The sequence below is a fragment of the Lolium perenne genome, chromosome 1 (assembly GCF_019359855.2).
Source record: "Lolium perenne isolate Kyuss_39 chromosome 1, Kyuss_2.0, whole genome shotgun sequence".
NCBI classification, from domain to species: domain Eukaryota; kingdom Viridiplantae; phylum Streptophyta; class Magnoliopsida; order Poales; family Poaceae; genus Lolium; species Lolium perenne.
Genome location: NC_067244.2, coordinates 17,185,962 through 17,258,050, shown reverse-complemented (window position 1 = coordinate 17,258,050; position 72,089 = coordinate 17,185,962). Strand labels below are relative to the sequence as shown.

Here is a 72,089-nt window from a genome sequence, read left to right as displayed (position 1 = left end):
CACTTTGCATATAGATATCAAACTCATATATATATATGATTGGGCAATAGAAGTTCAGTATTGAAATCATGTCACTCGGGGCCTAGCAACAAGCATTAAACATACCAAAGGTGTACCAACAGTCCAACACTCATACAAGAATATCCTCAAGACAAATGCCTCAAATCTCGATACATATGGATGATTACATGACCAATCTCATCCAATCCCCATCCACCTCACATGCCTATAGAGAACTACTCACACATGATGATGGAGAGTGAGCACATCATTGTTGGCGATGACGTTGGTGGCGATGATGGTGAAGAAGACCTCGAAAACCCCCTATCCGGAGTGGGGAGCACGACCAATAAGACCCCCGAAATGAAGATGTGGATGTAGCGACGCTCTATTTCGCGAAAAGATCTGTGATTCTGGATACCTAAGTTTTTCAGGTATAAATGGGGGTTCACCAAAGGGGAGGCCGAGACGACAGTCTAGGCCCGAAAGGGCATGGGTGGCGCACCACCTGTGCTCATTTGGGCTTCGTGGTCCCTCTCGTGTGATTCCAAAGCTCCATGCCCCTTGTTTTGGTGAAAAACCTCCGTGATATTTTGTTCTCGATTTTATTTCGTTCGAAAACAGACATAAATAAGACCCTTGCTAAAAACATCGTCAGATTTTGGCAGTTTTAGCCTAGTATTGTAAGATTCTGGAGCAAATCATCGAGCAGAGTAGTTGAAAAAGTAGATACATTTGAGATGTACCAATAAGTGGTTTGGTTTAGTTAAATAGACTCAAGGCCTCGCTCGAATGCTAAGAAATTACACAATGGTAAATTAAATTACCGGGGCAATCCATTGGGCACCGACCGATCAAACTACACCTAGGCAAAACTCGAGCCGGACCGGGCTTGGGCCAGACCCGAAAAATCCCGGACCCGAGCTTGGCCCGACTGGACTTTCATGCTTATAAATCGAGCCCAAACCCAGCTAGAATAGGTAAAAGCTCGGCCCAGCCCGACAATCCCAGGCCAAACCTTGTTTAAATCGTGAAAACACCAAGCTCAAGCCTGGCCTGGGCCGACGTTCGGGCTAAAAAACAGGCTGGAGGTCGGCTGGAAGTGCAAGCCCAGCCTGACCCAGGATTTTTTTCCAGCTGTAGATCAAAGCCCCGAAAAGAAACGGACCTGCCCTGGTCCGTGCGTTTTACGGGGTGGGTGAAAACAGACCGAAATCTGGCCGGACTGAAACTGGGCTCGGTCCGTGGAAAACGCTGGTATTGGGGGACCTATATTATGCGGGGCAATCCAAGCGCAAGCGGGTTCATCTGGTGTCTCTCTCACGCGCATCTCCTCCTAGCTCCAGCCCGAACCCTAGAGAGCAGCCACACCTGCCGCCTGCCGGGTTCTTCCTCCCCGACGTCCTCCTGCTCCTCCGCCTCGGCTCGTGGACCTCCGGCTGTTGCAAACGGCGACGCGGCGAGTTGAAGGTGAGCACGCGGCCCCATCTTCAATTCCAACCAGAATCCCCCCGGTAGATCGGATCGTGTTCGTCTTCCGCTGCTAGCCCTAGAATCATACTAGTTATTTTCTTGCCCTAGAATTGCCGATCGATCTAAAAAACAAGTTAATTGCCGGCCAATCTCAACTAGTACTATTTCTTTGCCAAGGGGATCGATCGACCGAGGGAAATCTTGGAGGAGAAACCATGCCTCGGGTGCTCTACTGTGCAAGGAACTGTCCTCCTCTAGAGCCTCCTTTTCCCTTGCCGCCCGCAAGTCACAAGGAGCCAAAATCTACGCCATCAATTCTGTCTACTACCGCAACCCAGCAACACTTTGTTGACCTTGATGATCCGAATTCCCCTACATCCCCGCTCCCTGATACCAGCAACCAAGAACAGTAAGTTCTTGGTCATCTACATATGGTCCACTTGAATCCGTCCCATTGTTCGCTTTCGTCGCAATCTAACTATATCCCTTTTGATGATCAAATCTAGGGATTACTACGAGTATGAGACTGACAGTGACTGCCCGCCTACCCCGGAGCAGCAAGACTACAGCGATATCGAGGATGAATCATCACATCTGCTGAATGTCCCAGAGTATGCCAACACCGCGCTAGAGCACTACAACAGCCAGGACGAGCACAAGGTGAAGGTTTTTTTTAATCGTCTCTGTTTCCAATCTATCTCTATATGATACGTGCACTAGTATGGTAGGATGATTTTTGTATTTCTGTCTCGAATCGAAATATGCACTTGTATTGTTGGGTGATTTTGTTTTATCTCTGTTTCCAATCTGTATGTGCAGTATTATTATATGCATTGAAGCGGATTTTTTTAATAGTAATGTTCTATTCTACTAAACGACGGCATAAAAACCGCAGCAGCCTTTGAGTAGTTAGTTTCCCTACATATACACGAGCAAAACCACGAGAGAATTTCTATTCTGACCTTTGCTCCATGTACTAATAAAATGTATTTGTTGTCTTCAATTCGTTCTTATTTCCTTACTCTTGAATAAAACCTAGATCAAGTATCGGCTCATAAAAGCCATTGTCAGCTGCAAAATCATATACGATGGTTTCTATCAGCATGTGAATTTCACTGCAAAAAGTGATCTGGAGAATTCAAAGGAGGAGTTCTTCTTTGCGGAGCTACGACTTGATCATGATATACAAGCTTGGGTGCCTGTATGCATAGTTGCTCTACAAGAAAACGAGAGAGTAGGTTAGTTCTCAACCAAATTTTGTACTAGTTCGATTCTTTTTTCTGTTGAAATCCGAACTTATTATAGTAACCCTTCACTTCTGTAGGTGGGTTTTCGGAGCTCGTAGGCAAAGGTGGTGTTGATCCCCGACATTGTTTTGGTTGTGGAGATATAGTGAAGCACCCACTGGATGGATCCTTATATGAGGGTGGTCATTATCTAGTTGAGAATTGCTTCTTTCATAAATATATTGAAGTACTTCCAGCAACTCAACTGTGTGTGCAAGACCAAGTCATATAGCGGCCAGGTACGGGGTTGGCTGGGCAAAGCAGCGGATCTGCTATCCAAGTGGCGTTACGGGGTGTTCTCAGTCTGACATGCCATGCCATGGATAAGAGGGTGGTGCTTTTTCTGTCGGTGGATGTTCCGGCATTGCTCAGAAGATCCGATGGAACTGTTGTGTTTTTCCTTCTTATTCAAGGTGTTCTCAGTTGTCCTTTCTCACTCTCTCCATAGTGTCCTCATGTGCGTGTGTTGATGGAATGGACATGCGATAACTTTGTACAAAGCTAGGAATGACTTTTAGGGATATTATTGTAAGGCTGATTGTAGGATTTTTCGATGAAACGAGTCTACTCTTCTGGAGATTGAACTTTCCATATCTGGTCCAATGTTGGTTCTGATAGTTTGAAATAATCTGAAATAAGCCTTGTGTGGATTCATGCCTCGATGAATGATGATTGGAGGACATTTTTAGAAGGATACACACCATATAAATTCTATGTTCATTGTAGACTGTCTGAGTTCACACAAAACAGTTCAAAGTTTATCAACAGACGACTAGTTCACTGGCTGAACTCGCTGCAAACGAGAAGTACCAGTTCCTACCTCCAAGCACGAAACACAAGTATCAAATTCCCAAATTCTAATTCCTGCCTGGGCTCGGTCTAGTCTTACCGAGTGCTCCCATCTAGCGCTCGTTGGATCTTGATCAAGCGGCTAGCAGCTTGACTACCCGCGGGACAGCGCGCACATGCGACCGCTTCAGGCAACACTTTTATCGCTATCCATTGTCTCGTTGACCTCGTCCCCATCTCCCTTCCCATCTCACCCCATGAAATCGAGCACGAGCACCATCATCGTGAGGATCTCAGGCCGAAAGAGGAGGAATTGGAGGCGGCGGTGCTGCGGATCCCCACCTCCCGCCCGGCCCTGGCGCGTGTAACATCCCAAGTTTTCAATAAAAGGAACAAGAGAGAAATTTCAAGAATCCAAAAAAATCAGAGCCAACAAAAACTTTTTCTCATCATATAGGACTATGCATATAGTTCACCTTATTATTTATTTTAGTGTGCTTTTGCCATGATGCTTGCTTATGTGTTCTCTCTTGCTCTAAAACCCTAACAATGATCACTTGATCATCCAAAGTCAACTAAAAAGAGAATAGCAATGAAATTATAAAAATCAATTTCACATACACATATGGCCTATGCCATTTTTACAAATCTTTAATCTAGACCAATTTGGTTTGCACCATTAGTTGTAAATGGATATTAAACACTTATTAACACTTTTGGAAACAACCAAACTCAATTCAAATCAAATTTGAACCAAATATGAACTCACATGTGATTATGGTCATGTGTGACTTTTTCAGCATGGCACCCACTTTGGGCCCCTGGTTTTTAACTTTTCCTTTCTACACTTGGCCAATTCTTTGACCTCTTCCAAGACCACATCAAGGACAACAACTTTGCCCAAAACACTCACCTCAAACTCTGCCTCAATTTCAAATTATAAGCAAGCCAAGAGGAGACATTGAAACAAAACTAAGATCATATGCCATTTTGAGATTTTGCAAACCAATTCCAAATTGACCCAAACTAACACCATTCTACTCCTTTTAATATATGATTACAACCCACCAAAAAGAATTGCAAAATTCAAAAATATTTTTCTTTCGGGCATTACATCAAACACCTTTAGGGCAGGGTACACAATGTTGCCCATGCTGGATTTTGGAGAAGACCAAGTCCAACCGAAGCCACCACAGCAACCCATGGACCCTCCTCTCACTTCACAACATCAGTGCTACCACTTGCATTCACCACTGCTCCACGATTTTGACCAAAGCTTGCCATGCCGAGGCATGGCATGCCACCCTCATGCCACCATCGCCTCTGGTCACCACAGGCCTGCACCACCATGCCATCTCTCTTCCTCTCACTCACCTGACGCTGCCAAGCCCTTGACTCGACGAAGCCATGCATCGGAGACGCCAGAAATCGCCGTGCACAGTGGCGCCCACACATGCCCAGGCACGCGCCAGAGCGCGCATGGCGTTCACCCTGGACGCGCCAGAGCGTGATGACGCCCGGGTCCTCGCACCACCTCGACCCTTCCTCTCAGCGCCAGTCGATGCACGACGGATCACTGAATCGCCTGGACACGCTCACTGGCCCGCGGGAACGCCATGCTCGACGACCACGACTCCGTTCACCCGCCGCGGCATTGACACTTCCCATCAAGCTCCCCATCGCCACAGAGCCTCTGCCGCACCACGATCAAGCGCGTCGTCATCACCAGTGCAGCAGCAACCCAACGCTCCCATGACTTGCCCCTTCGCGACCCTGGAACGGCGACGACGACGACGACCCCAGCTCCGCCTTTCGGCCACCCCCCGCTCCTATAAAAGGAGGGCTCCTCCCACCGAATTGAGCACACCCATCTCTTCCCCTCCTCACCACAGCTCTCCTCGCCACCTCAGTTCAGTCGATTAGCCACTCCACTGCTCGAATTGCAAGATCGTCGCCGCCGCCAGTACACGGAGCCCGCCGGAGAAGGAGACCACCTCAGGCGACGCCACTGCTACCGTTGGCTTCCTCATCGACGACAACGTACCTGCGCACATCTCCGACGACCGCCGGAGCTCCGACGAGCTCGCTGACCCCCTACCGCCGTCGCCAGTAAGTCCCCCTCTCGCCGGCGACGACGAAGCACCTCGGCCGTCGATCTCCTTTCTAATCGCACGGCCAACATCGCTCATACCGTTTCGCTGGAAAAATCCCAATGACAGGTGGCCCCCACCATGTCAGCTGGCCTGCTGCGAAGCTGGGCCGGCCCATTTCCTTCCCGCACTGCACAGCCCGTTAGTTTTCCCGCCAGCCCACGATTCAAATCCAAAATGAAAAATAGGAAAATAATACAATCTGATGTCAACTTTGAAATTAGATAGTGACAAATCTACTTGGTCAAATTTTACAAATTTTATATATTTGGAAACCTTAGGAAATTATCTACACAATGCCACTGGATTGAACCCTAGATCTATTATATAATTAAAGTGAGAAAATAAACAAGACAGGGACTTTTCTGCATTAGATTAATTATTAAAAATCAACCATACATGATTTTAAGTTAATTCCAACTCCTATAATTCACATTTGACTTGTAGTAATTGTTTCTGCAAAAATATGCCGTGCTTACTTTGTATGATCATGGCCTAGTTGAATTAAAGGACTTTATGGCTATTTCTAGTCAAAGATATTGTCCAAAACTATTAAGAAATCTTATGGGGGTGTTTCTCTCATTTAAATCTTGTCACCACCAATTCAAAATGAGGTAGAGACTCTGGTCATTTAGGTGTTATATGAATTGTTGTTGATATTAAATCTTTACCATGCTAGGATTGAATGGTATGAGGTGCTCACCTCATTTAATTTTTTTTCTTAAATAATAAGTGTGAAGAGGTTGACTTTGGTCAACCTAGGTCACATATTATTCATGAGAGAAATTAAATCTTAAAAATATAATGAGAGGAAATTATTTCTTTAAGTAATTAAAAGTAACACCTAATTTAGTATGAGAGGAAATTATTTTTCTTAAATAATAAGAAAAACACATCCACCAACTTAATAGTAATGTGTGATGCTAGTCTAAGTTGTGTGCATCATGAGTGTGCCTAGTTTAGTAAATAAGTTTGGTATGATGATTGTGTACCCCGTATTCGTATTTTAGACGCTAGTACCGAGGAGTATCAAGAGGAGGAGGAGGTCTACTTCCAATGAGAAGAAGACCACTTTGACCAATTCCCCAACCAAGGCAAGATAATACTCTTGCAAAGTGCAAAGCTCACCATGAGCAAGGCATTACCCCATTTACTTTATGCTTATGATCCTAATTCCCAGTTTTACTTTCCAAGCTTTACTTACTTTTGTTTATCAAAGTACTTTTTGATTTATGATTCACTTGGTTAGTATTGGATTAGTACATGAGTATCAAAGTTAGCCTAGAAGCAAAGCAAAGCACTTAGCACCCCTCATACCTAGATGCTAGTGCTAATTTAAAAATGACTACTCTAGATGGGAACATGTGTTTGTGATATGATGATGTTGAAAACCTTGGAATGATGAGTCATTTCCATTGAAAGGTTTTGAAGGTGAATGTGACATGAATTGTGACTTGGTGAAATGACTACAACTGATGATTGAGTTGGATGCGATACCATTCCAATTTTTGAGTACCCCCACAATACCTGATTATGGGTAAGGCTTAGCTGGAAATTTATGTGTCTTAGTATGGGTTCCCTCTGAACACACGTCATAGGGGTTATGCTTGAGGCTGCCTCCGTTGTTGAGAAATGATGTGAATTGAGGTGAATTGTACGGCCAAGCCCTGTGCAGTTCCCGGGTTAACAGTTGGTTTTCACTGGGAGGCCAAGCTCATGGGGAGAGGTGCCTATACTAGGGTGTGTAAGTGAAAGGTTAACGGTTGATGATCCGCGTACTGAGTTACGATTATTCGGGGTTTATCCCTGACGGATGTAATCAAATGTTGTGGCACAAGTGTGCAACCTCTGCAGAGTGTAAACCTATTCGAATAGCCGCGTCCGCGGATATGGACAATTGGAAAGGCCATACGGTTTCCGTCATCAGAATTTATATCTTTTTGACTGGTGAATTTTGAACTTGAACTTGAACGGTGACTTTGAATTTGAATCCCAACAGAGTTGTGGGAATGACACTAATGTTCCCACTTGAGTTAGTTAGCACATGAGGAGTTGTTTACTAAAATGTTTCTCAACTAAAATTGGCTTTATGCAAATAACCTTAGAGCTTAGAACACTCTCAATAGCAATGTTAGTACTTACATTAGTATTAGATTGCGAGTACTTAAAGTACTCACGGCTTTGTCCCTGGCTATTCAAATGGCCAGACTATGAAGCTGAGCAGCAGTACGAGGATGACGATCAGCAGGACGTCTACCACAACTAGGAGCTTCTAACGTCAAGCGTTGGCCTGTGGACTAGAGAGTCCTTGTATCTTAAGCTTCCGCTATGAACTTGTGTTTGTTCGTTGATCAATAGATCAACTATTCGTGTAATATGGATCATGTGATTCCACTTTGTAAGACATTATGGTTTGTAATGAATGATGACTGTGATACTTAACTATTATGCCTCGCAACAACAATTTCCTGGGATTGCGATGTATGACATAATAGGCATCCGGACTTAAAAATCCGGGTGTTGAGAAGTTGGTATCAGAGCCATTGTTTGACCTTAGGAGACCCTAGTTAGAAATGGATGTTCTGAAAGATTAGTTTCGAAAATGAATGGAGTATTTCTGAAAAACTTAGTCTTTGTCTTCTCCTTGAGTTCTTTGGAAAAATAAGAAGTCATGCTCTTCCTTAGAAATATAACTAAAATTTTGCCACACTTGTTCACTTCTCTAACTTAATCCTTCACTTTCAGATGGAGCCCGTGAACACGAAGTTTTACCAGCTCAGGAATGGGGGAAGCTTGGTCTTCGAGCACGACCTCAACGCCCTTTCCGATCACCTTGATCGCCCGCACCCGGAGTTCCACGGAGTTCAGGTCACGGACCAGCCAGGAGGCGAGTTGCAGTGGATCATCACCGCTGACTTGAGGGGCAAGATGGAGCCTCCCACTTCTGAGAGGATCCTCTTCTCCTTCAGGGAGAGCAACTGGCTGGATGGACTTGCCCGCGCACTTCAGGAGGGACTCGCACGCTTGTGCGGGATGAGCGGGGAGGCACTCAAGGACCCTCGCTTTTCTCACCTCGCGAGGCGTAACTCTGCTGGAGAGCCCATGGACATGTCGCCCCACCCGGAGCTGAAGCACCATGTGGAGCATCTCGACTTCATCCTGTACCACACTCAGCAGGATCTCGACAACGCCCGTGAGTACGCCAACCAGACTCACGCCCACATCATCGAGCAAGGCGAAGCCATCAAGCTGCTCGCCAGGGACCGCAGGACTCTTCGCCTGCAGAGGACGAAGAAGGATGCTACCATCACTCGCCTCCGCGAGAAGATAGCAGCACTTGAGGCCACCATCAAGAACCAGGAGGAGCAGATGAAGAAGATGGAGGAAGATGGAGATGACATTCAGGGAGGAAGTGCCTTCCTGAGTGACGACGACGACTTCGAGGAGGACGAGAACACCGAGGAGGAAGACTACGAGTTCCTCAACGCTGGAGAGGATGACCACATCGCCATAGATGATGAGTAGTTCACTTGTGCACTATAGTAGGTGTGAGTTGTATCCCGCCCCATGTATCGTAGCTTGGAAAAGAAGGGTTCTTAAAAGCCTTAGTGTGTTAGCTTGTAATGTGTGTTGTTTGTCATGAATGAATGTATGTTTGTGTCATCATGAAAAGACTTCAAGTTTTAACTTTTGAACTTAAAACACAAAACAAGCCATAGAGAATTTCCCTCTTATCTCATGATCTATCTCAATGCTCAGATGGCCCCACCAACTCGCAACGCGACTCAAGACGCAATGATGCAGATGTTGCAAGCTATGCTGGAAGGTAGAGAAGCAGAAAGAGCTGAAAGGCAAGCCAACATTGCAGCACTTCAACAGCTTGCCAACAACAATCAAGGCCATCATGATCACCCCGGATCAAAGCTCAAGAACTTCCAGAATACCAACCCGCCAGTTTTCAGCAAGACAGAGGAACCACTTGATGCAGATGATTGGCTCCAAACTATGGAGAACAATCTAGAAGTAGTTGGAGTGGAGGAAAATGAGAAAGTGCTGTTTGCCACGCACTACTTAGCAGGACCAGCAAGAGCTTGGTGGACAAGCACCCGTGCCATGAACGCAGGACAGTTTATGACTTGGACTGATTTCAAGCTCAAGTTCAGCAAGTACCATGTGCCCCCGGGTCTGATAAAGAAGATGAGAGATGAATTCTGTGAACTGAAGCAAGGCCGAATGTCCGTGGTGGAATACCGCGACAAGTTTCTAACACTGTCAAGGTACGCCCCGGATGAGACCGACACTACTGAGAAGAGGAAGGAAAAGTTTCTGAACGGACTGCATGATGAGATGCAGACTGTGTTGATCAACATCCCCTTCGCCGACCTCGAAGCCCTTGTTGACTCCGCCATCCAAATGGAGGGCAAACTACACCAAGCCAGCGAGAACCGCAAGCGCCGCATGATGAACCAGAGTGGGCCTAGCAATGCCCCAAAGTATCGCCCCAACTCAAGCGGAGGCTTCCGGAACAACAAGCCCAATGCACAGATGTCACGTCCGGGTTATCAGAACCGGAGTGGAGGAAACCAGAGGCCGGGAGGCCACTACAACAACAACAACAACAGCAACTACAACAACAACAGCAACTACAACCGCGCTCCGCCAAGAGCCCCCAACCACAACAACAGCAACAACAACACCAACACCGCATCAAGGACTGGGAGCAACGCCATCCTCGTTGCGACCAAGGACAAGGCCACCATCACTTGCTATGAGTGTGATGTAGTGGGGCATTACTCTAATGAGTGTCCCAAGAGACTCGCCAAGCTCACCGGCAACCCCGTGATGACCCACAAGTATAGGGGATCGCAGCAGTCTTCGCGGGTAGTATAACCCAATTTATTGATTCGACACAAGGGGAGACAAAGAACACTTGGAAGCCTTAACAGCGGAGTTGTCAATTCAGTTGCACCTGGAAACAGACTTGCTCGCAAGAGTTTATCAGTAGTAACAGTTTTATAGCAGTAGGAGTAGTGAAATAACAGCAGCAGAGTAACAGAGACAGCAGTAGTGATTATAGTAAACAACACGATTAAAATACTGTAGGCACGGGGACGGATGACAGGCGTTGCATGGATGAGAGAAACTCATGTAACAATCATAGCAGGGCATTTGCAAATAATAATAAAACGGTGTCCAAGTACAAAGCAATCAATAGGCATGTATTCCAATAATAGTCGTACGTGCTCGCAATGAGAAACTTGCACAACATCTTTTGTCCTACCAGCCGGTGGCAGCCGGGCCTCAAGGGAATCTACTGGATATTAAGGTACTCCTTTTAATAGAATACCGGAGCAAAGCATTAACACTCCGTGAACACATGTGATCCTCACATCACTACCACCCCCTCCGGTTGTCCCGATTTCTGTCACTTCGGGGCCATCGGTTCCGGACAGTGACATGTGTATACAACTTGCAGGTAAGATCAATAAACAATGAATATCATGATGAAACAATAACATGTTCAGATCTGAGATCATGGCACTCGGGCCCTAGTGACAAGCATTAAGCATAACAAGTTGCAACAATATCATTAAAGTACCAATTACGGACACTAGGCACTATGCCCTAACAATCTTATGCTATTACATGACCAATCTCATCCAATCCCTACCATCCCCTTCGGCCTACAGCGAGGGAATTACTCACACATGGATGGGGGAAGCATGGCTGGTTGATGGAGAGGCGTCGGTGGTGATGATGGTGATGATCTCCTCCAATTCCCCGTCCCGGTGGAGTGCCAGAACGGAGACTTCTGGCTCCCGCGACGGAGTTTCGCGATGTGGCGGCGTTCTGGAGGCTTTCTGGCGACTTCGACTTCTCCCCCGTGCGTTTTTAGGTCGAGGGCAATATATAGTCCGAAGGAGGACATCGGAGGCCGGTCGAGGGGGCCACACCACATGGCCGCTCGGGCCCCCCTGGGCCGCGCTGCCCTATGGTGTGGGGCCCTCGGGCCTCCACCTGATTTGTCCTTCTGGCTCCGTCAGTGTTCTGGGAAAATAGGGCCTTCTGCATAAATTCCGAGGATTTTCCTGAAAGTTGGATTTCTGCACAAAAACGAGACACCAGAGCAGTTCTGCTGAAAACAGCGTTAGTCCGTGTTAGTTGCATCCAAAATACACAAATTAGAGGCAAAACAATAGCAAAAGTGTTCGGGAAAGTAGATACGTTTTGGACGTATCAACTCCCCCCAAGCTTAGCTTATTGCTTGTCCTCAAGCAATTCAGTTAACAACTGAGCGATAAAAGAACTTTCACGAACACATTTGCTCATATGATGTATATATTCTCATGCTATGGCTAATACTTAAGCAGTTCATAATGAGATGCATACAAATAAGATCATCTAACAGCTATGTCAATCATGGAGAGGTACCAACAATTAATAATAAGCATCATGAATCATGTATATAAGCAGGATTGCAATGTTCATAAGAGAGTATGATAAAGTGGATCTCGCTTGCCCATATTTGATTAGCAAAACATAAGTGCTCAGGCACCTCTGAAGTTCATAGAAAGACTACAAGTAGTGATTGTCAAAGATAAAAGCATCAAAGTTATACCGCAATCAATCATATTTTGGGACAAGCATATTATACTAAGAATGACAGTTGTGCTCTCAAGATAGTGCTCAAAGAAAGAATGGAGACACAACACAAAAGTAAAAGATTGACCCTTCGCAGAGGGAAGCAGGGATTAACATGCGCTAGAGCTTTTCATTTTTAAAACAGGAGTAAAATTATTTTGAGAGGTGTTTGTTGTTGTCAACGAATGGTAATGGGTACACCAACTACCTCGCCAACCGGACTCCCAAGAGCGGCTCCCATGAATTATTTGCATGTTTATGTGGCACTCCTTCCAACCTTTCTTACACAAACCATGGCTAACCGAATCCTCGGGTGCCTGCCAACAATCACATACCATGAAGGAGTGCCTTTTTATTTTAGTTTTATTATGATGACACTCCCCCCAACCTTTGCTTACACAAGCCATGGCTAACCGAATCCTTCGGGTGCCGTCCAACGATCACATACCATGGAGGAGTGTCTATTTAAGTTAATTAATTTGGGACTGAGAATCCCATTGCCAGCTCTTTTTGCAAAATTATTGGATAAGCGGATGTGCCACTAGTCCATATGAGAGTCCGTCAAAAGTAAATGACAAGGTTGAAAGCTAAACACCACATACTTCCTCATGAGCTATAAAACATTAACACAAATTGAGAAGCATTTTGAAGGTTTTAAAGGTAGCGCATGAGAATTTACTTGGAATGGTTTGAAATGCCATGCATAGGTATTTATGGTGGACACTTTGGAACAACTTGGTTTTTAGGTGTTTGGAAGCACGAGCAGCGTTCCCGCTCAGTACAAGTGAAGGCTAGCAAAAGACTAGGGAGCGACAAATCAGGAGAGCAGTAACTGTCATAATCATGCTTGCGGCAAAATAAATTAACGGAGGCATAAAAGTGATACAAGAACTCTGAAGCAATGTAAATCATAGAGGCTTAATTGACTTTTGTTCAGTCATATGCATGCGTGAGCATGTGCCAAGTCGATATAAATGAATTATTCAGAGGAGGATACCACAATACCATACCTACTTATGAATAAAACAATGCAAGCAAACATCCATGACATGCTACTCATATTAATAAATTGGAGCTAAACATGAGAGATCATGAACTACTAGACTTTCTCAAATGACATATACCTCACATGAACCATCTAAGCATGCTCACATGGACGAGTATATGTACAAAAATGAAAACAAATAGAGTTCATACCAGCCTCTCACCACAATCCAATTGTCGTAGATCATCATTATTGCCTTTCACTTGTGTAGCTTGGATAATATAAAATGAAAACCACGCTCCAGCCACCGAAGACCATTGAACTCATGATGAACTTTACAAACCAAAGAAGAACAGCAAATATTTTTGGAGTTTTCGAATTGGAAACAAGAACAAAAGGAAACAAGCGAACAAAGCAAAATCTTTTTGGGTTTTCTTATAGCAAACTAGCAATAGCAAATAAAGCGAAACAAATGCAAGAAACCAAAGCAAACAAATGGTGAAGAGAAACAACAGAAATATTTTTGGTCTTTTTGTGTTTTGGGAAGGAAACAAAGCAAAAACAAGAAACGGCAAACTAGAAAAGTCACATAAACACAAAGCAGCAGAAATTCGTCAAACTTGACAGCAGTACAGTACCCGATTTTTAATAAATTCTTACACTGCTCAAATCGAAAAGTGTTCAACTAATGAAAGTTAGATAACAACCTGGGGAACATGCACAAAAATTGTCTTCGCAAAATACTGTTCTGGCTATTTTTGAGAATTTTTTCGGTAACAGTCCAGAATCTGTTTTCAGGCAGCACTTCCCCAAATATCATCTTCCTCTCATTAGAAAACCACTCAAACAAACTAAACAAGTATATACAAGTATCCAGCAATCGTAATATGCCAAGAATGAGTGATGCCGGTATACCTCCCCCCAAGCTTAGGCTTTTGGCCTAAGTGGAGTTCAACCCCAACGAGGGTCGTTGTTCCTCGCCGGTGGATAATTCATGGCGTAGTCATAGTAAAGTTCCTGTGCAGAAGAAAAGCGTGGAGGCTCCACATGCCCAACATGTTGCTGCGAGGAACTTGCTGCATCGGATGATGAGTCGAGGTGTTCCTCGGCCTCCTCCGTGTTGTCTCTTGCATGATGGTCTTCTCCCTCTATGTGTGCATTCAGTGCACCTTCTGTGACTGACCAATCCTCTCTGGAATCAAGGTTAAATAGAACAGGCGCATGCAATCTTACTAGTTTCTCAGTTTTCTTAGTTATTCTCCAAACTTTTTTATAAAATGTCATCTTGTAAAACAGGCTACCCAAATTAGATGAAGCAGAAACAAATTCATGTTTAATCATAGAGACTATGTCAAGTTTTTCTATAGAAAGTGGAATATCAAGATGATGAGGTTCTACATTATGCAAAGCTAGTAAACGGGAGGCGATGAGACCTCCACAAATTCCACCTTTCTCACGGTTAGTAGTAAGTCTATAAGCTATCAATGCCCCCAAATTATAAGTCTTACTACCTTGCAGTGCCGCAGCTAGAAAAGCTAAATCTTGGATAGATAATTTACCACCACTCTTTCTAGCAAGAACGCATTTAGTAATGAAATAAGCAAAGTAGCGGATAGCTGGGAGTTGAATGCTAGTAATTTTACCACCATCCTCTGAGAAACTCCTTCCATGACAAATCATCTCGAAGAGGCTTAGGAGCTCTCGCGGCGATCCCCGTATCTTCTCGCATGATCCCCATTGCGGTACTCTAATTGCTGCACAAAAATCACTGAATGGCAAGTTGACAGCTTTATTATAAATCTTATATTGAACCATGGGGTTAGATCGCGACCAATTAAACTTAAAGTCCTGCACAACAGACATAGTAAATTTTGCATATTGGCTTGGTTCTCCATCACCAAAATCACTCAAACCTGCACGAGAAATTAGACTTTGAACATCTTCCAATATTCCTGCGCTTCTCATGAAATCTGTGCACGGGTAGTAAGAGGAGTATACTCCCTCTTCACGGTTCACTCTCATGACTTGTTGCACCTCCAATTCTTGTTGGTTTAGTTGATATCTATTCCACTCCATTTTCTGAAATTTTTAACCAACAATATAAAATTTGATTTGATGACATATAATTGAGGGAAACTACTATAGGAACTTGCTAGAGTACTAATCATGCTTCAAAACTAGTTTATACAACTTAGAACAAGCATGCAAGCTCACTAAACATGTTACCTACAGCAGCAAAATATTCAAGATATACTCAACAAAACAAAATTCTACTTGGATAATCGGAGGAGTCACATACCGGAGAGCAAATGTGCCAAATTTCAGACAGAAATCTGGGCTGAGCAAAGAGATCGAAAAATCCTGAGCTCTTGAGCAAAAACGCGAGTGAGAGAAAGCTGGTTCGAGTTTTTTCGGGAGAGAGAAGATTCTGGGAGAAAGAGATGAAGTAGTGGGGCAAGGAGGGGCCCACACCACTGGGTGGCGCGCCCCCCTCCTTGGCCGCGCCGGCTGGTGGGGTGGCCCCCTGGGGTGCGCCACTGGTCATCCTCTGGTGGTCCCAGGTGCCTCTTCGAAAAATAGGACCAACGGTATAATTTTTGTGAATTTTTGAAAACTTTGAAAAATGCACATTTCCGGGTATTAAGTTTATGATTACTGGCCAGGAAATTTTTTGAAAACCCTAATCAACTAAGGAACTTTGCAAATCAAAAGTGCTATAGCAAATAAGATGAGTGGAGGAAGAAAGAGATGTTGTTTACCTCCTCTATGCATATAAAAGGTATTCGTTAACAAGGTTGATCAAGTCTTGCCACCGAATAATTTTTACATAGCATAAGAAGAAATAAACCTCAAATCAATCATGTTACCTTGAATTGTATTGATATAGATCCAATCATAAGATTTTGATAACCTTCCTTAGGCTCATATATAGGACAATCAATAGTTCCAACTTTGATAGTTCTCACATTAGAAATAGTATTGACTCCACATACTTTATCAATCTTCTTGGGGAAATAGACGGTGTGCTCCTTATCATCAACATTGAAAGTAACCTTTCCTTTGTTGCAATCAATAACAGCCCCTGCGGTGTTAAGAAAAGGTCTCCCAAGAATAATAGACATATTATCATCTTCAGGCATTTCCAACACAACAAAATCAGTTAATATCAAGCAGTTATTAGTAACTTGAACAGGAACATCCTCACATATACCAACATGAATAGCAGTAGATTTATCAGCCATTTGCAAAGATATATCAGTAGGTATCAACTTATCTAGATAAAGCCTCTTATAAAGAGAAAAAGGCATAACACTAACACCGGCTCCCAAGTCACATAGAGCAGTTTTAGCATAATTATTCTTAATAGAACAAGGAATAGTAGGTATACCTGGGTCGCCCAACTTCTTTGGCACTTTGCCATTGAAAGAGTAATTAGCAAGCATAGTGGAAATTTCCTCATTGGGGATTTTCCTCTTGTTAGTAACAATATCTTTCATATACTTTGAATAAGGAGGCAATTTAATAGCATCAGTCAAAGGGATTTGCAAGAATAAAGGTTTCATCCAATCACAAAATTTATTATAGTGTTCTTCTTCCTTTGATTTTAGTTTCTTAGCAGGAAAAGGCATTTGCTTTTGCACCCAAGGTTCTCTTTCATTACCATGTTTCTTAGCAATAAAATCTTCTTTAGTATACTTTTTATTTTTATCATGCTTTTCAGGTTCATCTTCTACCTCTTCTTTATCAGAAGCATCATTCTTATTATTATCATTATCATTATCATGTTCATTTCCATTTTCAGTTTCAGCATCGGAAATAGAAATACTATTAGGATCATTAGCAGGTTCAGAGGATTCTACAACATTTTTATGTTTTTTCTTCTTTTTCTTCTTAGGAGGAGCACTAGGTTCAATTCGTTGAGAATCTTGTTCAATTCTTTTGGGATGCCCTTCAGGATATAGAGGATCCTGGGTAGAGACACCACCTCTAGTTGTTACTTCATAAGCATGCTTCTCTTTAGAATTATTATTTAGCAAGTCATTTTGCACTTTAGTGAGTTGATCAATTTGAGTTTGAATCATTTGAAAATGTTTAACAAGCATCTTAACATCATTGGAGGTTCTCTCCACAATATCATGCAAATTGCTAATAGCTTGAGAATTTTCCATTAGATGATTCTCTACTCTCCTATTAAAATTTCTTGCTTAACAATATAATTATCAAACTCATCTAAGCATTGCGCAGGAGGTTTCGAATACGGAATATCTTCCCTAGTAAAGCGTTGAAGGGAGTTTACCTCAATCATGGGTGAAGGGGGAATCATCTCACATATATCCTCTATGGGAGGTAGATTCTTCACATCTTCGGATTTAATACCTTTCTCCTTGAGAGACTTCTTAGCTTCCCTCATATCTTCATCATTCAATTCAATTAAACCCCTCTTCTTCAATATTGGCGTTGGAGTTGGTTCAGGTGTATTCCAATCATCATAATTCCGGCTTATTCTAGCCAATAAATCTTCAGCTTCGTCTGGAGTTCTTTTCCTGAAAACACAACCAGCACAACTATCCAAATATGCTCTAGATTCAAAGGTTAGTCCACTATAAAATATATCAAGTAGATCATTCTTTTCCAAATCATGTCCAGGTCGAGCTCTGATAAGAGAACAAAATCTTGCCCATGCCGCAGGCAATTTCTCTTCATCTCCCTGATCAAATCTGTAAATTCTCTGTAAAGCAGCATGTTCAGCACTAGCAGGAAAGTATTTCCGAAAGAAAACATCACGCAAGTCAGATGGACTTTTAATAGAACCAGGAGGCAAATTATTATACCAAGTTTTAGCATCATCCTTTAATGAGAAATGAAAATTTTTAATGACAAAGTAAGTACGCATCTTGACATCATCAGAAAACAAGCTACTCATAGAAGAAAGTTCATTCATGTGTTCTACAACACTTTCTTTTTCAGTACCACAAAAGGGTGCTTTCTCTACAATAGCTATATGAGATAGATCAAGAGAAAAATCATAATCTTTATCCTTAATGCATATAGGAGATGTGGCAAATTTAGGATCAGGAGATAGCTTATGTTTAACAGTATATTGTGTGAGAAACTTTTTAATGTTTCTTGCATCAGCAGTAGCATTGCATCTATTAATAAGATCATCATTAAGTTCCACATAATCTTCATCAGGATCATCACTAGAATAATCAAGTTCAGGTGAACTAACAGGTGTAGTGGCATTTTCATTAGGAGTTTCAGCATTTTCAATTTGTCTAGACCTAGCAATTGTAGCATCTAGAAAGGATCCCAATGAACCACTATCATCAAGCACAGTGATACGTCTCCGACGTATCGATAATTTCTTATGTTCCATGCCACATTATTGATGTTATCTACATGTTTTATGCACACTTTATGTCATATTCGTGCATTTTCTGGAACTAACCTATTAACAAGATGCCGAAGTGCCGTTCTCATTTTCTGCTGTTTTTGGTTTCAGAAATCCTAGTAACGAAATATTCTCGGAATCGGACGAAATCAATGCCCAAGTTCCTATTTTCACCGGAAGCATCCAGAACACCCGGGAAGGACCAGAGGGGGGGCACTGGGCCCCCAGACCATAGGCCGGCGCGGCCCTGGCCCTGGCCGCGCCGCCCTATGGTGTCGTCGCCCCTTCGACCCTCCTGCGCCGCCTCTTCGCCTATTTAAAGCCCCTGGATCGAAAACCCTGATACGATTGACGAAAACCACAGAAACCTTCCAGAGCCGCCGCCATCGCGAGGCCAAGATCTGGGGGACAGGAGTCTCTGTTCCGGCACGCCGCCGGGACGGGGAAGTGCCCCCGGAAGGCTCCTCCATCGACACCGCTGCCATCTCCACCGCCATCTTCATCACCGCTGCTGCTCCCATGAGAAGGGAGTAGTTCTCCATCGAGGCTCGGGGCTGTACCGGTAGCTATGTGGTTCATCTCTCTCCTATGTACTTCAATACAATAATCTCATGAGCTGCTTTACATGATTGAGATTCATATGATGATGCTTGTAATCTAGATGTCATTATGCTAGTCAAGTGAGTTTTACTTATGTGATCTCCGGAGACTTCTTGTCCCACGTGTGTAAAGGTGATAGTGTGTGCACCGTGTGGGTCTCTTAGGCTATATTTCACAGAATACTTATTCACTGTTGAATGGCATAGTGAGGTGCCTATTTATATCTCTTTATGATTGCAATGTGTTTGTATCACAATTTATCTATGTGCTACTCTAGCAATGTTATTAAAGTAGTATTTTTCCTCCTACATATGCATGAAGGTGACAGTGTGCATGCTATGTTAGTACTTGGTTTAGTCTTTTGATCTATCTTACACTATAAGGTTACTTAAATATGAACATTAATTGTGGAGCTTGTTAACTCCGGCATTGAGGGTTCGTGTAATCCTAGTCAATGTGTTCATCATCCAACAAAAGTGTAGAGTATGCATTTATCTATTCTGTTATGTGATCAATGTTGAGAGTGTCCACTAGTGAAAGTGTAATCCCTAGGCCTTGTTCCTAAATACTGCTATCGCTGCTTGTTTACTGTTTTACTGCGTTACTACTGCTGCAATACTACCACCATCAACTACACGCCAGCAAGCTATTTTCTGGCACCGTTGCTACTGCTCATATATATTCATACCACCTGTATTTCACTATCTCTTCGCCGAACTAGTGCACCTACTAGGTGTGTTGGGGACACAAGAGACTTCTTGCTTTGTGGTTGCAGGGTTGCATGAGAGGGATATCTTTGACCTCTTCCTCCCTGAGTTCGATAAACCTTGGGTGATCCACTTAAGGGAAAACTTGCTGCTGTTCTACAAACCTCTGCTCTTGGAGGCCCAACACTGTCTACAGGAAAAGGAGGGGGAAGTAGACATCAAGCTATTTTCTGGCGCCGTTGCCGGGGAGGAAAGGTAAAAGGTACTCACACTCCGTATCTCGGCTACTAAGCTATTTTCGCCGTTGTAAGTACTCGAAGCTATTTCCTTTAGATCCTGCAATTGCAACTTTTTGTTTCTTGTTTACACTAGTTAGGCATAATGGAAAACAACAAAAATATGAGAGATCTTTATGAACTTTATCTTGAATTAGGACATTATGTGTTTGAAGAGAGAATTAAAAAACCGATGGAACTTTATATGCATGCTAATGGGAATGTTATTAATATGAATGCTTTGAACACTATTGTTGCTAATGCTATGGAAAATTCTAAGCTTGGGGAAGCTGGTTTTGATGAGCATGATCTTTTTAGTCCACCAAGCATTGAGGAGAAAATTTTCTTTGATGATACTTTGCCTCCTATTTATGATGATTATAATGATAGTGGTCTTTTGGTGCCACCTACTATGGAGAGTAAATTTTGTTGTGATTATACTATGCCTCCAACACTTGATGAGAATAATAATGATAGCTACTTTGTTGAATTTGCTCCCATAACAACTAATAAAATTGATTATGCTTATGTGGAGAGTAATAATTTTATGCATGAGACTCATGATAAGAATGCTTTATGTGATAGTTATATTGTTGAGTTTGCTCATGATGCTACTGAAAGTTATTATGAGAGAGGAAAATATGGTTGTAGAAATTTTCATGTTACTAAAACACCTCTCTATGTGCTGAAATTTTTGAAGCTACACTTGTTTTATCTTCCTATGCTTGTTACTTTGCTCTTCATGAACTTGTTTATTTACAAGATTCCTATGCATAGGAAGCATGTTAGACTTAAATGTGTTTTGAATTTGCCTCTTGATGCTCTCTTTTGCTTCAAATATTATTTCTTGCGAGTGCATCATTAAAATTGCTGAGCCCATCTTAATGGCTATAAAGAAAAGAACTTCTTGGGAGATAACCCATGTGTTATTTTGCTACAGTACTTTGTTTTTATTTTGTGTCTTGGAAGTTGTTTACTACTGTAGCAACCTCTCCTTATATTAGTTTTGTGTTTTGTTGTGCCAAGTAAAGTCGTTGATAGTAAGGTTCATACTAGATTTGGATTACTGCACAGAAACAGATTTCTTGCTGTCACGAATCTGGGCCTAATTCTCTGTAGGTAGCTCAGAAAATTATGCCAATTTGCATGCTTGATCCTCAGATATGTACGCAACTTTCATTCAATTTGGGCATTTTCATCTGAGCAAGTCCGGTGACATTTTAAAATTCGTCTTTACGGACTGTTCTGTTTTGACAGATTCTGCCTTTTATTTCGCATTGCTTCTTTTGCTATGTTGGATGAATTTCTTTGTTCCATTACCTTCCAGTAGCTTTGGGCAATGTCCAGAAGTGTTAAGAATGATTGTGTCACCTCTGAACATGTGAGTTTTTGATTATGCACTAACCCTCTAATGAGTTTGTTTCGAGTTTGGTGTGGAGGAAGTTTTCAAGGGTCAGGAGAGGAGGATGATATACTATGATCAAGAAGAGTGAAGAGTATAAGCTTGGGGATGCCCCGGTGGTTCATCCCTGCATATTTCAAGAAGACTCAAGCGTCTAAGCTTGGGGATGCCCAAGGCATCCCCTTCTTCATCGACAACATTATCAGGTTCCTCCCCTGAAACTATATTTTTATTCCATCACATCTTATGTGCTTTGCTTGGAGCGTCGGTTTGTTTTTGTTTTTTGTTTTGTTTGAATAAAATGGATCCTAGCATTCACTTTATGGGAGAGAGACACGCTCCGCTGTAGCATATGGACAAGTATGTCCTTAGTTTTTACTCATAGTATTCATGGCGAAGTTTCTCCTTCGTTAAATTGTTATATGGTTGGAATTGGAAAAAGATACATGTAGTAATTGCTATTAATGTCTTGGGTAATGTGATACTTGGCAATTGTTGTGCTCATGATTAAGCTCTTGCATCATATGCTTTGCACCCATTAATGAAGAAATACATAGAGCATGCTAAAATTTGGTTTGCATATTTGGTTTCTCTAAGGTCTAGATAATTTCTAGTATTGAGTTTGAACAACAAGGAAGACGGTGTAGAGTCTTATAACGTTTTCAATATGTCTTTTATGTGAGTTTTGCTGCACCGGTTCATCCTTGTGTTTGTTTCAAATAAGCCTTGCTAGCCTAAACCTTGTATCGAGAGGGAATACTTCTCATGCATCCAAAATACTTGAGCCAACCACTATGCCATTTGTGTCCACCATACCTACCTACTACATGGTATTTTCCGCCATTCCAAAGTAAATTGCTTGAGTGCTACCTTTAAAAAAAACTCCATCATTCACCTTTGCAATATATAGCTCATGGGACAAATAGCTTAAAAACTATTGTGGTATTGAATATGTAATTATGCACTTTATCTCTTATTAAGTTGCTTGTTGTGCGATAACCATGTTCACTGGGGACGCCATCAACTATTCATTGTTGAATTTCATGTGAGTTGCTATGCATGTTCGTCTTGTCTGAAGTAAGAGCGATCTACCACCCTATGGTTAAGCATGCATATTGTTAGAGAAGAACATTGGGCCGCTAACTAAAGCCATGATCCATGGTGGAAGTTTCAGTTTTGGACATATATCCTCAATCTCAAATGAGAAAATTATTAATTGTTGTTACATGCTTATGCATAAAAGAGGAGTCCATTATCTGTTGTCTATGTTGTCCCGGTATGGATGTCTAAGTTGAGAATAATCAATAGCGAGAAATCCAATGCGAGCTTTCTCCTTAGACCTTTGTACAGGCGGCATAGAGGTACCCTTTGTGACACTTGGTTAAAACATGTGCATTGTGATGATCCGGTAGTCCAAGCTAATTAGGACAAGGTGCGGGCACTATTAGTATACTATGCATGAGGCTTGCAACTTGTAAGATATAATTTACATGATACATATGCTTTATTACTACCGTTGACAAAATTGTTTCATGTTTTCAAAATCAAAGCTCTAGCACAAATATAGCAATCGATGCTTTTCCTCTATGGAGGACCATTCTTTTACTTTCAATGTTGAGTCAGTTCACCTATTTCTCTCCACCTCAAGAAGCAAACACTTGTGTGAACTGTGCATTGATTCCTACATACTTGCTTATTGCACTTATTATATTACTCTATGTTGACAATATCCATGAGATATACATGTTATAAGTTGAAAGCAACCGCTGAAACTTAATCTTATTTTGTGTTGCTTCAATGCTTTTACTATGAATTATTGCTTTATGAGTTAACTCTTATGCAAGACTTATTGATGCTTGTCTTGAAGTGCTATTCATGAAAAGTCTTTGCTATATGATTCACTTGTTTACTCATGTCATATACATTGTTTTGATCGCTGCATTCACTACATATGCTTTACAAATAGTATGATCAAGGTTATGATGGCATGTCACTCCAGAAATTATCTTTGTTATCGTTTTACACGGCCGGACGAGCAGAACTAAGCTTGGGGATGCTGATACGTCTCCGACGTATCGATAATTTCTTATGTTCCATGCCACATTATTGATGTTATCTACATGTTTTATGCACACTTTATGTCATATTCGTGCATTTTCTGGAACTAACCTATTAACAAGATGACGAATTTCCAGTACATGTTTTCTGATGTTTTTGGTTTCAGAAATCCTAGTAACGAAATATTCTCGGAATCGGACGAAATCAACGCCCAAGTTCCTATTTTCACCGGAAGCATCCAGAACACCCGGGAAGGACCAGAGGGGGGCACTGGGCCCCCAGACCATAGGCCGGCGCGGCCCAGGTCCTGGCCGCGCCGCCCTATGGTGTCGTCGCCCCTTCGACCCTCCTCCGCCGCCTCTTCGCCTATTTAAAGCCCCTGGATCGAAAACCCTGATACGATTGACGAAAACCACAGAAACCTTCCAGAGCCGCCGCCATCGCGAGGCCAAGATCTGGGGGACAGGAGTCTCTGTTCCGGCACGCCGCCGGGACGGGGAAGTGCCCCTGGAAGGCTCCTCCATCGACACCGCTGCCATCTCCACCACCATCTTCATCACCGCTGCTGCTCCCATGAGAAGGGAGTAGTTCTCCCTCGAGGCTCGGGGCTGTACCGGTAGCTATGTGGTTCATCTCTCTCCTATGTACTTCAATACAATAATCTCATGAGCTGCTTTACATGATTGAGATTCATATGATGATGCTTGTAATCTAGATGTCATTATGCTAGTCAAGTGAGTTTTACTTATGTGATCTCCGGAGACTCCTTGTCCCACGTGTGTAAAGGTGACAGTGTGTGCACCGTGTGGGTCTCTTAGGCTATATTTCACAGAATACTTATTCACTGTTGAATGGCATAGTGAGGTGCCTATTTATATCTCTTTATGATTGCAATGTGTTTGTATCACAATTTATCTATGTGCTACTCTAGCAATGTTATTAAAGTAGTATTTTTCCTCCTACATATGCATGAAGGTGACAGTGTGCATGCTATGTTAGTACTTGGTTTAGTCTTTTGATCTATCTTACACTATAAGGTTACTTAAATATGAACATTAATTGTGGAGCTTGTTAACTCCGGCATTGAGGGTTCGTGTAATCCTACGCAATGTGTTCATCATCCAACAAAAGTGTAGAGTATGCATTTATCTATTCTGTTATGTGATCAATGTTGAGAGTGTCCACTAGTGAAAGTGTAATCCCTAGGCCTTGTTCCTAAATACTGCTATCGCTGCTTGTTTACTGTTTTACTGTGTTACTACTGCTGCAATACTACCACCATCAACTACACGCCAGCAAGCTATTTTTACAGCACCGTTGCTACTGCTCATATATATTCATACCACCTGTATTTCACTATCTCTTCGCCGAACTAGTGCACCTACTAGGTGTGTTGGGGACACAAGAGACTTCTTGCTTTGTGGTTGCAGGGTTGCATGAGAGGGATATCTTTGACCTCTTCCTCCCTGAGTTCGATAAACCTTGGGTGATCCACTTAAGGGAAAACTTGCTGCTGTTCTACAAACCTCTGCTCTTGGAGGCCCAACACTGTCTACAGGAAAAGGAGGGGGAAGTAGACATCACACAGCAGAAACATTATCAATATTATGAGAGTTTTCAGATTCAGCAGACGTACCACCAAGCGAAGCTTGTGGCGGTGAAACATGTTGACTTATCACAGTTGGTGAATCAAGTGTAGCAGAGGTACTCAGAGTTGTACCTTTTCTTGTAGTGGATGGTAATATGGCGACTTTAGAATCGCGAGCTTTACCCATGATGGAGAATTTGCAGCGAACAATATCAATCCAAGTGAACTTCCAAATAAAGCTATGCTCCCGACAACGGCGCCGAAAAACAGTCTTGATGACCCCCAAGTATAGGGGATCGCAGTTAGCCTTTCGCGGGTAGTATAACCCAATTTATTGATTCGACACAAGGGAGACAAAGAACACTTGGAAGCCTTAACAGCGGAGTTATCAATTCAGCTGCACTGGAAACAGACTTGCTCGCAAGAGTTTATCGATAGTAACAGTTTTATAGCGGTAGGAGTAGTGAAATAACAAAGAAAGAGAGTAACAGAGACAGCAGTAGTGATTATAGTAAACAACAGGATTAAAATACTGTAGGCACGGGGACGGATGACGGGCGTTGCATGGATGAGAGAAACTCATGTAACAATCATAGCAGGGCATTTGCAGATAATAATAAAACGGTGTCCAAGTACAAAGCAATCAATAGGCATATATTCCAATAATAGTCGTACGTGCTCGCAATGAGAAACTTGCACAACATCTTTTGTCCTACCAGCCGGTGGCAGCCGGGCCTCAAGGGAATCTACTGGATATTAAGGTACTCCTTTTAATAGAGTACCGGAGCAAAGCATTAACACTCCGTGAACACATGTGATCCTCACATCACTACCATCCCCTCCGGTTGTCCCTATTTCTGTCACTTCGGGGCCATCGGTTCCGGACAGTGACATGTGTATACAACTTGCAGGTAAGATCAATAAACAATGAATATCATGATGAAACAATAACATGTTCAGATCTGAGATCATGGCACTCGGGCCCTAGTGACAAGCATTAAGCATAACAAGTTGCAACAATATCATCAAAGTACCAATTACGGACACTAGGCACTATGCCCTAACAATCTTATGCTATTACATGACCAATCTCATCCAATCCCTACCATCCCCTTCGGCCTACAGCGAGGGAATTACTCACACATGGATGGGGGAAGCATGGCTGGTTGATGGAGAGGCGTCGGTGGTGATGATGGCGATGATCTCCTCCAATTCCCCGTCCCGGCGGAGTGCCAGAACGGAGACTTCTGGCTCCCGCGACGGAGTTTCGCGATGTGGCGGCATTCTGGAGGCTTTCTGGCGACTTCGACTTCTCCCCCGTGCGTTTTTAGGTCGATGGCAATATATAGTCCGAAGGAGGGCGTCGGAGGCCGGCCGAGGGGGCCACACCACATGGCCGCGCGGGCCCCCCTGGGCCGCGCCGCCCTATGGTGTGGGGCCCTCGGGCCTCCACCTGATTTGTCCTTCTGGCTCCGTCAGTATTCTGGGAAAATAGGACCTTCTGCATAAATTCCGAGGATTTTCCTGAAAGTTGGATTTCTGCACAAAAACGAGACACCAGAGCAGTTCTGCGGAAAACAACGTTAGTCCGTGTTAGTTGCATCCAAAATACACAAATTAGAGGCAAAACAATAGCAAAAGTGTTCGGGAAAGTAGATACGTTTTGGACGTATCACCCCGCACCACCAGCTCAGCAGCAACGCCGTGTCTGCACCGGCAAGAAGTTCGCCCCCAACAACCCGAACAACCGTGGAGGTCGCCTTTACCACATGAACGCCGAGGAAGCCCAGGAAACACCTGACGTGGTGCTGGGTATGTTCTCTGTTAACTCAATACCAGCAAGAGTGTTGTTTGATTCTGGAGCATCGCATTCGTTTGTTACAGAAGATTTTGTGTGCACTAGTAAGATTCAACCAATCAGCTTGAAACATGTCATGATAGTTCAAATACCTGGATCAACAACTAAAGCTAGAAAATTTTGCAAAGATGTACCCATCAAAATTCATGAAATAGACTTTTATGAAAACTTGATTGTTCTGGGAACAAAAGGATTGGAAGTAGTCCTGGGTATGGATTGGATGGCGAAACATCATGGATTGATAGACTGCGCCAAGAAGGCCATCACCATGTCTAGTAGCACCGGAATAATAATATAACACATGTCTAAAAAACTACCCAGAAATTTCACCTGCAACCAAAGTGTAGCCAAGCCAACTCTGGATCAAATCAGGGTCGTTTGTCGATACCCTGATGTGTTTCGGATGATCTACCCGGTATGCCCCTGGATCAGGATATCGAGTTCATTATCGAGTTAATCCCTGGAACAGGACCTATAGCCCAGAGAGCCTATAGCATGAACCCCGCAGAGCTAGTGGAACTGAAGAAGCAACTGGATGATATGCTGTACAAAGGTCTGATTCGACCAAGTGCGTCGCCTTAGAGATTACCAGTTTTGTTTGTGGATAAAAAGGACGGTGCCACTCGTTTGGTTACAGATTATCGTAAGCTTAATGATGTCACCATCAAGAACAAATACCCCTTGCCAAAGATAGAAGACCTGTTTGACCAGCTGACCGGTGCCCAAGTATTCTCAAAGATTGATCTGAGGACAGGTTACTGTCAACTGAAGATTCGAGCAACAGATATTCCTAAGACTGCCTTTACCACCAGATATGGACTGTATGAATACAATGTCATGTCCTTTGGACTGACCAATGCCCCCGCTTACTTCATGAATCTCATGAATAAGATCTTTATGGAATTCCTGGATAAGTTTGTCATTGTCTTCATCGACGACATTCTTATCTACTCCAAATCAGAAGAAGAACATGAGCAACATTTGGAAGTGGTCCTAGAAACCCTGAGGCAGCACAAGTTGTACGCCAAGTTTAGCAAATGTGAGTTTTGGTTGAAGGAAGTAGGATTCCTGGGACACATCTTGTCTGCAGGAGGAATTGCCGTAGATCCCGCTAAAATCAAAACCGTTAAGGAATGGAAAGCTCCAACCACCCAGACTGAAGTCCGAGCATTTCTGGGATTAGCGGGATATTACCGCAGATTCGTTGAAGGATTTTCCAACATCGCAAGACCCATGACTCAACTGCTGAAGAAGGACAAGAAGTTTGACTGGAACGACAAATGTGAAGAAAGCTTTCAGCAGCTCAAGCTCAGATTAACCACAGCCCCGATTCTGATCATGCCCGATGTCACCAAGCCATTAGATGTCTATTGTGATGCATCCAAGATTGGTCTTGGATGTGTATTAATGCAAGGAGGCAAGGTGATATCATACCTATCAAGACAACTGAAGCAACATGAGCAGAACTATCCAATTCATGACTTGGAGTTAGCAGCCGTAGTCTTAGCCCTGAAGGTTTGGCGTCATTACCTCATGGGTAATCGATGCGAGATATATTCAGATCACAAGAGCCTGAAGTACATTTTCACCTAGAAGGAGCTGAACATGAGACAGCGCAGATGGATAGAATTAATCAAAGATTACGACATGGAAATTCACTACCACCCCGGCAAGGCCAATGTGGTAGCAGATGCCTTGAGCAGACTGCCGTGTCAGTTGAACTCCATGATCGCAATAGAGCAACCAAGCCTGTATCAAGAGTTTGAACAGTTCAGACTCGAGCTAGTGAGCGAAGGATTCCTAGCCAGCATTGAGCTCCAACCCACTTTGATGAGCCAGATAAAAGAAGCCCAAAAGGGAAATTCCAGCATTGACGGAATCAAGAATCAGATAGCTGCAGGAAAGGCACCAGGATTCACCGTAGATGAAGAAGGAGTTCTTTGGTACAACGGATGCCTGTGTGTACCGTCAGATTCAGAATTGAAGCAAGTCATTCTGAAGGAAGCTCACGATACACTGTATTCCATTCACCCCGGAGGAACCAAGATGTACCAAGACCTGAAGGAACAATTCTGGTGGCACGGAATGAAGCGAGAGATAGGAAGCTACATCGCCAAGTGTGATATCTGTCAACGAGTCAAGGCAGAACATCAACGACCCGCAGGACTGTTGCAACCCTTAGAGATTCCTGAGTGGAAATGGGATTCTGTCGTTATGGACTTCATCACGGGATTGCCCAAATCTAGCAGAGGAAATGACTCCATTTGGGTAGTCATCGATAGGTTGACCAAGGTTGCACATTTCATCCCCGTCAAGACCACATACCAAGGCCCAAAGCTAGCAGTGTTATACATATCCAGAATAGTCAGTCTGCACGGAACCCCGAAGTCAATTGTGTCAGATAGAGGATCTCAATTTACCTCAAGATTCTGGCAGAAAGTGCACGAAGGACTAGGAACCCGTCTGAATGTCAGCACATCTTATCACCCACAGACTGACGGACAGACCGAGAGAGTCAACCAGATACTGGAACTATGTTGAGAGCCTGCGTGCTAGAGTATGGATCCAAATGGGAAGATTGCATACCTTACGCAGAATTCTCCTACAACAACAGCTATCAAGCCAGCTTACAGATGGCCCCCTTTGAAGCCCTGTACGGAAGGAAATTCCGTACCCCTCTGAACTGGTCAGAAGTCGGAGATAATCAAGTCTTCGGCCCCGATATTCTCCGAGAAGCTGAAGAGAAGGTGCACAAGATCTGCGAGTACCTCAAGACCGCTCAGTCAAGACAGAAGAGCTACGCCGACAAGAGACGCCGAGAGATGACATTCGAGATCGGAGATTTTGTGTATCTCAAAGTCTCACCCCTCAAAGGAATGCAGAGATTCCAACTCAAAGGAAAGCTCGCCCCCAGATATGTCGGACCATTCAAAGTTCTGAGTCGTCGAGGAGAAGTTTCATATCAGCTTGAACTACCGGAAGAAATGTCCGCCGTGCACAATGTGTTTCACATCTCACTGCTTCGGAAGTGCCTAGAAGTGCCAGAGAAGACCGAAGTGTTCAAGAGCATCGACCACAGAGCCATTGATATCAACAAGGATCTAACATACCGCGAAGTGCCTATTCACATCCTTGAAGAAGCTTTCAGGACCACCCGCACCAGAAGTATCAAGTTCCTGAAGATACAATGGAGCAATCACACCGAAGAAGAAGCCACTTGGGAACGCGAGGAAGATATGAAGAAGGAATACCCAGATCTCTTTAGTACCTAGTTTTCTTTAGATCTCGGGACCAGATCTTTTGTAAGGGGGAAGGGTTTGTAACATCCCAAGTTTTCAATAAAAGTAACAAGAGAGAAATTTCAAGAATCCAAAAAAATCAGAGCTAACAAAAACTTTTTCTCATCATATAGGACTATGCATATAGCTCACCTTATTATTTATTTTAGTGTGCTTTGGCCATGATGCTTGCTTATGTGTTCTCTCTTTCTCTAAAACCCTAACAATGATCACTTGATCATCGAAAGTCAACTAAAAAGAGAATAGCAAAGAAATTATAAAAATCAATTTCACATACACATATGGCCTAGGCCATTTTTACAAATCTTTAATCTAGACCAATTTGGTTTGCACCATTAGTTCTAAATGGATACTAAACACTTATTAACACTTTTGGAAACAACCAAACTCAATTCAAATCAAATTTGAACCAAATATGAACTCACATGTGATTATGGTCATGTGTGACTTTTTCAGCATGACACCCACTTTGAGCCCCTGGTTTTTAACTTTTCCTTTCTACACTTGGCCAATTCTTTGCACCTTTTCCAAGACCACATCAAGGACAACAACTTTGCTCAAAACACTCACCTCAAACTCTGCCTCAATTTCAAATTATAAGCAAGCCAAGAGGAGACATTGAAACAAAACTAAGATCATATGCCATTTTGAGATTTTGCAAACCAATTCCAAATTGACCCAAACCAACACCATTCTACTCCTTTTAATATATGATTACAACCCACCAAAAAGAATTGCGAAATTCAAAAATATTTTTCTTTCGGGCATTACATCAAACACCTTTAGGACAGGGTACACAATGTTGCCCATGCTGGATTTTGGAGAAGACCAAGTCCAACCTGAGCCACCACAACAACCCCTGGACCCTCCTCTCACTTCACAACATCAGTGCTACCACTTGCATTCACCACTGCTCCACGATTTTGACCAAAGCTTGCCATGCCGAGGCATGGCATGCCACCCTCATGCCACCATCGCCTCTGGTCACCACAGGCCTGCACCACCCTGCCATCTCTCTTCCTCTCACTCACCTGACGCTGCCCAGCCCTTGACTCGACGAAGCCATGCATCGGAGATGCCAGAAATCGCCGTGCACAGTGGCGCCCAGACACGCCCAGGCACGCGCCAGAGCGCGCATGGCGTTCACCCTGGACGCGCCAGAGCGTGACGACGCCCGGGTCCTCGCACCACCTCGACCCTTCCTCTCAGCGCCAGTCGATGCACGACGGATCATTGAATCGCCTGGACACGCTCACTGGCCCGCGGGAACGCCATGCTCGACGACCACGACTCCGTTCACCCGCCGCGGCATTGACACTTCCCATCAAGCTCCCCATCGCCACAGAGCCTCTGCCGCACCACGATCAAGCGCGTCATCATCACCAGTGCAGCAGCAACCCGACGCGCCCATGACTTGCCCCTTCGCGACCCTGGAACGGCGGCGACGATGACGACCCCAGCTCCGCCTTTCGGCCACCCCCGCTCCTATAAAAGGAGGGCTCCTCCCACCGAATTGAGCACACCCATCTCTTCCCCTCCTCACCACAGCTCTCCTCGCCACCTCAGTTCAGTCGATTAGCCACTCCGCTGCTCGAATTGCAAGATCGTGCCGCCGCCAGTACACGGAGCCCGCCGGAGAAGGAGACCACCTCAGGCGACGCCACTGCTACCGTTGGCTTCCTCATCGACGACAACATACCTGCGCACATCTCCGACAACCGCCGGAGCTCCGACGAGCTCGCCGACCCCCTACCGCCGTCGCCAGTAAGTCCCCCTCTCGCCGGCGACGACGAAGCACCTCGGCTGTCGATCTCCTTTCTAATCGCACGGCCAGCATCGCTCATACCGTTTCGCTAGAAAAATCCCAATGACAGGTGGCCCCCACCATGTCAGCTGGCCCGCTGCGAAGCTGGGCCGGCCCATTTCCTTCTCGCACTGCACAGCCTGTTAGTTTTCCCGCCAGCCCACGATTCAAATCCAAAATGAAAAATAGGAAAATAATACAATCTGATGTCAAATTTGAAATTAGATAGTGACAAATCTACTTGGTCAAATTTTACAAAATTTATATATTTGGAAACCTTAGGAAATTATCTACACAATGCCGCTGGATTGAACCCTAGATCTATTATAGAATTAAAGTGAGGAAATAAACAAGACATGGACTTTTCTGCCTTAGATTAATTATTAAAAATCAACCATACATGCTTTTAAGTTAATTCCAACTCCTATAATTCACATTTCACGTGTACTAATTGTTTCTGCAAAAATATGCCATGCTTACTTTGTATGATCATGGCCTAGTTGAATTAAAGGACTTTATGGCTATTTCTAGTCAAAGATATTGTCCAAAACTATTAAGAAATCTTATGGGGGTGTTTCTCTCATTTAAATCTTGTCACCACCAATTCAAAATGAGGTAGAGACTCTGGTCATTTAGGTCTCATATGAATTGTTGTTGATATTAAATCTTTACCATGCTAGGATTGAATGGTATGAGGTGCTCACCTCATTTAAATTTTTTTCTTAAATGATAAGTGTGAAGAGGTTGACTTTGGTCAACCTAGGTCACATATTATTCATGAGAGAAATTAAATCTTAAAAATATAATGAGAGGAAATTATTTCTCTAAGTAATTAAAAGTAACACCTAATTTAGTATGAGAGGAAATTATTTTTCTTAAATAATAAGAAAAACACATCCACCAACTTAATAGTAATGTATGATGCTAGTCTAAGTTGTGTGCATCATGAGTGTGCCTAGTTTAGTAAATAAGTTTGGTATGATGATTGTGTACCCCGTATTCGTATTTTAGACACTAGTACCGAGGAGTATCAAGAGGAGGAGGAGGTCTACTTCCAAGGAGAAGAAGACCACTGATACGTCTCCAACGTATCCATAATTTCTGATGTTCCATGCTTGTTTTATGACAATACTTACATGTTTAGCTTGCACTTTATAATGTTTTTATGCGTTTTCCGGAACTAACCTATTAACAAGACGCCACAGTGCCAGTTCCTGTTTTCTGCTGTTTTTGGTTCCAGAAAGGCTGTTCGGGCAATATTCTCGGAATTGGACGAAATCAACGCCAAACATCCTATTTTTCCCGGAAGCATCCAGAACACCGAAGAAGAGTCGGAGGAGAGCCAGGGGGCCACCAGAGGGGTGGGCCGCGCGGGCCACACCCTGGCCACGCCCCCCTATGGGGAGGCCACCCTGTCGACCCTCCTGCGCCGCCTCTTCGCCTATATAACCCCTTTCGACCTAAAAACGCAGTACCAATTAACGAAACTCTAGAAAGACTCCAGGGGCGCCGCCGCCATCGCGAAACTCCAATTCGGGGGACAGAAGTCTCTGTTCCGGCACCCTGCCGGGACGGGGAAGTGCCCCCGGAAGCCATCTCCATCGACGCCACCGCCTCCATCATGCTCCGTGAGTAGTTCCCCCATGGACTATGGGTTCTAGCAGTAGCTAGTTGGTATACTCTCCTCCATGTACTTCAATACAATGATCTCATGAGCTGCCTTACATGATTGAGATTCATCTGATGTAATCGGTGTTGTGTTTGTTGGGATCCGATGGATGATACATTATGATTAGTCTATCTATAAAGTTTGTGAAGTTATTGTTGCTGCAATCTTGTTATGCTTAATGCTTGTCACTAGGGCCCGAGTGGCATGATCTTAGATTTGAGCTCTATATGTATTGCTTAGATTGTATCTACAAGTTGTATGCACATGTCACTGTCCGGAACCAAAGGCCCCGAAGTGACAAGAATCGGGACAACCGGAGGGGATGGCGGTGATGTGAGGATCACATGTTTTCACGGTGTGTTAATGCTTTGCTCCGGTGCTCTATTAAAAGGAGTACCTTAATATCCAGTAGATTCCCTTGAGGCCCGGCTGCCACCGGCTGGTAGGACAAAAGATGTTGTGCAAGTTTCTCATTGCGAGCACGTACGACTATATATGGAAAACATGCCTACATAATTAATAATCTGGATGTTCTGTCTTAATGCTTTGATTCCTATCAATTGCCCAACTGTAATTTGTTCACCCAACACTTGTCACTTATTGGAGAGTTGCCACTAGTCTAGATCGCTGGGAACCCCGGTCCATCTCTCATCATTATATACTTGTTCTACATGTCATTGGAAGTAGTATCAACTATTTTCTGGTGCCATTGCTCTCATATTGCTATTACTGCTGCTGTGTTACTTTTACTACTGCTCTCATATTACTGCTACTTTTACATCACCCCTGTTACTAGTGCTTTTCCAGGTGCAGCTGAATTGACAACTCAGTTGTTAAGGCTTACAAGTATTCTTTACCTCCCCTTGTGTCGAATCAATAAATTTGGGTTTTACTTCCCTCGAAGACTATCGCGATCCCCTATACTTGTGGGTCATCAAGACTGTTTTCTGGCGCCGTTGCCGGGGAGGCATAGCTCTACTCATAAGTTCACCTGGGGAGTACACTCTACCTCTCTCTCTGTTTTTATTTTGTTTTGCTTAGTTTACTTTTGTCTAGTTTATTTGTGCTTAGTTTATTTCTGTCTAGTTTTATTTTGCTTAGTTTACTTTTGCTTAGTTTCTTTTTGTCTTGTTTTATTTTTCTCATATACCCAAAAATCCATAAAAAATTGAAAAATCTAAAAATTAAAAAACTGCTGTTATGGGAAAACCAACAACCTACTTGGAGCTTATAGAATGTTATAATAATTATAGAGAATCAAGAACTGGTAAAGTAATGAGTGCTATGATAGAAAAATTGAATACAATGGCTAAAATCTTGCTTAAACGCCATGATATAAACTGTTGCTCTCAACAGGATACTAAACATCTTAAATTTCAATGTGGCTTTAGTGAGGAATTTTTAATTAAGAACTATAATCGGAATTGGTATATTCATTATGGGTTCGAAGAGGTAGAACAATTTGTCTTATTTATGGGAGCTTCTGAGATCGAATCCTTCATGGTTGAGAATTATGAAACTTGTGTTGTTTGTAAGGACCTTAAAGATTATGTCTCTTCTATCCTTAATTGTTGCATAGAATGCTTCAGTGATAATCCTTATATCATTGATTATAAAGAGAGACTCATTAATGCACAAGAATGCACTCACAATTTGCAGGAACCGGTGGAAGAAGAAATTGATGAACCTGAAAGCTCATTGGATGAAAAAGAGGAGGAAATTGATGAACCTGAAAGCTCATTGGATGAAAAAGAAGAGGAGAGCGACGAACAAAAGGAGGAAGAATGGATTAGCTACCCATGCCAACCTTCTAATGAGAGTAACTCTTCATCTCTTACACTATTTGATTGTCCTCCATGCTTACCGAAAGAGGTTGAATGTTATGTTCCTGTGGATTCTCTTGAAATAGTACCTATGAGTAAAACTTGTGATATTAATTATGCTACTGTTATTTATGATAATCCATGCTACTTTGATAAATCTTATGACAATGCTTTGTTTGTGCCTGATGTCGAAATGCATGATACTAAAGAGTTTTGTTTGGCAAATGTTTATGATAAAGCTCTAGATGATGGTCCTATGTTACTTGATAATATTAATTGTACTACTAATGAAAATGGGATTGGAGAAGTCTTTACATTATCTATGTGTCCCATATCTCTTGAGATTGATCATTCATCTTGTTATATTATTGATAAAAGTGAGTTTGAAAGTTTTAATTCCACTATTTTTGAGCTTGATAAAAATTATATGTTTGTGGATCATGAAAAGTATGCTGCATGTGATAGTTATATTTTGAGTTTATTCATGAAGCTACTGAAAATTATTATGAGAGAGGAAAATATGGTTGTAGAAATTTGCATGGTACTAAAACACCTCTCTATATGCTGAAGATCTTGAAATTACACTTGTTCTATCTTCCTATGCTTGTTACTTTGCTTTTCATGAACTTGTTTATTTACAAGATTCCTTTGCATAGGAAGCATGTTAGTCTTAAATGTGTTTTGAATTTGCTTTTTAATGCTCTCTTTTGCTTCAACTCTTATTTCTTGCGAGTGCATCATTAAAACTGCTGAGTCCATCTTAATGGCTATAAAGAAAGAACTTCTTGGGAGATAACCCATGTGTTTATTTTGCTACTGTTTTGTTGTGTTTTGGAAGTTGTTACTACTGTAGCAACCTCTCCTTATCTTTATTTTGTTGCAATGTTGTGCCAAGTGAAGCCTCTAATCGAAGGTTGATACTAGATTTGGATTTCTGCGCAGAAACAGATTTCTATCTGTCACGAATCTGAGCTGTGTTCTCTGTAGGTAACTCAGAAAATTATGCCAATTTACATGCGTGTTCCTCAGATATGTACGCAACTTTCATTAGTTTTGAGTTTTCCGATTTGAGCAACGGAAGTATTTCTTTAAAATTCGTCTTTACTGGCTGTTCTATTTTGGCAGATTCTATCTCTATTTTTTGCATTGTCTCTTGTGGACTTTAAGCGAGATTTTCTAGACGTGGAGAGCTGTAGCTAATGTTTTATTGAGTTCTTGCAATGTGTCACTACAGGACCAAGGTGGATTCAAGTTTTTTGAGTACTAACCCCTCTAATGAAGTTTATGAGAAGTTTGGTGTGAAGGAAATTTTCAAGGGTCAAGAGAGGAGGATGATATATGATCAAGAAGAGTGAAAAGTCTAAGCTTGGGGATGCCCCCGTGGTTCATCCCTGCATATTTCAAGAAGACTCAAGCGTCTAAACTTGGGGATGCCCAAGGCATCCCCTTCTTCATCAACTTATCAGGTTTCTTCTATTGAAACTATATTTTTATTCGGTCACATCATATGTGCTTTACTTGGAGCGTTTGTGTGCTTTTATTTTTGTTTGTGTTTGAATAAAATCGGATCCTAGCAATCCTTGTTTGGGAGAGAGACACGCTCCGCTTTTTCATATGAACACTTGTTCTTCATTTTACTTTTAATGTTCAATGATAAAGGTTGGAAGCTACAACACTTATGGTTATTTGGTTGGAAACAGAAAATGCCTCATAATGTCTTGGATAATTTGACACTTGGCAATTGTTTTGAGCTCTCAAGTAGATTTTGATTAAGTTTTTTCATGTAGTTTGAACCTATTAGTGGAGAACTACTGTGGAGCTTGTTGAAATTGGTTTGCATGATTGGTCTCTCTTAAGGTCTAGATATTTTCTGGTAAAAGTGTTTGAGCAACAAGGAAGACAGTGTAGAGTATTATAATGCTTGCAATATGTTCTTATGTAAGTTTTGCTGTACCGGTTCATACTTGTGTTTGCTTCAAACAACCTTGCTAGCCCAAAGCCTTGTACTGAGAGGGAATGCTTCTCGTGCATCCAAAACCTTGAGCCAAAACCTATGCCATTTGTGTCCACCATACCTACCTACTATGTGGTATTTCCTGCCATTCCAAAGTAAATTGCTTGAGTGCTACCTTTAAACAATTCAAAATGCTTCTCAATTTGTGTTAATGTTTTATAGCTCATGAGGAAGTATGTGGTGTTTTATCTTTCAATCTTGTTGGGCAACTTTCACCTATGGACTAGTGGCTTCATCCGCTTATCCAATAATTTTGCAAAAAGAGCTGGCAATGGGATTCCCAGTCCCGAATTAATTAACTTAAATAGACACTCCTCCATGGTATGTGATTGTTGGACGGCACCCGAAGGATTCGGTTAGCCATGGCTTGAGAAAGCAAAGGTGGGGAGGAGTGTCATCATAATAAAACTAAAATAAAAAGGCACTCCTTCATGGTATGAGATTTGTTGGCAGGCACCCGAAGGATTTGGTTAGCCATGGTTTGTGAAAGAAAGGTTGGAAGGAGTGCCACACAAAAATAAAAATAAAATGGGAGCCGCTCTTTGAAGGTTTGTCTGGCAAGGGGGTTAGAGTGCCCACTACCATTCGTTGACAACAACAAACACCTCTCAAAATTTTACTTTTTATGCTCTCTTTATGTTTTCAAAACCAAAGCTCTAGCACAAATATAGCAATCAATGCTTCCCTCTGCGAAGGGCCATTCTTTTACTTTATTTTGAGTCAGTTTACCTACTTCCTTCCATCTTAGAAGCAAACACTTGTGTTAACTGTGCATTGATTCTTACATACTTGCTTATTTGCATTCATCATATTACTTTATGTTGACAATTATCCATGAGATATGCATGTTGAAAGTTGAAAGCAATCGCTGAAACTTATATCTTCCTTTGTGTTGCTTCGATGCCTTTACTTTGAATCTATTGCTTTATGAGTTAACTCTTATGCAAGACTTTTGATGCTTGTCTTGAAAGTATTATTCATGAAAAAATTTGCTATATGTTATCTATTTGTTAGCAACTATAGATCATTGCCTTGAGTCACTTCATTCATTTCATATGCTTTGTAATAGTATGATCAAGGTTATGTAAGTAGCATGTCACTACAGAAATTATTCTTTTTATCGTTTACATGCTCGGGACGAGCAGAAACTAAGCTTGGGGATGCTGATACGTCTCCAACGTATCCATAATTTCTGATGTTCCATGCTTGTTTTATGACAATACTTACATGTTTTGCTTGCACTTTATAATGTTTTTATGCGTTTTCCGGAACTAACCTATTAACAAGATGCCACAGTGCCAGTTCCTATTTTCTGCTGTTTTTGGTTCCAGAAAGGCTGTTCGGGCAATATTCTCGGAATTGGACGAAATCAACGCCAAACATCCTATTTTTCCCGGAAGCATCCAGAACACCGAAGAAGAGTCGGAGGAGAGCCAGGGGCCACCAGAGGGGTGGGCCGCGCGGGCCACACCCTGGCCGCGCCCCCTATGGGGAGGCCACCCTGTCGACACTCCTGCGCCGCCTCTTCGCCTATATAACCCCTTTCGACCTAAAAACGCAGTACCAATTAACGAAACTCCAGAAAGACTCCAGGGGCGCCGCCGCCATCGCGAAACTCCAATTCGGGGGACAGAAGTCTCTGTTCCGGCACCCTGCCGGGACGGGGAAGTGCCCCCGGAAGCCATCTCCATCGACGCCACCGCCTCCATCATGCTCCGTGAGTAGTTCCCCCATGGACTACGGGTTCTAGCAGTAGCTAGTTGGTATACTCTCCTCCATGTACTTCAATACAATGATCTCATGAGCTGCCTTACATGATTGAGATTCATCTGATGTAATCGGTGTTGTGTTTGTTGGGATCCGATGGATGATACATTATGATTATTCTATCTATAAAGTTTGTGAAGTTATTGTTGCTGCAATCTTGTTATGCTTAATGCTTGTCACTAGGGCCCGAGTGGCATGATCTTAGATTTGAGCTCTATATGTATTGCTTAGATTGTATCTACAAGTTGTATGCACATGTCACTGTCCGGAACCAAAGGCCCCGAAGTGACAAGAATCGGGACAACCGGAGGGGATGGCGGTGATGTGAGGATCACATGTTTTCACGGTGTGTTAATGCTTTGCTCCGGTGCTCTATTAAAAGGAGTACCTTAATATCCAGTAGATTCCCTTGAGGCCCGGCTGCCACCGGCTGGTAGGACAAAAGATGTTGTGCAAGTTTCTCATTACGAGCACGTACGACTATATATGGAAAACATGCCTACATAATTAATAATCTGGATGTTCTGTCTTAATGCTTTGATTCCTATCAATTGCCCAACTGTAATTTGTTCACCCAACACTTGTCACTTATTGGAGAGTTGCCACTAGTCTAGATCGCTAGGAACCCCGGTCCATCTCTCATCATTATATACTTGTTCTACATGTCATTGGAAGTAGTATCAACTATATTCTGGTGCCATTGCTCTCATATTGCTATTACTGCTGCTGTGTTACTTTTACTACTGCTCTCATATTACTGCTACTTTTACATCACCCCTGTTACTAGTGCTTTTCCAGGTGCAGCTGAATTGACAACTCAGTTGTTTAGGCTTATAAGTATTCTTTACCTCCCCTTGTGTCGAATCAATAAATTTGGGTTTTACTTCCCTCGAAGACTATCGCGATCCCCTATACTTGTGGGTCATCAACCACTTTGACCAATTCCCCAACCAAGGCAAGATAATACTCTTGCAAAGTGCAAAGCTCACCATGAGCAAGGCATTACCCCATTTACTTTATGCTTATGATCCTAATTCCCAGTTTTACTTTCCAAGCTTTACTTACTTTTGTTTATCAAAGTACTTTTTGATTTATGATTCACTTGGTTAGTATTGGATTAGTACATGAGTATCAAAGTTAGCCTAGAAGCAAAGCAAAGCACTTAGCACCCCTCATACCTAGATGCTAGTGCTAATTTAAAAATGACTACTCTAGATGGGAACATGTGTTTGTGAAATGATGATGTTGAAAACCTTGGAATGATGAGTCATTTCCATTGAAAGGTTTTGAAGGTGAATGTGACATGAATTGTGACTTGGTGAAATGACTACAACTGATGATTGAGTTGGATGCGATACCATTCCAATTTTTGAGTACCCCCACAATACCTGATTATGGGTAAGGCTTAGCTGGAAATTTATGTGTCTTAGTATGGGTTCCCTCTGAACACACGTCATAGGGGTTATGCTTGAGGCTGCCTCCGTTGTTGAGAAATGATGTGAATTGAGGTGAATTGTACGGCCAAGCCCTGTGAAGTTCCCGGGTTAACAGTTGGTTTTCACCGGGAGGCCAAGCTCATGGGGAGAGGTGCCTATACTAGGGTGTGTAAGTGAAAGGTTAACGATTGATGATCCGCGTACTGAGTTACGATTATTCGGGGTTTATCCCTGACGGATGTAATCAAATGTTGTGGCACAAGTGTGCAATCTCTGCAGAGTGTAAACCTATTTGAATAGCCGCGTCCGCGGATATGGACAATTGGAAAGGCCATACGGTTTCCGTCATCAGAATTTATATCTTTGTGACTGGTGAATTTTGAACTTGAACTTGAACGGTGACTTTGAATTTGAATCCCAACAGAGTTGTGGGAATGACACTAATGTTCCCACTTGAGTTAGTTAGCACATGAGGAGTTGTTTACTAAAATGTTTCTCAACTAAAATTGGCTTTATGCAAATAACCTTAGAGCTTAGAACACTCTCAATAGCAATGTTAGTACTTACATTAGTATTAGATTGCGAGTACTTAAAGTACTCACGGCTTTGTCCCTGGCTATTCAAAAGGCCAGACTATGAAGCCGAGCAGCAGTACGAGGATGACGATCAGCAGGACGTCTACCACAACTAGGAGCTTCTAACGTCAAGCGTTGGCCTGTGGACTGGAGAGTCCTTGTATCTTACGCTTCCGCTATGAACTTGTGTTTGTTCGTTGATAAATAGATCAACTATTCGTGTAATATGGATCATGTGATTCCACTTTGTAAGACATTATGGTTTGTAATGAATGATGACTGTGATACTTAACTATTATGCCTCACAACAACAATTTCCTGGGATTGCGATGTATGACATAATAGGCATCCGGACTTAAAAATCCAGGTGTTGACAGCGCGCCGGACCTTCGTTGGTGAATCACTTGTCCAGTCCCGACGCGAACGACCTCCGCGTGCGGCGGAGGCGGCGCGCTTGGGCGCCATGGCCGCCCCGACTTAGTTGACCTCCGCCAATCCGGCCTCGCCTCTCTCTCCCCGGTGCGCACTCGTCCTCGACCTGGCGCCGCCGATGCGACCTCCGTCCCAACGTTGCGCGCGCCTCTGCCTCCGTCACGGTCGTGGGCGCATCTCAGCTGCCCCGAGGACCGTCCCCGATGCCTCCCCATTCCCGGACGTCGTCCACCTCCAGCGGCCGGTCCGGAGGGATGTATCCCGTTTCCCAGGTGCTCCTCCACTCCACTTCAACACCCTCACGCATCAGGGTAAGATACGATTGGCATTCTCTTATTTGTTCATGGAGATTTATGGATGGATGTAATAATAGTAACTTTGCTCGAAGTCTGGATGTACTTTCTATCCTTTTTTACATCTAAATGATGCAAAGATTAAGCTGTATTTCTCCTAATTTTGGATGTAATTAACTAAATTATAAAGCTATAGCGGCCGACCGGGATGTAATTTATCAATTCTGGGATGTATAAATTACAGAGGTAGCTAGCATTTCTAAACCAATTTTCGTGTGATGTAATTATTTGAGTTCTAGATGTAATTACTTGAGTTCTAGATGTAATTTTAGGTGGTAGAGAGCCGGTTAAAAATAACATAACAGAGGGGGGACTCGAGAAGAGATGGGGAAAAGGGAGAGGATGAAAAGATACTCTGCCCGCGCTCGGTGCAACGAACCGAATAGAACGTGTTTTCTTTTTTGGGTAGCGTGTCGCTTTCAGTGGCTTTCAGGTCTAAGACAACTTTCTTTTTTCGGAAATAATTGCATTCGGTTACCAGGTAGCGCTACAGGGTGCCCCTGTCTGAAATTGACTTTTTCCTAAAATAGAAAGCGGGGCCCACATTTGATAGCGACAACTACCAGAAATGGAATTCCGTCCCCACGTGTGGATGCAACTTCGTCGGGCAGAATTGGACCACAGAAAAGGACAGAAAAATACAGGCTATCAATTAGAATCTAAACCCTACCTAACCTCGTTTCTTCCAGCCCTCATCTTCTTCCTCCAGCCGCCGCCTGCTAGTACGAAGAGCAGCAAGAAAACTCCATCCTGTAGCTTCAAAAAGAGCCAAAAATACATGCTTACAAAGTAGATAAAAGATCTGCTACAAAACTCCTGTAGCATGCCCAGAAAACAGAGGTAAAAAGCTCCTTCCCCTTGCCAGATCTGTAACTTTAGACAAGATGTAGCAAGTACTATCGTCACATCAATCTGCATCTAGAAGAATTACATGTAGAATTGAAAAAAATACATGTTAATTTTTCTCGCTTATGTAGCATTGAACATGTACAAAAAAATGTTATGGTCTTAAATGCTTTAGTTCTTTGATGCAGCTGAATTGAATTTTTAGTTTGTTAAATGTATATGGCCTTAAATGCTTATGTATTGTAGATATGGATCTGGACCTAAATGTTACACCGGAAGATCTAGAAGATCCTGAAGATGTAGTTCATCCAAAAGAAGCTCAAGGTGATCTAGGGCATGTCATTCATCCAAAAGAAGCTCAAGCTGCTGCAGTTGAAGTTCACATATCTGGTGGCAACATAGGACCATCAGCAGAAACTGATGTACTTACTGGGATTACCCTATCTAGCGATGATTCAGGTGGAGAAGATGAAGTTCAGTCAACTCCAAGTAGCCAGCCAACTGTTGATAAACCATATCCAGGGATGATGTTTGATAGTTGGGAGCAAGCTAGAGTGCATTATAATCAGTATGCTAAGCATGGAGGCTTTTCAATAAAGTCTAGTACATCCAGAAACTCTAGCATTGATAAGGAGAAAGACAAATATCTATTTGTTTGCAACAAAAGTGGGAAGAACCCTGATATCAATAGGCTGGAAGCTCCACCAGTGAAACAACGCAGTCGTGCAATAACTGTTAAGACTGACTGCAAGGCACGTCTGCGAGTGAAAAGAAGAGGCAAAACGTGGCATGAAACAATGTTTATAGAAGAGCACAATCATCCATGTCTCAAGAAATTTTCTTTGAAAAGGTTCTTGAGATCTCACAGGGGAATCCCAAAGGAAGAAAGGGACTTCATCAGGCTACTTCACAAGGTTAACCTGTCAGCTGGAAGAGTGATGTCTATTATGGCAGAGTTGTATGGCAAGCTTGCTAATGTTCCCTATGTGACAAAAGATGTTAGCAACTTCATGGCAACAATTGATGTGCCAGAAACTCAGCAAGACATGTCATTGTTACTTGCAGAGTTTGATAAGGTGAAAAAGGATGATCCACAATTCTTCTCCAAGATAGATGTTGATCATGATCACCGAGTTCGGCGGATTTTCTGGGTTAATGGCCTAGCAAGATTTGCATACAAGATTTACAGTGATTGTTTGTCTTTTGACACTACCTACATGACAAACATGTACAACATGCCCTTTGCTCCGTTCATTGGGATAAATAGGTATGGTCAATCAATTCAACTTGGTTGTGGGTTCGTATAAAATGAAGGTGGAAGATTTTGTTTGGGTATTTGAGGCATTTCTTGAGGCGATGGATGGTTTGCACCCAACTAACATCATCACTGATCAGGATGGTGCAATGAGGAGTACCATTTTGGCAACTTTTCCAAATTCATGCCACAGGAATTGTAGATGGCACATAATGCAGAATTTCCAACCTGTGCTAGGAAATGACATGGCTAAGAATGAAGATCTACGAAGAGAGTTCAATGAGATAATTGACCACAACATGACAGAGGATGAATTTGAAAGAAGGTGGGCAGAAATGATCATCAAATACAATGTAGGGGACAATGCACATTTGGCGGACGTCTTATGATCTGAGATCCAGTTCTTTCCATGCTTACTTCAGGGATAGGTTCTTCCCATTCCTACAAACTACAACGCGTAGTGAAGGGCTCAATGCTGTTTTGAAAAGATATGTTAGACCACACAACAACCTTGTGATTTCTTCAAACAATACATGAAATTACAAGAGAAAATAGAAGTTGCAGAAGATGGTAATGAATTCGAAATGGAAGACAAAACTCTAAGGATGTGGGGAGATTGGCCACTTGAGAAACAAGCTATACAGGTGTACACCAGGCCCATCTACCCGCGTTTCAGGGCTGAGATTCATAAAGTTACATCTTACAATGCAAATCTAGTTGAGGGGCATCTGTTTGATGTTGTTCCAATAACATGATCAGTTTATGGATATGGCAAGAGATCCTACAGGGTGGAAGCTAACATGCAGGAATCGACCTACACATGCGAATGCTCTAAGATTAAAAGGGATGGTTTGTTGTGCTGCCATGCATTGCGAGTAATGGCACATGTTGGTGCTGTGGGGTACATACCATCGCATTACATACTGCCAAGGTGGCAAATGACACCAAAATACATTGTTACACAGAAAGTAGACTTTCCTGACGTCCCTACTGACAGGAAGTTGTCAATTAAAGAGAGGAAGCTGATCCGGTATGGGACACTGTGCAATGATTTCACAGACATAGCTAAAGTAGCATCTGAATCGGATAAAAGCAAGGCTATAGCTGATAAGTACATGTTGGCTTTGTCAAATGAACTTAAGTCTATGAAGTTAAGTGAAGCAGCAAAACGAAAAGCTAAACAGAAAAAGGTGGACATGTTGAAGATACATCCAAAGGTGAGTTCGTGTTGACGTCCGAAACCCACCGGCGGGCAGCGACGGGCAACACCGTAGAGCCGGGAACAACCTAGGGCTGCGGCTGGCCGAGGTCCCTCCGAGCGACGGCCCGCAAAGCCTTCTGGTCACATGTCCGATGCTGATTGCAAGGGCGTGCCACCTGACCTATACCTGGTCAGGAAGGTGATGGAGATGCCTTGCTTAGTTTCCTGCATGGCATACACGTAAACATTAAATACGAGCCTCGATCGGCTCTCAGGTTATCCTGTGAATCGGCTCAAGGAGCCGATCCACCCATGATTCGTACGGGGTGCACGAATATATGGTGGTCCTGCTTGATCAAGATAAAGCTAATTAGATCTACGACGATTTAGGGTTTTCACCGCATAATCGGAACATCCTACTCAGGATTGGGCCTCGCGGCCACGCACGGTGATCGTAAGTCGATCCTGGACAAGGCCTAAAAACCAACACGAGGTTGATCCCCGGAACATCCTGTCTAGGACTAACGAACGACACCCTACGTGCCGCTGGATCCTCCAGCCCCTTGTAAGGCCTAACTATTGCAGATATTAAACTATTCCTTGATGAACAAGGAGCAATCGTAACGGATCAGATCTACTAAATAACGATCAAGCGGGGTGCCGCCCCCACACCTGAGATAGGTGTGAGGGCGGCTAGATATGCAAGGGTTGCACTACGATAGCATGTTACGCGAAGAACTATGCTAACCCTAACACATCTATGATAACTACGTTGCTCGCCATCAACAAGGCTTCAGTACGAGCAACGCATGAACAACGTGGAGCTTGTGCTGCCTAGATCGCAAAATGCGATCTAGGCAGCATGTTGCTTACCGGTAGAAACCCTCGAGATGAAGGAGTTGGCGATGCGCCGAGATTGATTTGGTTGGTTGAACGTTGGTTGTTGTTTATTCCATAAACCCTAGATACATATTTATAGTCCAGGGGACTTTCTAATTTAGGCGTGCACCTAACCGTGCACGGGTAAAACTCTAACTAACCGACACGTATCCTAATATGTTACAGATACACGGGCAATTCGCCCAAACTTGGTACATAAGGCCGATTCACGTATTTCTTCCATGTATAAATTTTTCAACTTCATCTTGATCGCGGCCCACCTCTGACTCGGTCAAATTCTGGTGATAACACATGCCCCCCTGGTTTTGGAATTGGTAATTCCAAAATCACTCTGCTTCTCTTCGTCGGGTCATGTCGTGGCAGAACCGTCGCAGTATCCGTCATCATGATGCCTTGCCTTCTCAACTTCTCCGTGTGACCTGGCAGTCAAATTTTTTTTTCTTTTAGGCACCACTTCCTCGGAAACTGCTGTGGCATTGAATTCCCACTATATCCCCTTTTATTTAACCGCTCCGCACAGTTTATTTCCGTATCTTCTTCGCACTAGCACTCCAAAAGCCCTCCTGTGCCACCATGTCCTCTTCCTCCTCTGCTTCATCGGATCTCTCCACCCCGTCCTCTTCCTCTCGCGAGCCGACGCCGGAGCCGAACCCGGCGGAGGTCCACGCAGCCAACACCCGCCGCGCCATTGAGGCCGGGGAGGAGTCTAGCCATGACTTCTCCATCTGGTCGGAGGACGACAAGTCCCTGACCGACGGGGAGAGCGACCTCCGCTTCCTCGCCAGCGGGGAAACGGAGGAGGAGAGCGACGACGACCGCTTCTCCTGCGACTTCACCTCTCCCGAGGAGGTGGAGGAGGAAGAAGAGGAGGAAGAGGAGGACGACACCTCCTCCGACGAGCCGCCGGCCAAGCGGTTCTGCCCCTGGCCGGGGAACCTCAGCGACTTCGACAGCGACGACGACGACGCTGACGAAGAGGACGAGGACAATGAAGGCCCGGTCGGCGGCCATTGGAGCGACGACGAGCCCGCCGGGAGCAGCGCCGACAGCGGTGACGACGGCGACGACGAGGGCAGCGACGGCCCGTAGATAGGACCTCTAGTATAGGACCAGTAGTAGTAGATGGGGCAATGTATCCCCTAGTACTTCCTTTTGAGAGCAATCAGCTCTTTATGTAAGAAATCTATCAATGAAGAACTTTTCCCCAATTTGATCTTGCCGATTTCCTTTGAGTTTAATTTAGCCGATTTCCTCTTCTACTGACCTTGCCGATTCGTCCCCTTTGCCAATGCGTAATGAGCCGATAGCAATGCATCAGTCCTTTAAAAATTCACCCTTCCATTCTTCAACTGATGATCTTGAAATCTGGTGGATAATATAAAACCTTCAGGGAAGTCTTTGAATTCTTCCAACCAAACCTAATGGTCTTCTTTAACACTCATCATCTGTGAAGAAGGTTGCGACGAAAGATCAGCCGATGGTACCCCAATCGGCTCATGAACAGAGCGTCTACCAGACCTGCTGCCCCCCGAGCCTTACTCGAGGCGAGAATGTCAGAGAGGATGCGCCAAAGCCGATCACCTTTCTCCTTTAGAAAGCCGATATATCCCTTCTGTCAACACGGCTGAACTAGTATCAAAGGTTGGAAATCCTCGACAGCTGAACCAGACTTGGTGGAGATCCCCTTGGTGGAAATCCTCGTATAATTCTAAAGTCGATGCCCTTGCATCGGCTGTCTGTTATGAAAATTTTGATTTTTTACTGGCCGATTTTTCTCTAATCGGCCCCTAATGTTTCATTGTACACATGTTCACTGCACATGTTCATCTGACTATATGCCCCCCGAGCCGAATCTGCCAGGTGACTGCAGATATCGGCTTTTATGGTTAGCCAGGGCACTGCACTTGCACGTCGGCTCCGCAAGGATTCGTGCTGGCTTTCATCTGCCGACGTGGCCGCTGCCCAGTAGATTGACGTTGCATACAGGCAGAACATGTGATTAGGATGATTTTGGCCGATTGCTGGAATCGGCCTCCATATTGATTGAAGTGCTGACTGGAGGTTCTGTAATGCTTCTTCACAATTTTTGGGGCCGATCACAAGGATCAGCCTCGCCGCGTTTGCTCATTGCGTTGCTTCAGCTACATGGTCAGGCCAGTGGATAAAACCAGCTTAACCCTCCCCTTCGTCACGTCGATGCGCTCGCAGTCGTCCAAATTGATACCTGAGAGGGGTTCTTGGCCTGCTGCTTCCCATGCATTCATGCCAGCCGTCGAAATTTCGGCTGAGTCGTCGGCCTGGACGACCTCCACCTCATCTCCATCCCACTGTATTATGCATTGGTGCATCCTGGAGGGAATGCAGCAGTTGGCGTGGATCCAATCCCTTCCCAGCAGAACAGCATAAGTGCTCGTGCTATCGACGATGAAGAACGTCGTAGGGATAGTTTTCCTTCCTACGGTCAGATCCACGTTCAGAACACCTTGAGCGTCAGATGCTTGGCCGTTGAAATCGCTCAATGTCACGTTGGTCTTGATTAGATCTGAGCTAGAGCGTCCCAGCCGACGTAGCATAGAGTATGGCATGATGTTGACTGCCGCTCCAGTGTCCACCAGCATCTTATTTACAGGCCTCCCATCGATGTAACCTCGCAAGTACAGGGCCTTCAGATGTCTGTAGCTTCTTTCTCGTGGCTTTTCAAAGATAACCGGCCGTGGGCCACAGTCAAGTTGTGCCACAGGTGCCTCGTCTAATCCTGGAGCACTGAACTCCGAAGGGAGGATGAACACCATGTTTGTGCCAGCCGATGTTTCATCATCGGCTTTCCTTTGCTTGGGGCGCCACTCCATTTTCCGCGGACGACCCTCTTCGTCCAGGGTTCGCTGAACTTTCGCAGCCAGATCAGGTCGTGCCTTCCTTAACGTATGCAAGTATACCCTTTCGGCTTCCTCCAGACCGCGCAAACGCTGAACCCTGCGCTTTTGTGAACGGCTGAGTCCATCAGGGCACCACCTTGGCTGGTGGTACCTGTCTTCTTCTTCTTGCCCCTCGTCTTCTGAATCCTCGAGATCCGCCCACCGAGGGGACTCAGCGCGTTTGCTCTGTGGCGGGAGAGGCCCTAAGCGCCTGAATACGGACACATTGGCTGCCTCCTTCTTCTTGTGGTTGCATTCTGGGCAATTGCCGATTGTGGGCAATCGGCTCATTCCTGAATCCCAGCAGTGTCTGAAGAAGGGGCAGTCCCAGTGCCTGTCGTTGTCATCTTGCTCCCTTGATTCTTCTTTGGCACGGCGCTCGTGCTCCTCCTCATCGTGATCGTGCCGACGATGTCTTCTGGCTTCTCTAGCCAGACGATCTCTTTCATCATCATCGCTGGATCGTCGGCGTCGGTCATACTGACTCACATACTTGTTGAGGAGGTGATCAGAGAGGGGTCGCTGATATCTTACGTTCTTCACTTCTCCCTCTGTGACGTAGCGCTTGCCATCATGACGGAGCCGATCGCGTGGAGCGGCTTCCTCTGTGTCCTTGCTACGAGAGCAGCTGCCCTCGTCTCCATCTTTGCCAAAGTGGTGTCCAGGTCCTACCATGTTGATGCTGAACGAGGATCCTGGCTGGCAACCTTCAGGGTAAGTGCATTCTACCATGTTAACGACGGGGAAGGGCTGGGTGTCGACCTTCATGGCGTACTGGTTGAAAATTAGACGCCCTTTTTCTATCGCCGCTTGGATGTGTTGACGCCACACCCTGCAGTCGTTGGTGGCATGGGAGAGCGAGTTATGCCATTTGCAGTATGGCTTTCCGTTCAGCTCTTGCACCGTGGGGAATTTGAGACCTTCAGGAATCGTCAACTGCTTCTCCTTGAGCAGGAGGTCGAAGATTTGCTCAGTCTTGGTCACATCAAAATCAAATCCCCTGGGCGGGCCTGGTGGCTTTACCCATTTGCAGGACACGGGGGTTCCTCCCCGAGCCCATTCAGCCACTGCTACCTCTTGGTCTCCCGCAGGAACTTCGTCTTCCTCTGCATCGACCAGGACTACTGCATGCTTGAATTTGTCCTGGTACAGGTCCGGGTGGCGCTGTTCATATGCCGACAGTTTCTGAACCATGTGCGCCAGTGAGGGATAATCTGCTTGGGAGGCCATGTCCTTGAGCGGTGTTGCGAGGCTCGCTACTGCCAACTCGACTGCTTCCTTTTCAGTTAAACGAACCGAATAACATCGGTTCCTAAGATTCCTGAAGCGCTGGATGTATTCTGTCACAGTTTCTCCACGCTTCTGACGTAGTTGTGCTAGATCGGCAATGCCGGACTCGGAAGCCTCTGAATGGTACTGCGTATGGAACTGCTCTTCCAACTGCTTCCAAGTCCGGATGGAGTCTGGTGGCAACGAGGTGTACCATCCGAAAGCCGATCCCGTGAGGGACTGTGAAAAGAGCCTCACGCGTAGTTGATCCGACACTGAAGCCGGTCCTAGTTGTGCCAAATATCGGCCCACGTGCTCGATGGAGCTGGAACCATCTGATCCATTGAATTTGGAGAAATCAGAGAGCCGATATTTGGGTGGTAGCGGGATCATCTCGTAGTCGTCGGGGTACGGCTTGGAATAGCCGATTGCCCTCCTTTTCGGCACCATGCCGAACTGGTCTCTCAGTATGGTACTGATCTGATCCGCTGTGCTGGCTGCAGGAGTTGAACTCTGAAGATTCGCCGGGGTGGCGTACTTAGCCAGCCATGTTTGCTTTTCCAGCTCTGAGCCAACTGCAGGAGCCGAGCTCTGGAGGTTCGTCGGGGTGGCGTACCTAGTTAGCCACGTCTGCTTCTCAAGCTCTGTCGCTGACGTCCCTCCTATTTTCCCAGGAGTTCCTGATGTTGTGGCCCGGTTTGTGAGTGCCCAGTTACCACAATCTGGCACATACGTGCACGTGTACCCGTGAGGGATCTCCTTAGGCGCCTCAGGCAAGAACTGGTAGTCACCAGGGTCACCACCGATCTTGTAGACGACGAATGCCGGTGAAGCCGGCACTTCTGGTGCTGCCAACGCATATGGCAGCGGTGGACGGGACTGGAGTGGCAACTCTCCTTGATGCGTCCCGAGCGCTGGTCCTGACGGCGAGTACTGGTGCCTCATGATCTCCTGGATCACGCGAAGAGCGACACGCTCCAACGTGTTGACCAGGTTCTCAGAGTGGCGGTGTAGCGAGTGAGCCACCAGGTAGTTGATCTCCTGCCGCAGGGACCTGGTGCGTTCTTCTGATGGGGCAGAGAGGTCTATCCCATCTAGTGCACCATTAGGCGAGAACCCCTTCCACCTGATGCCATGGGAACGGGTTCTGTGGAAAGAGCCGATGAGGTCGGCCTCGAGGATGACCTTAATCTCGTCATACTTCTTCTTGAGCTCATCGGTCAAGTCCTCGTACGTGACTGGCGTGCCGTCTGATACGTCTCCGACGTATCGATAATTTCTTATGTTCCATGCCACATTATTGATGTTATCTACATGTTTTATGCACACTTTATGTCATATTCGTGCATTTTCTGGAACTAACCTATTAACAAGATGCCGAAGTGCCGATTCTTGTTTCTGCTGTTTTTGGTTTCAGAAATCCTAGTAAGGAAATATTCTCGGAATTGGACGAAATCAAAGCCCAGGGGCCTATTTTCTCACGAAGCTTCCAGAAGTCCGAAGGAGAGACGAAGAGGGGCCACGGAGGGGCCACACCATAGGGCGGCGCGGCCCCCCCCTTGGCCACGCCGGCCTGTAGTGTGGGGCCCCCGTGCTGCCTCTTGACCTGCCCTTCCGCCTATAAAAAGTCTCCGTGACGAAACCCCCAGTACCGAGAGCCACGATACGGAAAACCTTCCAGAGACGCCGCCACCGCCGATCCCATCTCGGGGGATCCAGGAGATCGCCTCCGGCACCCTGCCGGAGAGGGGAATCATCTCCCGGAGGACTCTACGCCGCCATGGTCGCCTCCGGTGTGATGTGTGAGTAGTCTACCCCTGGACTATGGGTCCATAGCAGTAGCTAGATGGTTGTCTTCTCCCCATTGTGCTATCATTGTCGGATCTTGTGAGCTGCCTAACATGATCAAGATCATCTATCTGTAATTCTATATGTTGCGTTTGTTGGGATTCGATGAATAGAGAATACTTGTTATGTTGATTATCAAAGTTATGCTATGTGTTGTTTATGATCTTGCATGCTCTCCGTTACTAGTAGATGCTCTGGCCAAGTAGATGCTTGTAACTCCAAGAGGGAGTACTTATGCTCGATAGTGGGTTCATGCCTGCATTGACACAGGACAAAGGATGAAAGTTCTAAGGTTGTTTTGTGCTTTTTCCACTATGTATATAACATTAGTGCTATGTTCAAGGATGTAGTCACTAGTTACATTACGCACCATACTTAATGCAATTGTCTGTTGTTAGCAACTTAATACCGGAGGGGTTCGGATGATAACTTTGAAGGTGGACTTTTTAGGCATAGATGCAGTTGGATGACGGTCTATGTACTTTGTCGTAATGCCCAATTAAATCTCACTATACTCATCATGATATGTATGTGCATGGTCATGCTCTCTTTATTTGTCAATTGCCCAACTGTAATTTGTTCACCCAACATGCTGTTCGTCTTATGGGAGAGACACCTCTAGTGAACTGTGGACCCCGGTCCAATTCTCTTTACTGAAATACAATCTACTGCAATACTTGTTCTACTGTTTTCTGCAAACAATCATCTTCCACACAATACGGTTAACTCTTTGTTACAGCAAGCCGGTGAGATTGACAACCTCACTGTTTCGTTGGGACAAAGTACTTTGGTTGTGTTGTGCAGGTTCCACGTTGGCGCCAGAATCCCTGGTGTTGCGCCGCACTACATCCCGCCGCCATCAACCTTCAACGTGCTTCTTGGCTCCTCCTGGTTCGATAAACCTTGGTTTCTTTCTGAGGGAAAACTTGCTGCTGTGCGCATCATACCTTCCTCTTGGGGTTGCCCAACGAACGTGTGAAATACACGCCATCAAGCTCTTTTTCTGGCGCCATTGCCGGGGAGATCAAGACACGCTGCAAGGGGAGTCTCCACTTCTCAATCTCTTTACTTTGTTTTTGTCTTGCTTAGTTTTATTTACTACTTTGTTTGCTGCACTAAATCAAAATACAAAAAAATTAGTTGCTAGTTTTACTTTATTTGCTATCTTGTTTGCTATATCTAAAACACAAAAAAATTAGTTTACTTGCATTTACTTTATCTAGTTTGTTTTATTTACTGTTGCTAAAATGGCCAACGCTGAAAACACTAAGTTGTGTGACTTCACAACCACAAATAATAATGATTTCTTATGCACACCTATTGCTCCACCTGCTACTACAGCAGAATTCTTTGAAATTAAACCTGCTTTACTGAATCTTGTTATGCGAGAGCAATTTTCTGGTGTTAGTTCTGATGATGCTACTGCCCATCTTAATAATTTTGTTGAATTATGTGAAATGCAAAAATATAAAGATGTAGATGGTGATATTATTAAACTAAAATTGTTCCCTTTCTCATTAAGAGGAAGAGCTAAAGATTGGTTGCTATCTCTGCCTAAGAATAGTATTGATTCATGGACTAAATGCAAGGATGCTTTTATTGGTAGATATTATCCCCCTGCTAAAATTATATCTTTGAGGAGTAGCATAATGAATTTTAAACAATTAGATACTGAACATGTTGCTCAAGCTTGGGAAAGAATGAAATCTTTGGTTAAAAATTGCCCAACCCATGGACTGACTACTTGGATGATCATCCAAACCTTCTATGCAGACTAAATTTTTCTTCGCGGAATTTATTGGATTCAGCTGCTGGAGGTACCTTTATGTCCATCACTCTTGGTGAAGCAACAAAGCTTCTTGATAATATGATGATCAACTACTCTGAATGGCACACGGAAAGAGCTCCACAAGGTAAGAAGGTAAATTCTGTCGAAGAAACCTCTTCCTTGAGTGATAAGATTGATGCTATTATGTCTATGCTTGTGAATGGTAGGCCTAATGTTAATTCTAATAATGTTCCGCTAGCGTCATTAGTTGCTCAAAAAGAATATGTTGATGTGAATTTCATTAAAAATAACAATCACAATGATTCTAGGCCATACCCTGCTAATGGTAATTTTTATGGTAGATATGCTTCATCTAATGAAGAAAAGATGCTAGAAATTGAAAGATCCACCAAGAGCTTTATGCAATCACAATATGAGCAAAATAAATTGTTTACTAAAACTATGAATGAGCAATCTACCTTGTTGAAGAATATAGGGAATCAACTTGAAAATCTGAATAGGGAGATCTCGGGGTTGCAAACTAAACTTGCTAGTGCTGAAACCCGAATCTCATATATGTCTGCATCACAATCTTCTTTAATTAATAAAATGGCTGCTAAACCTGAGGATTTAGATGATAAAATTACTACTACAGCAAATGCCATTCAAGTTAGAATTAATGAGAATATAAGATTAATGGCTGAACTGCGTGCTAGGTGGGATAGAGAAGAAAATGAAAAACTAGCTAAAGAAAAGAATATAGCTAAAGTTTGGACTATTACCACCACTAGTAATGCTAATGCTACACATGTTGCTGCACCTCCCACTAATACTAATAAAAGAATTGGTGTTAGCAATGTTTCCACTTCTAATGCAAAGCGCGAAAAACTGCACTGAAAGCGCTAAAACTGCTGAAACTGCTGTGATAAAGCTGCTGAAATTTTTTCCAACATTGGGGATGATGATCCCATTGCTTTAGATTATAATGGTTTGAATTTTGATGATTGCCACATCTCTGAAGTTATAAAGTTCTTGCAAAAACTTGCTAAAAGTCCTAATGCTAGTGCTATAAATTTGGCTTTTACACATCATATTACAAATGCTCTTATAAAAGCTAGAGAAGAGAAACTAGAGCGCGAAGCCTCTATTCCTAAAAAGCTAGAGGATGATTGGGAGCCCATCATTAAGATGAAGGTTAAAGATTTTGATTGTAATGCTTTATGTGATCTTGGTGCAAGTATTTCTGTTATGCCTAATAAAATTTATAATATGCTTGACTTGCCACCGCTGAAAAATTGTTATTTGGATGTTAATCTTGCTGATCATTCTACAAAGAAACCTTTGGGTAAAGTTGATAATGTTCGCATTACCGTTAACAATAACCTTGTTCCCGTTGATTTTGTTGTCTTGGATATTGAATGCAATGCATCTTGTCCCATTATATTGGGAAGACCCTTTCTTTGAACTGTTGGTGCTATTATTGATATGAAGGAAGGTAATATAAAATATCAATTTCCTCTCAAGAAAGGTATGGAACACTTCCCTAGAAAGAGAATGAAGGTACCTTTTGATTCTATTATGAGAACAAATTATGATGTTGACACTTCGTCTCTTGATAATACTTGATACACACTTTCTGCGCCTAGCTGAAAGGCGTTAAAGAAAAGCGCTTATGGGAGACAACCCATGTTTTTACCTACAGTACTTTGTTTTTATTTTGTGTCTTGGAAGTTGTTTACTACTGTAGCAACCTCTCCTTATCTTAGTTTTGTGTTTTGTTGTGCCAAGTTAAGCCGTTGATAGAAAAGTAAGTACTAGATTTGGATTACTGCACAGTTCCAGATTTCTTTGCTGTCACGAATCTGAGTCCACCTCCCTGTAGGTAGCTCAGAAAATTAAGCCAATTTACGTGCATGATCCTCAGATATGTACGCAACTTTCATTCAATTTGAGCATTTTCATTTGAGCAAGTCTGGTGCCATTTTAAAATTCGTCAATACGAACTGTTCTGTTTTGACAGATTCTGCCTTTTATTTCGCATTGCCTCTTTCGCTATGTTGGATTAATTTCTTTGATCCATTAATGTCCAGTAGCATTATGCAATGTCCACAAGTGTTAAGAATGATTGTGTCACCTCTGAATATGTCAATTTATATTGTGCACTAACCCTCTAATGAGTTGTTTCGAGTTTGGTGTGGAGGAAGTTTTCAAGGATCAAGAGAGGAGTATGATGCAACATGATCAAGGGGAGTGAAAGCTCTAAGCTTGGGGATGCACCCGGTGGTTCACCCCTGCATATATCAAGAAGACTCAAGCGTCTAAGCTTGGGGATGCCCAAGGCATCCCCTTCTTCATCGACAACATTATCAGGTTCCTCCCCTGAAACTATATTTTTATTCCATCACATCTTATGTGCTTTTTCTTGGAGCGTCGGTTTGTTTTTGTTTTTTTTTTGTTTGAATAAAATGGATCCTAGCATTCACTTTATGGGAGAGAGACACGCTCCGCTGTAGCATATGGACAAGTATGTCCTTGGTTTCTACTCATAGTATTCATGGCGAAGTTTCTCCTTCGTTAAATTGTTATATGGTTGGAATTGGAAAATGATACATGTAGTAATTGCTATAAATGTCTTGGGTAATGTGATACTTGGCAATTGTTGTGCTCATGATTAAGCTCTTGCATCATATGCTTTGCACCCATTAATGAAGAAATACATAGAGCATGCTAAAATTTGGTTTGCATATTTGGTTTCTCTAAGGTCTAGATAATTTCTAGTTTTGAGTTTGAACAATAAGGAAGACGGTGTAGAGTCTTATAATGTTTTCAATATGTCTTTTATGTGAGTTTTGCTGCACCGGTTCATCCTTGTGTTTGTTTCAAATAAGCCTTGCTAGCCTAAACCTTGTATCGAGAGGGAATACTTCTCATGCATCCAAAATACTTGAGCCAACCATTATGCCATTTGTGTCCACCATACCTACCTATACTACATGGTATTTTTCCGCCATTCCAAAGTAAATTGCTTGAGTGCTACCTTTAAAATTCCATCATTCACCTTTGCAATATATAGCTCATGGGACAAATAGCTTAAAAACTATTGTGGTATTGAATATGTAATTATGCACTTTATCTCTTATTAAGTTGCTTGTTGTGCGATAACCATGTTCATCGGGACGCCATCAACTATTCATTGTTGAATTTCATGTGAGTTGCTATGCATGTTCGTCTTGTCTGAAGTAAGAGAGATCTACCACCATATGGTTAAGCATGCATATGTTAGAGAAGAACATTGGGCCGCTAACTAAAGCTATGATCCATGGTGGAAGTTTCAGTTTTGGACAACAATCCTCAAATCTCAAATGAGAAAATTATTAATTGTTGGTATATGCTTATGCATAAAAGAGGAGTCCATTATCTGTTGTCTATGTTGTCCCGGTATGGATGTCTAAGTTGAAGAATAATCAATAGCGAGAAATCCAATGCGAGCTTTCTCCTTAGACCTTTGTACAGGCGGCATAGAGGTACCCCTTTGTGACACTTGGTAAAAACAATGCATTGTGATGATCCGGTAGTCCAAGCTAATTAGGACAAGGTGCGGGCACTATTAGTACACTATGCATGAGGCTTGCAACTTATAAGATATAATTTACATGATGCATATGCTTTATTACTACCGTTGACAAAATTGTTTCATGTTTTCAAAATCAAAGCTCTAGCACAAATATAGCAATCGATGTTTTTCCTCTATGGAGGACTATTCTTTTACTTTCAATGTTGAGTCAGTTCACCTATCTCTCTCCACCTCAAGAAGCAAACACTTGTGTGAACTGTGCATTGATTCCTACATATTTGCTTATTGCACTTATTATATTACTCTATGTTGACAATATCCATGAGATATACATGTTACAAGTTGAAAGCAACCGCTGAAACTTAATCTTCTTTTGTGTTGCTTCAATATCTCTACTTTGAATTATTGCTTTATGAGTTATCTCTTATGCAAGACTTATTGATGCTTGTCTTGAAGTGCTATTCATGAAAAGTCTTTGCTATATGATTCACTTGTTTACTCATGTCATATACATTGTTTTGATCGCTGCATTCACTACATATGCTTTACAAATAGTATGATCAAGATTATGATGGCATGTCACTCAGAAATTATCTCGTGTTATCGTTTTACCTGCTGGGACGAGCAGAACTAAGCTTGGGGATGCTGATACGTCTCCGACGTATCGATAATTTCTTATGTTCCATGCCACATTATTGATGTTATCTACATGTTTTATGCACACTTTATGTCATATTCGTGCATTTTCTGGAACTAACCTATTAACAAGATGCCGAAGTGCCGATTGCTGTTTCTTGCTGTTTTTGGTTTCAGAAATCCTAGTAAGGAAATATTCTCGGAATTGGACGAAATCAAAGCCCAGGGGCCTATTTTCTCACGAAGCTTCCAGGAAGTCCGAAGGAGAGACGAAGAGGGGCCACGGAGGGGCCACACCATAGGCGGCGCGGCCCCCTTGGCCGCGCCGGCCTGTAGTGTGTGGGGCCCCGTGCCGCCTCTTGACCTGCCCTTCCGCCTATAAAAAGTCTCCGTGACGAAACCCCCGCATGCGAGAGCCACGATACGGAAAACCTTCCGGAGACGTCGCCGCCGCCGATCCCATCTCGGGGGATCCGGGAGATCGCCTCCGGCACCCTGCCGGGAGAGGGGAATCATCTCCCGGAGGACTCTACGCCGCCATGGTCGCCTCCGGTGTGATGTGTGAGTAGTCTACCCCTGGACTATGGGTCCATAGCAGTAGCTAGATGGTTGTCTTCTCCCCATTGTGCTATCATTGTCGGATCTTGTGAGCTGCCTAACATGATCAAGATCATCTATCTGTACTTCTATATGTTGCGTTTGTTGGGATCCGATGAATAGAGAATACTTGTTATGTTGATTATCAAAGTTATGCTATGTGTTGTTTATGATCTTGCATGCTCTCCGTTACTAGTAGATGCTCTGGCCAAGTAGATGCTTGTAACTCCAAGAGGGAGTACTTATGCTCGATAGTGGGTTCATGCCTGCATTGACACCTGGGACAGTGACAGAAAGTTCTAAGGTTGTGTTGTGCTGTTGCCACTAGGGATAAAACATTAGTGCTATGTTCAAGGATGTAGTCACTAGTTACATTACGCACCATACTTAATGCAATTGTCTGTTGTTAGCAACTTAATACTGGAGGGGGTTCGGATGATAACCTGAAGGTGGACTTTTTAGGCATAGATGCAGTTGGATGACGGTCTATGTACTTTGTCGTAATGCCCAATTAAATCTCACTATACTCATCATGATATGTATGTGCATGGTCATGCTCTCTTTATTTGTCAATTGCCCAACTGTAATTTGTTCACCCAACATGCTGTTCGTCTTATGGGAGAGACACCTCTAGTGAACTGTGGACCCCGGTCCAATTCTCTTTACTGAAATACAATCTACTGCAATACTTGTTCTACTGTTTTCTGCAAACAATCATCTTCCACACAATACGGTTAACTCTTTGTTACAGCAAGCCGGTGAGATTGACAACCTCACTGTTTCGTTGGGGCAAAGTACTTTGGTTGTGTTGTGCAGGTTCCACGTTGGCGCCGGAATCCCTGGTGTTGCGCCGCACTACATCCCGCCGCCATCAACCTTCAACGTGCTTCTTGGCTCCTCCTGGTTCGATAAACCTTGGTTTCTTTCTGAGGGAAAACTTGCTGCTGTGCGCATCATACCTTCCTCTTGGGGTTGCCCAACGAACGTGTGAAATACACGCCATCACCGTCCGCCATCTCAGATGTAGATGGCGATGTGGTCGATGTAGAAGCTTGTCCCACCGGGCGTGCCAGAATGTGTTGACGTCCGAAACCCACCGGCGGGCAGCGACGGGCAACACCGTAGAGCCGGGAACAACCTAGGGCTGCGGCTGGCCGAGGTCCCTCCGAGCGACGGCCCGCAAAGCCTTCTGGTCACACGTCCGATGCTGATTGCAAGGGCGTGCCACCTGACCTATACCTGGTCAGGAAGGTGATGGAGATGCCTTGCTTAGTTTCCTGCATGGCATACACGTAAACATTAAATACGAGCCTCGATCGGCTCTCAGGTTATCCTGTGAATTGGCTCAAGGAGCCGATCCACCCATGATTCGTACGGGGTGCACGAATATATGGTGGTCCTGCTTGATCAAGATAAAGCTAATTAGATCTACGATGATTTAGGGTTTTCACCGCATAATCGGAACATCCTACTCAGGATTGGGCCTCGCGGCCACGCACGGTGATCGTAAGTCGATCCTAGACAAGGCCTAAAAACCAACACGAGGTTGATCCCCGGAACATCCTGTCTAGGACTAACGAACGACACCCTACGTGCCGCTGGATCCTCCAGCCCCTTGTAAGGCCTAACTATTGCAGATATTAAACTAATCCTTGATGAACAAGGAGCAATCGTAACAGATCAGATCTACTAAATAACGATCAAGCGGGGTGCCGCCCCCACACCTGAGATAGGTGTGAGGGCGGCTAGATATGCAAGGGTTGCACTACGATAGCATGTTACGCGAAGAACTATGCTAACCCTAACACATCTATGATAACTACGTTGCTCGCCATCAACAAGGCTTCAGTACGAGCAACGCATGAACAACGTGGAGCTTGTGCTGCCTAGATCGCAAGATGCGATCTAGGCAGCATGTTGCTTACCGGTAGAAACCCTCGAGATGAAGGAGTTGGCGATGCGCCGAGATTGATTTGGTTGGTTGAATGTTGGTTGTTGTTTATTCCATAAACCCTAGATACATATTTATAGTCCAGGGGACTTTCTAATTCAGGCGTGCACCTAACCGTGCACGGGTAAAACTCTAACTAACCGACACGTATCCTAATATGTTACAGATACACGGGCAATTCGCCCAAACTTGGTACATAAGGCCGATTCACGTATTTCTTCCATGTATAAATTCTTCAACTTCATCTTGATCGCGACCCACCTCTGACTCGGTCAAATTCTGGTGATAACAGTTTGTTGGTGGCAATGCAAATCAAAAGAGAAAGAACACTGAAAAAACATCCAACCGGGACTTTGTCGGTGATGATGGGCAGAGGAGTGCGTCGCAGCAACACAATATTAGGGACCCTGCAGTAACTAGAACTAAAGGACGTCTAGGGGAGAAACAGAAGAAGTCTGGGCTGCACATAAAATCTACAAAACCTGTGAAATGCAGTGGTTGTGGGTATGAGAATCACACTTTAGCATCATGTCCTTCAAAATTGTCTACTGCACCAGAACCTATGGAGATCAACTTTTTCCGCGACATGGTTTAGTAATGGCAAGTGTTAATGGCAACTTTTTCCGCGACATGGTTTAGTTATCAAGTGCAATGGAATGTGGTATTTTTGTAGTGTTAATGACTTTGGAAGCATTTATTTGGTACCCACAATGTTGATTAACTTGCATGTATATTATATTCCATGGTGTTGATGATTCTAGTTATTTATTTGGTTTTTTGGTGCTTGATGTCTCGAGCACTAGCAGGGTCAGTAAAGTTATGTGTTATAACTCAGTAATGGATGAATAAAATCATGGTTTTATCCGTTCAATTCAAACACCAATATACTCATGCAAACTCTACATAATGTATTAAAAAGGACAAAAATTGGTAGAAGAGAAGGATGTACAAAAGGTGATAGGATCCAAATGGTACCTTCTCTTGATTTGAATGTGCCTAGAACAGTAGTTCTTGCCATGCTATTTTGTTCTCTACCCATGACGACCATTTTAGTGTCAATTGCTTCCTAATGATAGGCATATCCATTGGGTTAAGCGCAGCTATGATCTTCCTCCCATTCCACAATTCGATGAACTTTAGCACGAAGTAGCCGCAGTCGTACCTTGCATGTGAAGAACAATTTAAAGAAGTAAGAGATACTACTTGATGTAATGTAAAATGTTTGTAGCTCTGTATGTAATAATGGCCAAAAGTTCCATATGCACTCACGTAGTTTTCTGCGTCGGGGTGCTGATGTGTTCAGTTTTCCATTTCTTGATATTAATCTTAGAATCAACATAGTTTTGTGCCCACATGTATTTAATAGACCTAATTATTGCTCTGTAATTAGCAACTAGTCCCTTGTTACCTTTAGATCTGAGAGAATCCATCACCTCGAACCTCTCTGCCTTTATGTTGAGCACGATCAAATAATAGTGTCCATTGAATTGTTTGATATCAGGTGTTAGATCTTGCAACACTCCAAACATTATCTGCACTAAAAAAGAAATGACAGAAAAGGTGGAACCTATTAGTAGTTGGAAAAGGTGAAGTACATGGCTAATTATTCAACATGTAGAATCATCAAAGTTAAAACTTACTTGTTCTTTGTGGTCTAGACGACATTCAGGTGTCATTTTGAAAGCTTTCTTCGCCATTCTATCATTGATGCAGCTCACACTCCTAAGCTTGGTCTGCGTGAAGTAAAAGGAACGATGCACATGTGTGAGAATTACAGCAGTAACCAAAAGAAAGCAGATAGTTACAGAAAAAACATAGAGGTTTGCGAATTTCTTACAGCAATACGTAATGGAATGACATGTTTCTTTTGGTTCTCCAACTCACTAGAAAGAACTCGAAGTGCAATTTCGACAGTAGTATTGCTTATCCAAGCACGAGGCTTCACAGAATCTGCAAGATCTCAAAGCTCGATGAAGAAACCTCCGCAGTCAATGATTTTTTCTTTGTTTAAATCATCCTCAGATTCACTGCCATACGTGCAAACCCTGTTGTACACCTCATTTGCATATTTGGATACAAAACTTCTTTGTTGGCATAGTCTACAAATGGCGACTTCTGATTTTGGGCTGGCTTGACAATTCTCTTTTGATGCGCTCTAGGAACAGGAGTGCAACTGTCTTTACCATCAGGTGCACCTAATTCTTCTTCTGCAACAACCTTGTTTGTGTTAACTGTAGATTCTTCTGTGATAGCTGTAGTTGTTGTAGGAATCTGAATAGTTGCATATATTTTGTCTAATGAGTCCCCACTATCATTGCTAGATATCACAACAATCTCCTGAAGATTTGTGTCATGTTCCTTTGACTAGATGATATCTTCAGCTTCTTGACTTGTCTGTGTGTCGAAGCCAAGATCAAACGATGGGTGGAACTCGAAAAGCTCTCGTTGCTTCTTCTGAACATCAGTCTCAGTTACACCACCAGACCTACAGGAATCTTGTTCCAAGTTCCTATTCATGTTGTTTTCCGCATCTCCAGACTCACCTCGATTAAGCACATCCCTGGTTCCTAGCAATTGTGTTGGTAAACTTGCATTGCTATGCTCCAACCTTGCTTCAGCTGTAGAAAATCTGGTTAGCCTTCTTGGAGTAGTTGCAGCAATCCTCGTTGTCGCAACATCTGTTGCCCGCGGATCTCCTTGATTACTTACAGGTGTCTTTTTAGAAGACATAGACCTAGTGACAGGCCTCCTGCCAGATGGACTAGATGTAGTTGCTTCTGTATTTTTTAGTTCAGGAGGATGTTGCTTCTGGATGTCTTTTTCCTCAATATCAAATGTAACTGACTTCCTTTTTTCCCACTTGATGTTCTTCCTGGATCAGTGTTGCTGGTGCATCCTTTTTGCAATTCATCCTTTGACTAGACATGTACCGTGGATGGTGTATGTTGCGCTGGTTGATCCTTCTCAATTGTTTCGGTGCTTGTTTGTTAGGGGGTTCCATAGAACTGCAGCTGATTCAGAACATTTGCGGTGGCATCCACTGTGACAGATACACTAGAAGCAACATGCGGTAACTCCATCGTCTCGCGTACTCCTTCATCGCCATGATCATCACCTTGATCAGACCTCTGTAGTGGCTCCACATTACTAACAGGAACCGGTTTTTTGGCAGTTCTTTGTCCTCCCAAACCAGCAACATACTTCCTCTTCTTGGTTTTTTCTGCAATGGCATTAGGGGATGCCTCCTGGTTTTGTGGTACATGATCATCCCTTTGCAGGTCTCCTCGCTCATGGCAGGAATTTTCAGTGGTTTGTGCCGCTGCAGCATGTTCAGACACTTTTGTACGTCTCCTCCTTTTTGGTTTATCCATCTGGATGTTCCTCAAAGCATGAACTTCTTCTTCGCCCTGGTTGTTTGTGATTCCTTTAACATCTGCCTTTCGTAAGGAGTTGATGAATTTAGCCAACCCATCTTCAAAAATTGTACACATGTTAATGACAGCGGGCCTGTACTTGGCCAAATCCTGGTTAACATGAGGAAAAAATGCTTAGATTAAGACTCCAGTTTACTATAAAAAAAATTAGAAAGAAAACTACATATAAGATACTACAAAAAGTAGGAATAACTACATCCTTACCTCATCTGTGTGATTGTGTGGAAGATGTCTTATTATGAACATGTCAACATCTGTAGGTTCTGTGGTGAACAGAGATAGGTTGGTCCTAAAACAAGGCTTCAGCTGCATCAAAACAAATGAAAAAAGAATTGTTACACAAAAATTATATACGTCAGTCACATGAAGAAGAAAATATGCCAAGCATTGAATGAAAATAAACATACCGGTAACCGTCCGAATGATCCATCATTGTTAGTGTCCAAACCAGCTACCAAACTGATCATACTATTTGACCAGACACAACATCGAGTACCATATTCTGGAACATCCAGTGCGTTCATTTCCAAGGAGTCAACGTAAAGTATATGCCAAAAAGGTAAAAAGAAATTATTTACATGTGTTTAGAGAATTCTGAAATTGCAACGTACACACAAATACAGAAATAATGTACAAAAACTATGAGAAGAACTAACCATGAGATATGGCATACATGCCTTAAACCAATTCTTCTTGCCTTCAGTGTTTGCATTTTGTATAAGTATGTCTATGATGAACTTGGCCCAATTCAGATTACTGACTGAAGTTGCATTCATGACAGAAGGGTAACACTTCGGGCTAACCTTTATGCCAGTGGTTGGAGCAAAGATTGAACTGATCATATAAATGACAAACTTCCTAAGATACAAATCATCTGCGGGTTGATCCGGTCCTAGCTCCGTCTCCAAATATGTAACAGTGGGTTGCACACCATCATGTATACCAAGCATCTCCAGTATAGCAGTCATTGATTTGGGATCAGCATAGTACGGGACTGGCGAGCTACCAATGGGTACTCCAAGAACATTAGCAACTGATTGAACTGTTACATGTATCCTTACCCTGTCCCCGAAATCAAGAACGCATCTAACAGGATCAAAACTCGCCAACAGAAACCTACATAGCTCTGGAATCAATTTCGAGCACTTCATCAATATAATGTCTTCGAAATTTGATTTTGTTATCAAATCCTGCTGCTCTGGAGTCATGCCCTTGCATAACCTTACAAGCTTCATGGGGGATGAACGATTGAATAAAGAACTCTGTCAAAAGCAAAAAAGTAAAGGCATGTAAGAAAAAACATCAAGCTATAAAAGATATAGTGGTTGATACATTACATCATGGTGGTGAAAAACATATCATCACCTGGTTTTTCTTCTTAGCAGGTACATTCTCTGTCAGATTATCTTGATTGTCAGGTACTACATCATCCTGAACTACCTCATTCTCAACCAAATCATCCTGAACTACAGAAGAATCATTCTGTAGTGGTGGCACTGCAGTTGGTTGCTTTTCCTCAAACAAATCTTCTTGAGGCAGCACCCTTGTTTCATTTGTGTCGCCCTTTAATTGCAACTTTTACTTCATCTGATTGAACTTTGGCGGTCCAGTCCTTGTATCATTCTGTAACACAATGCATATCCATGTAAAAAATTCAGTGAAAACAAAATGAAAATGGTGATAAAAAATCATGTGTACCAAAGAAGTGGTTATACCATGATGTATAAAGTGGTGTTATTGACATGACCTGCAAAAAATTCAGTGAAAACAAAATGGAAACTATATTAATCTATGGAATAGTACATCCTACTATTAAAAACAAACTATATAAAATCTGCAAAAGTAAAATGTACATACAAAAGAAAATTATAGGTACAAACACCAAAATTAGATATGGCAGTGGGGTAGTTATAATGAAAAAAATACAACAAGAATGAGAAAATATACAACAATACATAAGCACATCTTCCAGATCAAAGAGTTGACAGATTTGCTACATCAAATAAACAATTATAAAGCATCACCCCAAAAAATAGGGATAAAAATACATCATGTGTGCAAGATTAATAGAAGCACATATGTATTTATTATATAGAAATTACATCCTAAAAAAATAGAACTCCATTGCTCTGGTATGTGAGGAAAAAAAATCTTCTATCATTACAAGAAAAGTTCTGATAGACAACGTCCCAAAATTGTCCGCTAAGGGGTATTTTTCGTCGCCTATGGGCCTAACCCGACGATATGGGTTCTGTTGTCGAAACTGCGTCAGGCAAAGTCCTACAACGTTTTTTTCGGTCCGTCGCGCTTGGGCGCCCTTCCGCCACGGAAAATCGGACCGTTGCAGAAGTGTTTCCGGGAGCCCGTTGACTGCTGACGTCATGCAAACTGCCATGTGGCAGACGCCGTTAACTGTCAGTTAACGACGTTAACCGGCTGAAACCCCGTGGTAGATGGTAGGCCCACACGAGGCCTGCCACGTCTTAAGCGGGCTGACCCATTAAGTTTGCGGGCTGGGCCAGCTGACTTAGTTTGATCGGTCAACTATATAGTTGGGCTGGTCCATTAGTTACGTGGGCCGGGCCTAACCTCTAAGGTTGACTGGTCAAAACTTTAATGGGCCGGCCCACTAAGCATGTGGGCCGGGCCGAATGCACTCGTTTGACCGGTCAACAGGCAAAAAGGCCGGCCCACAAGACATGTGGGACCCACTTTCCTGTTATCGGGCCGGCCCATTTAACAAGTGGGGTCCACCTTAAAGCAAGTGGGTCTGCCCAAGAAGTAATTGGGCCAGCCCAATTAGCCAGTGGGTCCCACTTTCCTGCTATCGGGCCGGCCCATTTAGTACGTGGGGTCCACAATAGATCAAATGGGCTGGCCCAACAAAAAAGTGGGCCGGGCCAAAAACACGGGTGGGTCCCACTTTCCTGTTAAAGGGCCGGCCCATTTAGTATGTGGGGTCCACCATATAGCAAATGGGCCGGCCCAGCAAGATAGTGGGCCGGGCCAAAAACACGGGTGGGTCCCACTTTCCTGTTAAAGGGCCGGCCCATTTAGTATGTGGGTCCACAACATAGCTAGTGGGCCGGCCCAACAAGATAGTAGGCCGGGCCAAAAACACAGGTGGGTCCCACATTCCTGTTAAGGCCCATTTAGTATGTGGGGTCCACCACATAGCCAGTGGGCTGGCCCAACAAGAAAGTGGGCCGGGCCAAAAACACAGGTGGGTCCCACTTGCCTGTTAAAGGGCTGACCCATTTAGTATGTGGGGTCCACCATATAGCAAGTGGGCCGGCCCAACAAGATAGTGGTCCGGGCCAAAAACACAGGTGGGTCCCACTTGCCTGTTAAAGGGCCGGCCCATTTAGTATGTGGGGTCCACCATATAGCAAGTGGGCCGGCCCAACAAGATAGTGGGCCGGCCCAATAAGCAGGTGGGCCCACTATCGTGTTAACGGGCCGGCCCAATAAGTAAGTGAGCCGGCCCAAAATGAAAGTGGGTCCCACACTACTGTAAATAGGCCGGCCTAATCTGTTGTAGGGCCCTGGTTGTTTGACTAGTCAACTTGCATTAAATTTCATGAGCCTACAATCTGATATCAATGATACACACAATTACATACACAAATAAAATAACTAGGAAAATTACAAGGCAATTAATGTGCCCAAATAAAAAATTACATAGAATCATTGAGGACTTCTATTAGCATCATCAATAACACGTTGACATTTGGCAATCGCCTTGATTGAATCTTGTGTACTCTTGGTCAACATATCAGCTACAGATCTTAAAGCAGCAATACCATGTCTTTTATAAAGTACAACCTTGAGATATTTACTGTTTGATGAAAGGAATGGTCTAGGTTGACGGCTATGAGAGGATGCATCAGAAGAAAGATCAGAACTTTTTGTGGGCCTCTCTTCTGATGAAGATTGCTTCATCACAACTGCATTCTGATAATAATGCAAAAAGAGTTAAACGATGAACTATGCAAACATGTATTAAGCATTGTCGATATGAGATAGTCACAAGTACTAAGCACAGACTTACATTATATCGTTGCATAGGCTCACCCCGGATCCTTTTTTGCGCTCTATCTTCTACAAAGGACTTCTTCATTACAACTGCATTCTAGTAATATTGCAAACATAGTTACAACAGTGAACTATTCAAACATTTATTATGCAATGTAGATATAAGATAATAACAAGTTGCATAAATAAGACAATGTATGGAACTTGTACTAAGCAGACTTACATCATAATGTTGCACAAGGTCGCTTTGGCGACTATCTTCTAATGATGAATGCTTCACTAAAACTGCATTCTGGTAATATTGCAAACATAGTTACAACAATTAACTATTCAAAAATGTATTACGCAATGTAGAGATCAGATAACAACATGTAGCAGAAATAAGCACAAGATAAGATGAGATGCATGTACTAAGCACATACTGGCTCGCTGCAGGTCCTTCTCTTGCGTGCACTAGATTGGAACCATAGCTGCTTGAGTTCGCCTCGCTAGCCTCTTCCCATATGTAAGCTTAATTAATTGGTTACACTACGAAAACCACAGTCAACTTCTGAATAATGCATGCATTTCCCCCCTTTTGCACATATGCAACTTTGCAAATTAGGGATGTTTGGTTTACCACACATTAGTGTGTTGTTTTATTTTTATTAGGACCCCTGTTTGGTAGCCACATTTTTTCCAAAGCCAAAGTGTGGTTAGCCAAAAAAAATACTCCAAATTGTGTGGCTAGCCACCAAATTGTGGCTTAAAATATTAAAGCCAAACTTTGGCAAAACTTTGTAAAAAAAAGTTGAGTCTATGACAAATGGACCATACATGCAATAAAGCATGATAAGCCAAATTGTGGCAAAAACCAAACACATGCCTAATAAACTATATGGCTGCCAAATTTTGGCTTCTTGGCAAATTGTGGCTAGGAACCAAACATGCCCTTGCTGGCCAAAGGGGTCCAAATAGGTGTTTTTTTATTCGCTATCATGTGCAGTGTGTGCACAATACCACAAATCAAAATTTCCCAGGTAGGCCAAACATGCATGCATGGTAGGCGAATCGCCATTTCGAAGGTTAATTTGTCAAACTAGCTTACCATGAAACCATAAACTAAATCATTTGTACTCCAATTAATTAAGTTCGGATATGAATGGTGGTCATCAACCAAACTAATAAGAATTCAAAATTTGGGATGATATAGGGATGTGCCCTATTGTTGTGGAATCAGAAAACATTAGCCAACGAAAATGTGGGTTGCATCCAAGTATAGTAGATCACAAGTCGATTGCCAAGAAGTTTTTGCCTAAATTTGAAATAAAGCCAAAATGAGGTTCAAACTTATTGAAATCAGCAAGCAAGGCAATCAAGAAGTCGCCAATTACTACTTTTATCTAGGAAAAATAACAAACATCATGGCATGCAAATATTCTTGAGAAGCGAGAATCATTCTCAGAAGATATATATTTTTGGAACCATGCATGTTGGACATTGATTCGCTTCTTGCCACATGGGTGAGCTAGCTTGGTTACCGCAAGAACCATGCATGGCGAACTTTTGAATCATGACCCCTTTTTTAAGAGATCAATGAAAAACTTCGTATTTTCAACTATACTTTGCCAAATACAGTTTTTTTGGTTTTCCACGTAAAGTCTTTTCATTTTTATTGGCCGATTTAAGGGGGGCAAAATTAAAAGGTTGTATTTGTGAAGTGGCTACCGTGTGTATTGCGCACACTACCACCTATACAATTTTCACAAGCGGGTGACATGGTTGGATGGCCATCCATTTCCATGGTTTGTTGGATTATCTCATCATGTAGTATATAATAAATTAATTTTGTAAATATTTTTTAATTCAAGTATTAACGATGGTTATATTACAACTCAAATAAATTGGGAAAATACTGGGATTCACCTCCCTAGAATCAATCTTGCCCGTCCATTTCCTATCAACTGACTATAGGGAGTACTAGATTTAAATGGCGGTTGGAGTTAATTCCTCAACCTCGTCGCAGTATTATTCCCATCTGTCCCCACTAAACAACCCCTGGCGGTTCGTTCTCTCGTGCATTTCGGCAAGTTCCAAAAAACCCCATTGTTTGCAGTTGCTCTCCCTCCCTCCCCCTCAATCCCTCCGATCAGTTCGACGTGCTTCAGCGCTGCCATGGCCGACGACGGCCTGTTTACTCTAAAGAGGAGCGTCGTTCCCCATGGGACGACCAAGGTGAACGTGGTCTACACGAATGACCATTCCGTTCTCGAGCGCACCCTCAAGATGTACGAAAAAAAGCTTCTAGAGGACAGGCCCAGGTTCGTCGGCCTCGACCTAGAATACACTTCGGACCAAGTAAGTACCGCCGTCGTTCAGTTGGCCATGGACGACCACGTCCTGGTGTACCATTTCTGCAGGTATGTTCTTCACATGCCTTCCTTTATCTTGGATCTGCTTTTCTATTTCGAAATAGACTAGGTTCTAACTTGTATGAAAACACGAACAAACTAACTTGTATGAAAAATGTGGCCTGGAACGTAATATCCAACAAACTTGTATATTTTTTTTTGGATTGACCACGATATCTAGTTTCATGATTTTGGTACTCAAAATTTGCACAAATTTCATGTACTCATACTCACCAATAATCGGCATGGATGTCAAGATATTTTTATTTTACATATAGTAACTGAATCTTAACTTGACACTTAAATAATTAGATCATATAGTCGCAACAATAATTCATGTTATTTTGATGTGTATCACTGATGCAAAATCATTGTTTCACTGCAACAAGTATACAGTTTACTGGAAGAAAAATATGTGTACTATTTCAGCATATACGATCTTACAAGATTGATTTGTGTTAACATGCAGGAGTCCTGACAATCTGGCACTGCGAGAATTCCTTCAACATAAAGGAATTTGTTTCACAACTATTGACATCAGGAGTGACTCTAGAAGGTTTGCTAGAGATGGCATTAAAATTCCTGAACATAATTGGATTGACATTCAGGATATGATCAATTTCAATGGTCCTGGCAAAAGGACAGGCATGGTTGATTTGGCTGCCGCCATCATTGACCCATCTTACAAGACATGAAGACCAAGTTCCCTACTAGTAGCCACGATCAATGGGAGTGCATGCCATTGCCTCAAGTAAACTTGAGGTATGTTGTGATCGATGGGTATGTTAGTTTTGAGTTGTACAGGCGACTCAAAAAAATCAATGATGGGCAGCGTCAAGCACAACCAATTCCAAGGGAAGTGGTTTGCCCGGATTGCAAGGAAGCGGCTAGGTTGGCCGCTCTTCCCCCTGCCTGGCGCGACGAGAAGAAGCAGTTTGTCGGGACAACCTACTGGGAATTTGTATCTTATTGCTTTAGGTACAACATACCATTTGATCCGAAGAATATGCCACCATGGATAAAGGACCCGCGCGAGCCTACTTCGGGGTCTCCGTGGGATGGCGGTTCACATGGTGAGCAAGCTAGGGCAACG

The 72,089-nt window shown here is 43.3% G+C and overlaps 2 protein-coding genes across 5 annotated transcripts; both read left to right on the top strand.

The window, feature by feature from the left end:
• The first annotated feature begins 1,293 nt into the window (after positions 1-1,293).
• LOC127343034 (uncharacterized) lies at positions 1,294-3,348 on the top strand. Of its 4 annotated transcripts, none has more exons than XM_051369119.2 (5): positions 1,295-1,470; positions 1,651-1,882; positions 1,980-2,133; positions 2,576-2,711; positions 2,798-3,348. In XM_051369119.2, the coding sequence occupies exons 2-5, from the start codon at positions 1,689-1,691 to the stop codon at positions 2,989-2,991; spliced, it is 678 nt and encodes a 225-aa protein (XP_051225079.1). In that variant the 5' UTR covers positions 1,295-1,470; positions 1,651-1,688; the 3' UTR covers positions 2,992-3,348. The 4 variants fall into 4 exon arrangements, 3 of the variants coding, with proteins under 3 accessions (XP_051225079.1, XP_071682397.1, XP_051225070.1); XM_071826296.1 differs by having other exon boundaries at positions 2,513-2,707; XM_051369110.2 differs by having other exon boundaries at positions 1,296-1,470; positions 2,513-2,711.
• A 40,123-nt stretch (positions 3,349-43,471) lies between these two features.
• LOC139831596 (putative protein FAR1-RELATED SEQUENCE 10) lies at positions 43,472-61,732 on the top strand. Its single transcript, XM_071820893.1, has 3 exons — positions 43,472-44,490; positions 45,476-45,695; positions 61,430-61,732. The coding sequence occupies exons 1-3, from the start codon at positions 43,472-43,474 to the stop codon at positions 61,730-61,732; spliced, it is 1,542 nt and encodes a 513-aa protein (XP_071676994.1).
• Positions 61,733-72,089: the final 10,357 nt, after the last annotated feature.

Excerpts from the sequence above, each read along its gene's own strand:
- LOC127343034 (XM_051369110.2), top strand. The coding sequence starts at position 1,689 with ATGCCTCGGGTGCTCTACTGTGCAAGGAACTGTCCTCCTCTAGAGCCT. Across the intron at positions 1,883-1,979 it reads GATACCAGCAACCAAGAACA|GGATTACTACGAGTATGAGA; the intron begins GTAAGTTCTTGG and ends GATCAAATCTAG. Across the intron at positions 2,712-2,797 it reads ACAAGAAAACGAGAGAGTAG|GTGGGTTTTCGGAGCTCGTA; the intron begins GTTAGTTCTCAA and ends TCACTTCTGTAG.
- LOC139831596 (XM_071820893.1), top strand. The coding sequence starts at position 43,472 with ATGGATCTGGACCTAAATGTTACACCGGAAGATCTAGAAGATCCTGAA. Across the intron at positions 44,491-45,475 it reads CCGTTCATTGGGATAAATAG|GAAGTTGTCAATTAAAGAGA; the intron begins GTATGGTCAATC and ends CCCTACTGACAG. Across the intron at positions 45,696-61,429 it reads TGTTGAAGATACATCCAAAG|TTTGTTGGTGGCAATGCAAA; the intron begins GTGAGTTCGTGT and ends TGGTGATAACAG.